Below are 72,089 nucleotides of genomic sequence, written 5' to 3'. Positions count from 1 at the left end.
AATTTCGATGATAAGAATTCGACAATGCACTCGGAAATTCGGAATTGAAGCACAATGTCAAACAGAGCCAACAGCAATAAAGTCGCATTGGACTAAAAATGATTTTCGCCTTCAATACTTGCTGAATTAACGGGGAGCAATCTGCTGAATATGTGAAATTTAGGTCAGATAATCAATTTTCATCATCGAAAGAGTTGAAAATTTACGTATTTCTTGGTTGTCTGGGAAGGAAAAGGCTGATAATTTCAGGTTTTCCATGCAGGTTCAGAATATGGGTCATGATATTGATTATCGTTGGTGAAGTCATTCTGAATGATGTCAAAACAGATGCAACAGGATGAAAAGTGCTGTGCCAAAGTTGGGCTAACAATTTTATAAATGTCTATCCTCCATCCACCTTGCCACAGTGGCTATAAAATAACGATTCCCCAAACCTCCTTAGATTGGTTTCTCTATTTTTCTGCACGCTTTCAATCAAAGCAACTTAAATTGATAGAAAATTTACCATTTAAGAGTGCATAATAAAGAGGAGGGGAGGAGGGGGTAGTCCTAGCTGGGCACCTTCGTTACCCTCTTTTATCATGTTCTTCCGCAACTTGGCAATCGATGAGGCATCTGAAAAATGCTATTTCTATCTTAATTGATCAATAATTGTTATGCTTTAAAATTACATGACGGGAAAGGGGGTGACTGCCCCAATTAGCTCAAAATAGAGGGCACATCCTTCTACCGCCTGCAATCAATAACTGTTACAATCGATGCGATCAATGAGAGTTTCAACGTTTATTTTGGTTAGTAGTAGGTTTAAACTTCAGGTAGAAATGAAATATAGATGTTCTTCTTTGATTACTGTAGAAAGGTAAGTTCATAATAATGTAATATCAACTACATTCTCTAAAATAAAGAATTTGATCTTCCAAAGATAATACGTATAATATTTGACAGCAACAGTTTAAAACACAGTTGTCACCCCCTCCCGAATTAAATTCTACATCTTATTTTAACCGCTACACTTTCCCTAAAAAAAGATTAAAACGGTACTACACTGGTACTCTTTCAGATAGGAACAAAGTAATTAATACAATTAAAAGCTCCATATATCACTACTGGTGACATTTTTCTTTTGAGGAATTTTTGAGAACATATGCGCAAAAAACACATTATACAAATATTACTTTACAACGTTTAATTCATTTGCTCTCTTTACATTTTCTTCCTTGAACAAAACAAAGAAACATTATAAATTCTCAAAACATACTTTTACATTGCGAAACAATCACACAATGTTTTCCTCTGCACAATACCCGTTGTTACATGCAACATAAACAAAACTGTTATTTCAATTGTGATGAAATTATGAATAGGATGTTTTGAAATTTAATGGATAGATTGCAATCGCTTCTTCAGTAAATAAAATCCAATTTCATTAACAATAGACAGAAGGAATCCAATAAATATATCAATTAGTGATTAGTAACCACGATCGTATTTTCAAGGTTATTCTCGATTAGATCGTTTTGTCAGCCATGGAATCATATACATTCTTCATAAATTCAATATAAAAACTTTGAAAGCACTAGATAATTAAAACAATTTCATATGATAGTATTCATACAAGAATACGAGAAAAATATAGCCTGTTATATTGATTTGTATGACAGATAACCTATTGTTTTGAAGTAACTGTACAATCTAACATGTTGTATTGATAATGCATGAATGTATTTACTTTGTATTTTGTTCGTCTGAGAATGTAAGGAAATGCGCGAAAATATTCTGAAGGACTATGAACACAAAATAAGGGAATGACTTACATTGAGATAAATATGCTTTTGTGCTTTTGGTGTTTTTAATGTTTTATCTATATTCTAAATTATGGTGAAAATGCACGCCCTTGTCTGTGTTCTATAATTATCAAGAAAACAGTCAATTTGATTTCTGCCAGCGATATTTCAATCTGAAGTTATTTATGCCAAGTTAAACATTAATACTAAACAACTTAAACTTGCTTAAGACGAAATAGTTGTATTTATTGATGTTGGTTATTTATGACTTGTTAACATAAAAACCGTTGCATAGACTACCTCAATTGACCAGTGATATACTAATACTCATACTCAAATGAAAATGACTGTAGTATGCAACATCTTTCGACCACTTAAATCACCAATTCAAAAAGTAAAAGAAATAGAAAAAAAAATATGAATCTCGCTCATCTTGTCCAAGCATTTAACATGTGTGATTAGTAAATGCATCAAAATGGTGTGAGGAACCAGCAACACGATTGCACCGGCTTTCGAAGAATCAACTTAATGCATGCTTGTTCATCACATAATGAAATGTGCGATCATATTTTCAATGGCGTATTACGTACGTATAATATTTATTTCTTATTTATTAATGTTTTATTTACAATGGATAAAACAGTGGAGGGTAGTCCAATTCAGTTAAAAGAAACTGCTTTCCAACGGAGCTCTCCACATGATACAAACAAAAACATAAAACGTAAAAAAAAAAAAACATGATTTTAACATCAATACAATTCAATATATACAAACATTTATACATTTGAATAAACTATACATGGAGCGCACATGGGATGCACGACGAGACCCCACCACCCCCAGTAGCCAGATTGTCATTTTTTTAAAAAGCATGTTGGAGAATTGTTTAAATTGTTTCTTGAAACTGTTTAGTGATTTGCAATTCAGTTGGACGAAGAATGGCAATTTATTAAATAAAGAATTTCCCGTGAATGGAAAGGATCGTTTTTTTTTGTATTCTTTTTAAGGGTATGGTATTTGTAGAAGGATTTGGGTGGTATGGCGAGTGTTATAAACAATGGGTCGCATAACAAACGATATTGTTTTAGGTATTTTGGTGCAAAATCATTCCAAATCTTTTAGACTAAAAGACATTTTTTATATTTCATTCTTTGTTCAACAGATTGCCAATTAAGAGTAGTTAATACAGAATATTGTGAAGTTGAATAATTTGTATTCAAAACCAAACGAGCATTATATTCTGTAATTTCTGTAACCGAGTTATATCAGTTTTCTAACAATTTCCCCAAAAATAATCTATATATGATAATATCAATCCCAAATATAACTGTTTCAATATTGTTTGTTTTTGGTCAAATGTTTGATTCTTCTGAAACAAGAAATAGAACGTGAGATTTTACTAGAGATTTACTGAATATGTAATGTCCAATTATTGAGAGTCGAGAATTATTCCAAGATATTTTATATATATTGTCCCCATGCTGTAAAGATGCATTTTCAAATTGAATTGTCATTTTTCCATTTTGTAATTTACGTTTATTACCAAAAGTCACAATCTTTTGTGGATGTAAATACATACGATTAAGTCTGAGCCATTGTGTAATTAAATCCAGATCGGACTGTAAATTAGCCTGAATATTTATCTTCCGTCTTGACATTTAAAATGAACATGTCACTCGTACAATTATTGAGACACATTGTTGCCTTTCGGTCAATTACATTTTAAACCATTGGAACTCAGAGTTTTGTATACCATAATGATACATTTTATCGAGGATTAAATCAATTGGAATAACATCAAACGCTTTTTGTAGGTCTAAAAACAGACCCCCAGTGATTTTACCAGTCTTGAGAGTTCATATTATCTAAAAGAAAATCATATTTCTGTCAAACAGGTTGATATCGAATGAAATGGTCTGAACCCAGACTACCGATCAATAAAAGATCATTGTTGTTTAAATAAGCATAACGCTGTTGATGTACTGCCTTTTCTAATATTTTAGAGACTGTTGGTAGAAGTGAAAATAGGTCTAAACTGTTGTGGTTTAAAAGTACCACCTTTATGAATTGGGGTTATCTTTGCTTTTTTAAATTCTTGTGGATTTTGACATGTTTCGAGTGATTAATTAAATAGTTTTGTAAGAGGCTCGGTAATATACAATGCAGATTTCTTCAATAATTTCAGATGCAGTCCATCAATGCCACATGCTTTTCTAACTTTAAGATGCTGCAATTCCTTACAACTCTCCTTTTCTTTTTTCGAAAACAAAACTCTTATCTGTCAAACACGCAGTATTCATGCTATCTACATTATTTACCAAAATATATGGTATTGAAGTTGCCCTTCATTTGATTTCTTGAAAGTCTTTTCGACCGTGTTCAAAGGACGGAAAGTCGAATACAGACAAAAATAGCAATACCGTAGCTCATTATCATCATGCATCGCAAAAAGCTCATCCATACAAGTTTATTAAACAACGTCGGAAATGTTCAAGGGTAAGCAATTGCATTTATTAAATGAGATACAATATATTCTGATGGAGGAAGGCAATAATTGTTCAACTCTAAGACCTCCATAATTCCACTTATTCAGTTCAACCAGACGCACGGTTTAGATCACGTTTAAGCAAGGGTAAACTTAGGCCTCGGTATAACCCCTCTGCTAAAGTCCTCTTTAGACCTAGCTTAACCACATTTTCAGATGCCTCAAGGTATCTAAGTGGAAGAACTTAAAGCTCAAAAGGAGATGCAAAATGTATTCCATGATAAAAACAATTCTTGTAAAAGATGAGAATATCAAAATAAATACATACTTACACTATGTGTATTCTTATGATGGATCCAGGGGTGCAACCCGATAGAGACACATGACAGCGATTATCGTCCGGTGTAACGCGAATTAAAACTGTTGCATGGATAACAATGAATCTGAACCCTGGAACGTCCATCAAAACGAAAACTAAGTTTCGAAATATCTAAATGTTCACCATGATATCAGTCTGAGTCGAACAACCGTGTTTTAGCCGCGTTATTTCCGGGACATCCTGAGGGAATCATCTACGTCCTTCAGCTCAGAACGAAATCTTCTGTCAAAAGCTCCTGAGAGAGAATCCACTAGAGGTGGTCGAACAGTGGAACAGTTTTTATCAATGAAAATATTAAATTTATTGAAATACCGAAATCTTGTAAATTTCAAGCATAAGATAATCCTTTTAATAGTCGTGTATGCGACTACCGTTTTGATTATAAGTGCTTTGTGCAGCAAACCGCGAGATTGAAAAAAAAAAGATAGTCGTTGCGATGGTGAAGTAATGAGGACTGTCATGCTACCAACCAACGCGATAGCTTCATCTAAATCGATTGTATGACGTAAATTATTCATGAGGGACGATAGCAGAGTTTATGAGGAATTCAGACAGGTAATATATCATGATGACGTTATCTGCCTTCCAGCGTTCTATTGGGGGGGGGGGGGGGGACCTCTGTCTCAGTGATGAGAGTATGAATGTTGCCCGAGCATTTACATTCAAACCTTAAATTGCCGTGGCGGATTCGGGGAGGGGTGGTGGGGGTGGAGGGTGTGCCCCCAACGGTCAAACCCCACGCACGAAAAAACAAGTCGTGTGCATGAAATTATGATCATGTGCCCCTCTCACAAGCATTTTGGATCCTATGGCACTGTTTTTTAAAAATTCATTCACATTGCAGAATCTTGGGACAGAATGGTGACATTGACAGTTGACCTCATTAAATATTTTGAGTGGCGTAATTGACCAGCGAGGAGGGCAGCCGACATACGCCCCTTAACATTTGTTCCTAAAAAATATTAACTAAATCAGTTTAGGAGCATTTTACTGTATTACTCACAATATAGATCAAAGTGTAAAAACAACCTGAACATTCCAGACACTAATGTCACCATGATCACTGGTGTTCATGGTACACTACGATCCCTTTTTGATTAATACATAAATTATTACGCCACTTAATTCAAAATCTGAATGAATAAAGATGCGGTAGATGCCATTTGGTATTTTTGAAGGACGATCATGAGTCGGAATATTGGATTTTGATTCAGCAATCACGATTTCAGAAGAGACGGAGTCATTATCTAAATGACTGACATTTAATGATTGATCTATCGATCTATCGCATGAAAAAGAAGAAAATAATTTTCATGATTGGATGATGGAGTGATTTGTGCGGTTCGAGTCTAATGACTCCCACGTACATGTATCTAAATGACACATGAACTACTTTCACTAATGGATGTGTACATAAACGCCGTTGGTCAGTTAATTATGTCAGATTACATTTTAATATCACAATTCGATTCACACAATATATTTGAAACCCTGGAATATATTCGTCTGGTATTTTTTGAGGGTATGATCTTATTTATCAGATTATTTCTAAATTTTAGACTGTGGTAATATGATGCAAAGCAAACGTTATTGAACTTGTAAATATTTTTTTGAGTTTTTGTTTGTAAGAAATTATTAATGCAATATAACATTTTGATAACTAGACATTTTTGTAATGAACACGATACCCCAATATTATTTTAATCATAATAACTGCGTTTTAGAGCAGCACGTTGTTTTGAAAAGGATCATTAGCGCATAAAGTTAGTTACATATAGAATCCTGGTTTAGAGATTTTAATTAATGATAAAAGTAATTTCTAGAATATAAACTTTCTTTTGTGATTAAACATATTAATGATGCTGCTTTCTCATTTTCAAAGGTAATTTATAAAGAATTTGAAATTGTTGTCAGTGCTAGTAATTATGTGACTAATTGCTATTTCTCGAGGACATACATCAGACGACGCTCGTGAAAAAAAGAATGAGCAGTAATAATAATAATAATAATAGTTAGCTCTTATAATTATAGCGCATTTAATTACCGAAGGTAATACCAATGCGCTTTACAAATGTAGAAGACAATAGAAATAAAGACATATATAGAAATAATTACATATGGTTATAATCAAAACTTACAAGTAAGGAGGCATACGTTATACATTAGAAAAATCGAAAGTAGCTTCTATTAAAGGTGATACATGTAATATTTGAAAATTATTATAATGGTGAGGAAGGCCCAATACAACAATATAAATATGAATAGATAAATAAACATCAGCATTCAGTCAGTCACAAAGATGGTATGTGCTGCACCAACCCTTTGGAACCAGTACAAAATTAAAAGGAAATGTTGAACAAATATGTAATAACGAGAGAAAAAATATATAAGTATGTTAAAAAGTAGTTAAATTAAGGGTAAGTATTCTGTAAACATTCAATTGAATTTCATGTTACCTAACCCTCGTATGTCATTGATTTATTCCGGTGTAGTTTGTTATAACAGACTACATGTACTGGTGAAAGCATTCAAAGCTTTTTGAACTTTCGCGTTAGCCTTTTAAAATTTTCCTCTCTCTTCTACCACAAACGATGTAAAATTAAAAATGCATTCCACTCAATTAACTAATTACAATGGGATGAAATGATAATGAATTAGTGTAGTATCCCTGACCCGTGTCTATCAGTTACAAGTATCAGTTAATTTGTCTTGGATTTACAACGACACCACTGGCGCTATAAACGATTATCAGGGGCGGTTTAATCATCATTTTCGTTATTATTGCCAGAGATGTATTCGGGAGGGGGGGGGGGGCAACAAGGGTACCTGTCCCTGCTAAACCCTAGACTTTTATATCTTGTTGTTATTCCCTACCCATACCATAATACAAGTATTGGATAATTAGATTTGTCTTTTTCGAAGTTTTTATTTCGGTAGAAAAATGTCATTAACGATTGTCACGATTGTAGACCCAATTATTATCGACATCATCATCACTATTACTAATATAATTACGTTTTTATTGTTATTATTAGTAGTATTATGAGTACTATTAGAGTTGTTAATATTATTATTTGCATTTTGTTGTTGTTATTATTATTCTTATTCTTCTATTCTCATTATTATTATTATTTCTATCATTGTTATCAATATTCTTATTATTCTTATTATTCTTATTATATTTTATTCTTAATATAATTTTATTATTATTATTATTATCATTATTATTATTATCATTATTATCATTATTATTATTATTATTATCATCATTACTATAATCATTATCAGGAGTAGTAGTAGAAATAGTAGTATTAGTAATATCGTCATCATCTTCATTTTCTTCATCATCTCCATCATCACCCTGTATGAGGTGGGTCTATACCCTTCCCTATCATTGAAACACATCACCGAGGACCATATTACTTTCATTTTTACTGTAGAGTTTCCAATACAGGTAATTAGACAGGTGAGACACTGCGGAGTGAAGATGATGGGTTGGTAGATATTTTTTTCATTATCATAAAAGCAGTTTTCCTTCCGCACGAATGCCTTTCACTGACCTGGAATCAAGATTGAATGGTTACTAGGGAACTTAGGTCTCAAATTTTGATTAGTAAGGTAAGCAATATCCTATATAAGAACAATATGTTATGCGTCGGGTTTATTTGCAACGCGCTTGCATGGACGTATCACAATATCTGTAATGTAAAGGTACTTTTTCCCATTTGCAGGCCAAACAACAAACAACAGATCTTCACACTATTTATTCAACATTTTCTACTAGCTAGGCAATTCCCTAAATCATGCGGGCAAATTTTTCGGAGCAATTACTTAAATAGTCTAGAGTCTTTGGCTTTGATTTTAATCGACCTTTCTGGGGAATAATGAAAGACATTACATGATTGTTAAGAGTAGGTCAGAATTATCATTCAGATGTCTGCTACGTTGCTATATGGGGAGGGATGGAGTGGACCAGAACGATAAAGAAAGGTAAAAAAGTAGATTATTAGGAGGAAAGTGTGTGTGAGAGAGAGAGAGAGAGAGAGAGAGAGAGAGAGAGAGAGAGAGAAAGAAAGAAATATTATTAGTTCTCATAGTTTCACACATTCATGAATAAATTCCAAGCGAATAGGAGAGAAAGAGTGATACACCGGATCATAAAAGTGGACCTTATATATACAAGCCAGTAGAAATCCAACAGGATATGAGAGTCTACTCCTCCACCACACCAGCTCCCCATCCCGAAATAAAATATGTCAACACGGTAAACAGTAAAACCCAACCCAACCCTGCTAGAAATAAAATGTCGCCAGCTTGTGGCTACGGCATGTTTAGGCGTCTTACTGGTTCAGATGGACCATGCTATTTTGGAAGGATCATATTCGCACACCTAAATCTTTATGCTTATAAATATCTGAAGCTATCATGATAATTTTGAACATAAAAATAAAAAAATATTAACACCGTTTATATATCTATCTATCTATTTACCTATCTACATAATTAAATCTCTATCTATACATTTATGAACGGAGTGTCTGATGAAAGTATATTTTATCAATTCTTTTGCAGTATTTTGTTGTCGTCCAGTCTTTGAGTCTTCTATGAAAGGTCTGAAACCTTACATCTTTTTAAATGTAATTTTCCCTCTTTTTTAACATTATAATCGCCGATATGTTTTTAAAGCTTCGATAAAGCTGAGGCTATTTCTCTAATAACTAGATTTGAATAACGTAAATACAAGATAAGCTCATACCACAAATAGCATAGTAATGCACTCTACATCGAGAGATATGCCCTTCAGTGACACAGAAATCTATATCGTCCCTTGGGGGAAAAATGTGTAAAAGCACGTTAATTTTACCTTTTTGGGAGATGGGCCCCCAGTCCCTCCTTTCTTCTCTTCCAATTACCCCAGGGGGGATAACTTTCGAGGGATAATTGTCCTCGGGTATTGTTGTCCTTGGTTGTACGTGGGGGGGGGGGGGGGGGTGCTAAGGGGTAATTTCAATGGTGGGGGGGGGGGGGGTAATTGTCCTAGGGGATAATCTTCCAAGGGGTAATTGTCCCGATACGGAAACAAAATCTAAAAATCTGTTTACCTCCGGTGGGACTCGAACCCACAATCCCCGGTTTAGAAAACCGATGCCTTATCCATTAGGCCACGGAGGCGGATGATGAAAGTGTTTCTCTTAAGAATTTATTCTGTTAAAAATGAACCATCTGGCGCTGGTCATCTCAGCTTTGATTCATGGGCACGTGACATTCCGATATTGGAGTTCCAATAAATAAAATGTATGCAAACATCTGGCAGAATTGCAAGGATGCACAATGGATAAATGAGGATATCCACAGCGTTTGCAGTAACAAATCAAGAAGAAATTAAGATAAAAATAATAACTAACTAATTACAAAAAAATAAAATAAAAAATCTATTCACCTCCGGTGGGACTCGAACCCACAATCCCCGGTTTAGGAAACCGATGCCTTATCCATTAGGCCACGGAGGCCTTCGGAATTCAAAGAAGTACCTCATAAAATTGTAATATGTTAATAAATGAATCGCTTAAATAATATTTTATATCTAAGGTCTGTGGCGGATCCAGGAGGGGGGTCGGGGGAAAAAACGTGTAAAAACACGTTAATTTTACTTTTTTTTTTAGATGGGCCCCCTCCCCTGGCGCTCAAGGGGGAGGGGGTGTGATTTTTCAAATTTTCGAGGGCCCCCCCCCAAAAAAAAAATCGTGCTCACTAACTCCCCCCCCCCCCCCCACTGAGCGAATTATCGGCCGGCTGTTTAGCCACTAAATATTTTCTCACGAATTGGGCCCCCTCCCCTGCCGCCGGATGGATCCGTCCCTGCTGATAACACATCAATTTCCACCATAGTGATTATTCAAAGCGATGTAGGGGATTTTTTACCCCTTTAAACTTTAATCTGTGACTTTGGCGACAACTCTCAAATTTCGAATACGATTATCAAATAAGCATTGAATATCAAGAGGACATTTAACATACGGAAGTAATACAACACTTGAAACTAGCTCATCATTTTTTGAAAAATTGTATATGTGCTTCTTTTCCGTGTACTCTGAAACTCTGTTTTCTGTATTAAAAAAATAACTAAAGATGGTGGTACACTGTAAAAGTACCATGACATAATTCATAAACATTTAGAAAACGAAGAAAAACAAACAAACGTTCTCTCTGAATAAAGTAATTGAAGATTACTAATCAGTATTGAATCCACATATTCTATTTCATGAAGGTTAACCGAGTCTTAAAATATTGATTTGCTTTAGTTTACCGTTATGCATCATCGATGCATTTATTTGGTTTAAGGGTATTTTCTAAAGTACAAAAAGATTATCCCATCTTAATCACAGTCATTTTAAAGTGCTGGTATATGCCTTTTAGTACTACCATGAAGCATCGGTAACAAAAAACGACAATATTACATGTTCCAGGTATGGATGATGTATCTGTATTTTGATTGGACACCCGAGACTGATCACGTGACACTGACGTTTTGGTGATGCACCAACGCCTACACTAAGGAAACAACTGACCTACATTATTATTATCTCAGAGTAATTCGGGGGGGGGGGGGCACGTTTAAGTATTAGGTAATGTTTAAATCAGTCACAGAAGAATATTGACAATAAAGATTGAGCACCGTTACCATTTTGGAATAATTATCTCATATAATTTGATCTGCTAAAGAAAATGCGAGGAATAAAAAATTATATTATTTAACTAAACACAACTTACATTTTTAGATTGATTTTAAAGTGACTCCCTGTAAATTTGGACTACTGAAGTACACAAACTATTCAACTGAATTCTGAGAAGTTCATATATCTTAACGTGCTTTATATAAACATTATTTTATTTTTGATAGAGTACGGTGAGAAAAGATACATCTTAAAAAACCCTTGTTTAAAGAAGAAAAGCAAGCGACATCCTTACCGTAATCTTTTGATTTTCATCTTTTAAGTTGGTTAGTATTGGTTCTTGTCAAACACAATAATCAAATTCAATCCTCAGTTCCTTACCAGATCTACACAATTCATGACCTTTATAGAATGATAAAAATCATGACTGATTTTGGCTCGGCGTAGGTGGAACTCAAGTGAAAGTCATATTGACATATTGAGGAAAGAACTGTAAAGCAAACATGGAGTCGACTAATATTTGAATCGCAATAACTGTTGACTTTTTAATGGAGCCGTCATAGATCATCGGGAAAATCTGCTTTGCTAGATAAAGTTGTAAATTCGAGCATTTTGTCGTAGGCGTTTAACGATGACAGTAAATGTGTCATTTATGGCATTTAAAACAACACAGCGTATGTAACGAAAACTCAGTGGTACAATAAGTGAAGTTAAAGGGAGAAACAACCATTATTCATAGACCATATACTCTATCACTCAACAAACACATATTTAAAATCTCAAAGAGAAAAGGTATCTTTAAAAAATTGTTCAGTGTAATTTGAAGCTTACAGGCCTTACACATCATTACAGCAACAACAAAAAGAAACAAACAATACCACTTCGCTACTGTTGGGATTATGTCATGGCCGTTTTTTTATATTTCAAATGAAATATGGAAGTTAAAGGGAAATATGTCAGAGGTTCCAATTAAAAAAATACTCTTAGTTTCCTTATTTTCGTTGAGATCCAATGTCGCACCCTTAGTACCCAAACCTAAGAATATATGCCCCTCGACCTTGAAGTGACATACATATTTTTTTCTTTTCTTTTTGGGGTAAAAGGGGAACATCTCTGTTTGTTAGGTAAAGTGTATCTGAGGTAATATTTTATTCAAAGTACGCGCATGTATCCGCGGGTAGAATCCATACTGATGTGACTACACCCAGGGTACATAATACCAATGATCATATTATTACTCTTTTAATTCGATATTGTGTAATTTTACCCAGCTTTTTAGTGTGTACAAAATCCTTGATCCTCCGTCTTGTCGTATAGTGATGGTAAAAGCATCTTCTTTCAATTCCTTTGATACTACCTTTTGAGACACGAGTTCATGAGAGATAATTATGGGACACCCACCACAGTGAACATCGAGTACAAAATATTGCGGGATTATTATGCCTGTTTCTTTCTCTCTTTGTTGTATCGAAATGTTTATTTATTTGTCTGCAAAGTTTTATATGATAAGAAACAGACCATCATGACATCGTCTAGCATTTTTGTAATGTCCGTTATCTGCCAAACCATCTTTCTTTGCGTTTTTCTTCTTGCCTCTCTCATGATATCTTCCCTCTTTGGTCTGGTATAATTGTGTTAATCTGTTTGAAAACATTTTGTTCTTTGTCATTTACTTTTTTTTAAAATCCCATATCCTCCCATCTCTATTTTTTCTCAAAGTTATCTAAACTTGTTCATCTCCTTATTTCTTAAGTTTTTATACATAATTCGACCTAGAGAACAATTCTTGATTTATTTCTTTATATTCATATGAAGGAATTTCAATTTTTATAATGGAAAAAAACACCAAAAAAACACACACAAAGATATTACTAATTTTCTGTCTTTTCGTTTACTTTTTAATGTCTCCTACCCCTCTCTATAGAAATTACTTTCCCCCACCATTGTTGTAAATTTCTTATACCAAGGAATTCAATACACCCGATCAAACCCTAATCTACGTGCTTACATACTTGCTTTGATCCGATTTGATTAATTACTGGATTCCATAATCATTCCAAATATATACATTCTTTATCATGGACAATAAGATACAAAATTCGTTGATAAGAAAGAAAAATTTGAATAAATATAAATACTGTAAAAGCACGTAAATAATTATGAAGCGTATATGATTTGTATTTCTTCCTATCCCATTCAATGTCATCATAATATATTTTGAAGCCTCACGGTGCAAGACCTCTGTCTCTCTCTGTCTCTCTCTGTCTCTCTCTGTCTCTCTCTATCTCTCTCTGTCTCTCTCTATCTCTGTCTCTCTCTCTCCCTCTCTCTCTTAATTACCCCTCCCTCTCCCCCTTATTTTATTAATATCCTTCTCTGTAGATTGCTTATACACAAAACAAACCCTAATCTACGCGCTCACATATTTGATTTGATTTAGTAATTACCAATTGCAGATCACTGTATTTCTCATAAATATCCTACAAATTACAAATAATTTTGTTTAGACACACTGTCACTACAATATAATTTTTTATTTTTCTTCAAAATTCGTTTATGTATGATATTCTTGAAGACTTGATTTTTTTTTTTTGAATTTTTTTGTTTACTTGCTGAGTTTAAATTTACATTTGAGATTTAATCTGTATTCTTTCTGGTATGTTTACTACTCACCATGTGATGATGTTTTCATGTATATGTATGTCTTTATATGTATTTAATGTTATGCAGGGTCCCCAAGAATAACAGTATTTTAACTACTGATGGGGCTACCTTGTTGAAATAAAACGAAATAAATAATAAATAAATAAATAAATTTACGGGATTCCATAATCATACTACTATACATTTCCTTTTATTCATGGACAATGATGACAATACGATCGTATGTTAATAAAGCGTATACAAATTATGAGCTATATTTCTCCCCTTCCCCACTTTTTAATGTCATCATAAATATTTGAACCGACACGGTGAAAGCCCCCCCCCCCCTCTCTCTCTCTCTCCCTCTCTCTCTCTCTCTTTCTTTCAATTCGTTCTCTCTCCCTTATTTTCATCGCTATCCTTCTCACCGCTACCAAACAAAGGACTCTCGCGGGTGAGACCACTTGTTCGCGTCTATCAGAAGGGGATTGGAGCCCAAACCTCAAGGGGAAGTTTTATTTTTATCATTTTCGTTTTTTTTTACCGCCAACAATTACTGCAGGGATGCGTTGATAAACCATGCCAGGGAGCAGGCGATAATATTATCAGACTTATAGATACAAACATGCCATGAGTTATCATTCCCCTATGTTTCACGGATGGAGAACCAGGTCACACGTCTTTGAGAGGGTCATATAATGTCACAAAGGGAAAAGGAAATTTAGTGGAAAGTAAATTTTCGTAATAGGCACAAATGTAATTAACTATATACAGCATGCAATGTGTCTATTGATAGCTATGTGATACTGCTTGTCATATCACGGATGAAAATATCTTAAAGATAACACTGGCATTAAATATATATGCCTATTATTATATTTATACACATATCGATATGTATTCTTGATCACTTGTTTACCTTTATTCTAAATATACATTTTTTGTTTTCTTCGCTCTCTTGTCCTTTTGTTCCTCTTTTTTCCTTCTTCTCCTTCTTATATCCTGTAGAATCATCATAACTATTTTCTTTTCCATTATCGGATTATAATGATTATGTACCTCATGATATTCTCCTTTTTCCCCGGACAAATCCTCTCGGACATCTCGTCCCCCACTCCCTCCCCCCATCATCTATCCCGAACTCCTTGAAGCAATTGCCCTCTGAAAACTACACTTATACTACACTGTATTATACTTATACAATACAATATTATACTATTCTCTACTATACTAGTCATTATTGAACTTTACTTGACTTGACTTAACATAATATTGCCCGGGCAGGTGTCTATATCACTTTTTCGTTTCACTTAAGTGAATTTATAAGTCTTTCCTCTTCTTCTCCTTAACGTATATTTTGTTATTTGCCAGTATATATTATTTACTATTATTAAAAGACAGAACAAAGAGCGAGTTTCTTAGAATCAGCCTAAATTGTGATATGTGATGCAGTCAAAACACATAATACAAAGTCATCTCATGGCCCAATGCTAACCGTGGCATGTTGTTCACTGTCAAAGGACGTTTGGCCAAACTTAAAGCAACCCTTTCCAATGATAAATACAAACAGTGACGCCCCCATTCAGTCTTGGCTACCGGTTATTAGGTGGTACAGGAGTGCGGTCCACCGAGCCAGCCCCTGTCCCTTGGTTCCAGGACCCCGATAGAATGTTCGACAACACATGACACGGGTTTGTGACAGGGATTCATCCACAGGAAGAGGGGGTGCTATTCTAGTCTAGACGCGGGTTTCCGCAGAAAATATCATATCAAAACTATTGGAAATAGCATCCAGCGGGGATGCCGAACACACACCTTTTAAAGTTTCTCCAAGAAGATTGGTTAGGCTTTCCAGAGAACAAAGATGGCCTGGTAAGTGCCCTCTTTTCTCTTGTTCTTTCCTAACAGTTGTTTGGGATTTCAGGTTTTCATTCTGGGCCGGACAGTAGGGGCTACAGCGGAATGGCGCAGCCAGAAAGAGAAATGATATCGGATTGATCAAACACAGGGGTCGATAACTAGAACCAGGATTCGAATGGTGGTATCAATGTCATGCGACAAGACTCGAAATAGAGCATAATTCTACCTTGTTTCTTCAAGTCTTTGTCCCTGAATGCATTTGGTTTTTATTCGATTTGATCTAAACTGCTGAATAAGCCATGATGTTATATATCCAGGTCAGGCTACTCTCCAAAGTTATCTCCATTTATTGTTAGACTTTCTACATGTATTTTCTCTTTAAAAATCTCAGAATATATCTGCAAACTGGGATTGAAAGTAAAAGTAAAGATATATAAATGTAAAAGACATAAGTCTAGACCATTATTATGCAATCACAATCCTAATGCATTAAATTAATGTGCCACTGCATATTGCCCTCAAACGCATTGTAAGAGCAGTATAATAAATGATTCATATTGTAATGACTGTTCAGATAATGATAATCCAATTCAGCAGAAAATACGAAATGTGGCACATTACTTTTTCTGCAAATCGTGTTAAAAATCCCTTTCTTAGAATTGTTTCGTATTCACTTCTCATTTGCCAGAACAGGGTAGTACTACATGTTACTGCATAATATTGCTAAGTTTGCATTTATACCTCAATTAATTTGAAACTAAAATGTCTTAATCGTGCTGAGAGTATTTCCGCCCCTCTAATCCACCTGGGACGTGAATGCACCAACAGTGATAATCCATATCGGTTAATCATGTATTAAATCAATGATAAGATCGACAGACAGGAAGAAAACAAAATCTCACTTCTGCGCAGAACTTCGTGACTAACTCGCGTCAGGAAAACCAGCGAAGTTCCGCAGAAAGTACAACTGAATACTGAGCTTGAATGGAGACGTGCGAGGTAAAAAAAAAAAAGTACACGTTGCAGAACAAGACAGCAGAAGTTGAAGTAAACTCTTGTGCATCACAGATAGGGTATTCCTGACAGAATGATTAGTTTTTTTCTTTATACAGTCGGGGCAGTGTTTTGCTAATAAAAAAAAATGATAGCGATGTTGATTTGGATGGCTAGTGATAAGATTGACGAAAATGACGACGACGATTGTGTTGGTGGTGTAGAAAATAGTGATGATGATGATTGGCGGTGGTGGGTGTGGTGGTGGTGATACTGATAATGATGATGATGATTGTGATGGTGGTGGTAGTGGTATGTGATGATGATGGTGTTGGTGGACTGGTGCTGGCACGGTGGTGACGACGATGACGATGCCGATGGCTGTGTTTTGTGATGTTGGTAGGAGTTGTGGTGGTAATGATGTTGATTGTGATGTTTGTGGTGGTGATAGTTTTAACAATGATGCAAATTATGTTTGTGATGGTGGTGGTGACGATGGTATATAGTGGTAATGATGATGGTGCCTGTCATGGCGGTGGTGGCGATGATAAGACATAATGATCATGACATTTTGATGGACATGTCTTTGTTATTAGTGACGAACATTAGGTTTCTTCGTATTGATTACAATGAAGGCAAAGAGTTAATTGATCTTTACTAGTATAACAATGAACTCACACCTGACTGCATGTATTACTATAAAAAGAGGTTAAGAATATAGACCTACTTCAAATTAATAAGAAATCCTTTTTTGAAAGGTACACGAACTATGCATTTTTGTTATGAAGTATCATGTTACAATCACATCTTGTCAAAAATCCAAAATGTTAGTGAATTAAGACAGTTTTGGATGAATCATCACAAGAGTCAGGCTCTCTGCATAAATTGTTCATTTTAGCCTGAATTCGGGCACCACAGAGGACTTTTAGCTCGTATTACAAGATGATAAGGGGAAAAGATACTGTTAAGAAAGTATAAAAAAAGCGGGAAATTGCAATCGAAACTCGGTTGAGTCAATCAGAATTATTTGTCGGAAGTAAGGGAGGGGTGAAGGAGCCCCGTGACACCCTTAAGTAAACTCGGTATTGAAGGGGGTATACCCACATGAGGTGCGACGGTAGTGAGACGGGCTTACTAGATACACCGAGGTACTTGTTGTCCCCGAGCTCAAACACTCATCTTAGTCATGTTATCAAACTTTCATTTTTTTTCTTGCCTGCTCTAAGTCCTCTAGCATGAGTAAGCACCTTAATGTCGATCTAAAAAGTGCTCAATTTGGTTTGTAATATCTTTATCTTTTGCATTTTCATCATGCTTTTTGGGGGTTGTCTTTTCGTTGATTCTAAGTCTTTTTTTAAAATTAACTTTTGTCTGCATTGTCGTTTTACATTGTTAATGTCTTTTAGATATTATTGTCTTGAAAGATATGAATTATGTCTCTCTTTTCAAATGGTAACCTCATGCAGGCTAAGCCCCGGATAAGAAATTCTACCCACTCGACAACCCAATCCTCTGGAAATACCTCCCCGCCATCTATCTCCAGGACAGTTGTCCCCTTTCGACTGCCCCTCACGAAAACTACCTTAAAACAATTACCCTTCTTCAATGCTATCCCTTTTTTATTGGACACAAGTCATGTTCGAGGAACTAGGTGGGAGGGGGGGGGGTGTATTTTCTTTGTTTCACTATGGGATAGTTGAATGGGAATGCTCTCTGTGTAGTAGTTGTCCTATAGGCCAAGGGAGTGGTTTTCCGGGGTATGGCGGTCCAGTAGTTGCCTCGGAGAATAGTTTTGGGCAAAGATTTAAAAAGTGACCTTATATCTGAACAATGGCAGCAACCCCCCCCCCTACCCAATGGACAGCATTCCCAATTTGTCATTTCTATTTCTTTCAATACTAGTTCCGTATCAAACCTCGAATGCCCTCTGAAGTTTCAAATGATATCAAACAATACCGCAATATTTATAGATGACGGTGATGCTAATTAGAAAAGTTCATCGATGGTAGACTGAGATTGATGTAAAAGTCCGAAACCAGTCAGGATATAACAAAATGGACGGCAGCTGGCGCTAACCAATTATGTGAACCGAGGTGCATGCGTAGAGGAGATTTAGGATTAACCTTGTTAATCTCGCGGAAAGGAGTGGAAGTGACAGAGAAAACAAGCGAGAAATTAGCAAAAAGGAGTTTTAAAAGATAAATATTCGACTCTCAATGGAATAAAATGATATTGTAGGTCGGTAATTTGTTTAGACAGAAGTAGGTTTCCACACTGTGGTATTGTCTGTGGCAAACTGGAAGGATGTGTAATTACAACATTTAGAGAGGTTAGTTTTTTTTAGAGGTAGGGTGCACTTTAAAGTATGATCCAAATAAGAATGGATTGAAGAAAGTTTGGATAAGATCAAATAAAAAATTAATGAGACTGAAACACCCGAGGAATACATCCTGACAGATTTGACGAAATAATTACTGCACTGTTGATGTTTAGTTTTTAAATGTTCTTTATAACGGTAATTCTTGAGTTTTCGTTTTACAAATTTGGAAAGGTTATTCTCTTGGGTTATTTGATCTACTGTAACATATTTTCGCTGTACTATTTTCTGTGAAAAGAATCAGTTTTTTGTTTAAAGAATACTTTTTTCTTATCACTTGAAGTTCTTTATATATCCGTGTTTTTGTTTAATGTACGATAGCAAAGAGTGAATATTACACAATGTATATTCGTTGTAAGATAATCAAGGACATCCGACAACAAGTGTATTTTGTTTAGATGTATAGGAAACAAACATACCCATAAAATCCTGTTATCACATGTTAGATTCATTGTCTGTACTATTTAGATACGATATTTCCTGATATACATGATATTTATATTATAATATCAAAACATCCTGTGATGAAAATGTTATTTGCACGTATATGCCTCTCAAACAAAACTACTAAAGTGTAGGTGGTAGGCACGAAAACTTACTTTTTTTTTAAGTTCTTAGCATGGGGGAGGGCTGTGCTTTCTGCCCCTTGCTTATAATTCTTATTGAGCATGCCATATGGACACATTATTGAATGTTTTTCCCTCCTCCTCTTTCTTTTCCCCCTTGTATTCTCTTCTCTGAATGAATAAAGAAGGGTAAATCGCAAGTCGATCGGGAAGGGAGCGGGTGTCAAATGCTTTTATTGTTGGAGAGGAACTGTCTCAGTGTTCTCCCCGGTTGGACACCCCTATGCACTGAACCAGGGCCCTGTTTCATAAAACTTGATATCAATAACAAGTTACATGAATGTTATAAGCTACTGAAATTGTGGCATCCGATTGGCTGAGAGCAAATTTGTCGTACAATTTAGAATTTGTTATTCAATCATGACCAGTTTTATGAAACAGGACCCTGATTATGACTTCAGAATGTTGACATCTGAATCAAATTCCATCCAATCTAAAAGGGATTTCCTATTATAGCGCCTTTCTCTGTGGTAACAAAGCGATCGATGCATTGCTCCACGAGGCTTGGGCAACTTAAACATAAACTTTTCGCTTCAAGAGACCACGTAGCTGAACGGATACAAAACATTGACAAGGACATCTAGTAAATGGGACTTCAGAAGTTTCTAGTCCACAGATACAAGAATTTTGTGGGTGTTGATGACTGCAGTTATCCCCATCAGTCTTCATTTTAATGTTCCCGACCTTTTCTTCCATTTTGCCATTCCCCCAACATTCTTATTGCCCGACCCTATCGTCCTATGCTCATATTTACTCCATTTACGTTGCCAGCTGGAAATATGAATGAAAAAGAGGAGCGTCTACTTTTAAAACTAAACCGGTCGTCAGATTTAAATGCTATTAGGTCTTCCTTCTTTTTCCAACAAGCAAAAGTAAAAAGAAAAAATAAAGACAAAAATGAAAAAAAAATAATAAATATTTGCGATCTGCCAGCAGCTTGTAAAAATTACAATTTTGCAGACAAAGAATGTACTGGGGGGGGGGGGGGGTCGCACCTACGCTCTACTCCATCTTGTCACCCATACGACCCACTCCCACATTTCTCCCACATCTACGATCTGCATCCTCTCCCGCCCTCCCAATGCAACTCGGTGGCCGTTGGAAGACAACAACTAGAACTCGGCTGGCGGCACACTGATGGCCAAGGTTAGCCCGGGGTGAGCTTCTCAAGGTCCCATCCATCGCACCAGCTCCCCAGTGAGTCTCAGGTTTGATTGGGTGAACACATCCAAGTCGTGTATAACGGCCACCCGAGGAATACTGCCTGGGACAGGTGCGAACGGTGGAAGGAACGACTTACCACTGATTGGCCGTGGTTTGTGATTGAACCGGACAGGATACCACAAGGGGACGGAGCCATACGTGGGATATCTTGTGCAAGGCATCGCTCGCCCGGCCTGGTGTACTTTTCCGAAGGAGCGTAGGCTTCGAAGAAACAACAAAATATTTCCAAGTTTACAAAAGCCAACGTGTACGGAGAGAACACTGTTATCTTAAAAGATACATGAGTTCAATTCATTCTTGTAAATAATCTTTGCAAGTCCTCAAGTTATTGAGGAACTCTTTGATATTCCACAATGTACAAAGAAACAGATATTGGAAGACCTATATACCAACAGGAGTGGAGGGGGTGGGGGTAATCTTGAAGGGTGGGGCATTGGACCGATTGACTCCAAATATGAATATTACGTATCATAATGACTTCCATCATTTTGCCCCTCCCCATTCCACCCTGAAATGGTTCGACGCCTAGCCCTGCAACAAAACACAGAAAGTATACGATTGTGTTTTATTGATTCGTCAAATCATCAATCATTCCCCAAATTGTTTTAATCTGTCCTTTAATCGAATCAGTTTCATATTCTGTAAACTTGTAGTTTTATAACTTAAGTCGTTACCATGGATGCAGTGCAGATGAAACATATCAATTTATGGGATGTAATTTCGTTCTTAACAAAAAACTAAATGAACATAACAATTCTAGAGCGCTGTCTCTGTCTTCAAATCCATTTTCAAGGCTACAAATTTATATTACTTTGCCTCAGGGGAGAAGGCAAAATGAAAAGAAAAAGATCTTTCAGTACTGCAGGTCTGTTGGACTCGTTTATAGCATTCTTTCTTATCATGACAATCCCCTCCTGAGACTCTTTACAACAGGGAAAGGAAACACGACATAATTTTCTCTGCCTTTTAGTGCAAATTCTTTTTCCTCCATCTCTTTCAACGCTTAAGCGGTTGTTTGTGGGAAAACTCGTTTCAGGCTCCATTTTATTCGATGCAGCACGTGTTGCCCTATTTAATACATTTTAACTCATTGTGCGATTCATAAAAAACTGTTCTATGCAGAAATAGGCTTCAAGCTAGGGAAATAAAGTAAACAATAACAACTATTATACTCCCATAATCAACATTTTGATGAAAATCTGGGAGTGATTATTGAGAAATGAAGAAAGAGTAGCAAAGGTGAAGTTGCTAATTTAATAACTAAACACTAAAATATTGAATTAAAGACGTGTTTGGTGAGTGATAATGTATATAATGGAGCTAAAATGAAGAAAAAGATAAACAAAGTTAGTTCAAACAGTAAATGGACAAAGAAAAGAAAGGGAAAGGGAAATTAATTCTAAAACGGGAAAACCATTAAGACTAACTAACATAGACTTTGCCGTTTTGAAGTACTACAATATACAGCATATCTGGGACATAAAACAAAACAAGAAAACTTTTTATCGAACAAAGATAAAGATCAAAAGAAGAAAAATGATCGAAAAGAAAACGATTAATAGAAGAAAAATGATCGAAAAATAAAGGAATAGGAAACAATGGACTAACTACAATCCAACAGGTCCCTGCAGATACGAACCGCGGTGACCTCGAATGAACCCTGCATTATAGAGCAGGCGATATCACACTCAACATTCATTCTTTCCTGGCCTAATCAGATCGGAAAGTGGAGGAAACAATTTCATATTTTCGTGACAGAGTTGTAATAATGGAATTCCTGATCTTCCGGTAACTTGAGAGCCGGGTTCGTCAGGCAACGGGACGAGTGAGTATTTTTCAATTGAGATGTCGCCCCAGATAGAAACCATCTCATTGTGGAGGAAAACAAGAGAAAGATGGAAAAGCTTTTTGATCATGCATGCTGGTGCTGCCTAATATAACAGATATAAAGTTTGTCATCTCGTTTGGTATTCAGTGTGTTGAGGAAAGAACATATGGAAACGAAGTCAGTAGCAAGTTTTGCTCCAGAAAGATTATACTCATCAGCAATTAGTAGTTCGAAATGAAATATAGGATTCATCATGATCTAGAACGATTGATTGTTAATCAGGTTTGTATAATTGAAAGTGTTATCCTATATTCATCATTAAAGGAAAATAAATTATTATATAATTATGCTATGACGTTTCTACTTTACTTTAATTATCGGAACCAATGATAGAAAACGATTTAAAGAAGATACCTGGTTCGGATGATTTTACAAAACAAAAACAGCATGAATGTTAGTTGCACACTGAAATCAAATGAACTTAATGTACTATAACAGTTTTAATTACAAGAACTAGTCGATCGTCATGGAATACTGACAATAAAGAAATATCACATGCAGCTTATATAGACTGTCAAAAGCAATGAAAACATTAATCACAATATCATGTTTTTCATGCAGTCGAGATTAAACGCTATAATTTAATATGTTAATTGCATAACATGGTTTCGATCCTAGCTTACAGATCGCGAACAAGCTTGTCACAGAACTAAATCTGATCCACTAATATTATTGTATTGATGGGAGTACCTCAGGGGTCCAAATTGGGTCCGTTGTAATTTTCCATCTATGTAAACACTTGACCAAATTAGAAACATGATGGATCTGTGGATATGCAGATAAGTTAACGTGTAAGTGGGAGTAACAGACGAGGTTGAACAAAATACGTCGGTTACGTAATAAGAATTAATGGGCATCAAATAATAACAGTGGAAAATATAGACGTATATAACTTTGTAAATATTCTTTAAAAAAACTACGTAAATAGATTTTAAACATTATTAGATTGAATATTTAACTTGAGGGCATTTCAAAATAATCTATCCTAATACAAGGTGTAGATTACAAGCATTCACTATTCAAGTTAATGCAATAAGACTTTATTGAATTATCACATGGAGTGCTAAAACAATCACTATTATACGTTAATTTTTCAAACCATCAAACGAACCCATTTCAACAAAATATATAAGTGATGGGATTAGGTTATGGAGAAGCGCTGGGCCTTTCGAGTTCAGAAAACTCGCTCTAGGACGATACAAAATGTCTAAATTGATGGGACTGAATAAAGCATGCTGGGTCAAGGAGGAGAACAGACGTGAAGCGACCATCACCGGAGGGAGCACTATAAGGAGACCGTCTATGCAATGCTTATGGAGATGTAGAGGGGAGCCGTCTCAGCATTCAACCCCTCAGTCGGCCGGTGAGAGAGTAGAGACCGCGGCGTCGTATCGTGTTGCACGTATTTGCGGAAGCCAGTGAGCTGGCGGGACGTTTCCAATTCAACGCTCTCCTGCCTAGCCGAAATGAAGCTCAACCGACCGTAGCTGATCGCTTTTGGCCTCCAGCAGAAGTCGTCGGGGGCGGCATTTTCTACCCCTAAAGACATCACAGATTTTGTTCGCTTACTCATAAAGGAAATACTCAAAAATAATCTCTCTATAAGCGAAGACGGCAGTATAAGTAAATCTATCTAAAAAGAGAGATGGTGAAATGTGTGACCTATGGCTTGGCACGCGCGCCAACGTTGCGCCAATACTCGTCATGCGGTTTCATGGACAAAAAGACACGATTTACTTTTGTGGCTTGCATGACGGTTTCGCAACAAGTTTACAAATAGAGTAAAGGTTGAGCTCGAAAACTCACCGAGTTTGGCCTACACCGACAACTGTCAGGCCTCGATAAACTGTAACCGAATGCCGAGACAACCAAAGTGGAACTGGGAGACAAGTCATCGGGGGAAACGTAGATCTGAACTCTTGACGACAGCACCTTGTAGATATGGAGGGGGTTCGCCATTCTAGCGTGCAAGGAGATAGTTGTAGGTGCTTGTTTGGGCGGGGGATCATACGCTATGTGCGATGGCCAAGAAATATATTCGACACCATCGACGGAAACAGGAAAGATCATTTATAGAAAGAAGTAAAGTTCATTGACCATAGCCTACTAGAACAGCACTAACAGCAAGTTACGTTTTAGCACATGGTTGCATGGCTTCTTGCAAGTTCCCTCGATGAAACGAATTGGAACATAATTATTCACACAATAAAATCAATTCAATTTCGAGGTGACATAGTTCAAGCTAAATGACTGTATTTGTTCAGAAGAAATTTTACCAAATTTAAAATTAAAAGTATGAAAACATTATAGGTATGAAGAAGATTCATGATTTGGGAAATAAGAATGTTGAACTTTCTCACAAACCTGTACAGTGAGAAATTTCTTTTTCAATACAGATTGAATTAAATGACGTAAGACCCCGCATAAGGAAGTGGTCTGCGGAGGAGTAAAAAGAGAATTGAATCAAATACTTGTACACATTTTTATATATTCAGAAGAGGGAGAGAGAGAGAGAGAGAGAGAGAGAGGGAGAGTCATACATCGTGACAGAGAAAGAAACATTTCAAAGAACAATGGAAGGAGAGAGAGAGGGGGGGGGGGAAGGATAGAAAAAATAAATTGAGAATAGTAGTTATCGAGAAGGAAAGATATCATGTTAACAGGGTCCTGTCGCAGGCATACTCCCCAACCATGTCAAACACATTAGTCTAAGAATCATCAATTTCTTTTAAATATTGAATACAACTCTATTTTTGTTATTGTAAAATCTTCTTCTGCCTTAAAAGGCTTTTAATTTGCTTTTTTTCTACTTCTCATGTAGTCCTCATTGTTGTTCATTTTAAAACATATTGGGTATACATAATTTCCCACATGAGGTTGATATTGTGTACCCACCCAGCTATGTGCATTTTCTTTACCAAAATTAATTAATATATTATCCAATTACGGTAAAAGTATAAAATAAAACAAGAATAAAAACTTAAAAATGGGAAAATATTAACCAACTTGGGAAATACAAAAAAAGTGCACAAAGTTGTGTGGATACATAAATACCCTCATCGCATTTTTTGCCCAGTATTTATACTTTTCGGCCTCTATGGATGATGTATTCCTTATTTGGGTATTTACTTTGCAGAATACATTATTTCTAGTGAATTAATTTGTAAATATTTTGTAACTATCTTCATTAAAACGGCTGCTGCTAAAACTGATCGTACTTTTACTATACTACTACTACTACTACTACTACTACTACTAATACTACTACTACTACTTTCTATTACTGATAATGATAGTAGTGATAATGATGGTGATAATGATAATAAATATAGACCTACTTTCATCATTGTTTTCTTCTGTAAATGCAACAACCCGAGACTTTTCGTTTATGCATAAAAACATACACATGTTCTGTTTAAATCGCATTAAACTTAAAACAAAAATGCATTGTATTTCTTATCATAATAAAGGTGTACGCAAAAATACAAGGGAGACTGTCTAATTTTGCACGCATAATAGCATATCCTTTTTCCATTTGAAATTTTGTTGTTGTCGGAAATGCAACGCGAACGAGCACGAATTCTCACTTTTTTATGCATTGTGCATCTTTATATAACCTTTGATGGTAATTTGAAAATTGAATCATACTCAAGGCTTGATTTGAAAACTTTAAAAAGGCAACCTCTCTACCCTAACAACGAGGTGACGGAATATTGGGACTTGTACTATTATCATGGTGCTCTAGCCACCAGCCCCCCTCCTGCCATGTATTCACTCATTTTCTTTCAATCACTGTTATTATTTTACTTTAGAGTATTTTGTTTTAAATTTCAAATTACCCAGAAGTTTAAATATTTTACATTCATGTCGAAAATTCTACTTATACTTTGATTTTGTGTAACAAAATTATGAGTAATGAAAATATGCACTAGCATTATGATCCAGATAATAAAAAAATAACAACTGCGATGTATTCATCTGGTTTTTGTCTTTGTTTGTCCTTGTCGAATTACCCAAAAGTTTAAATATTTTACACTCAGACATTTTAATAGAAACGTAATAACTATATAAAGACATTCTGTTAATATTCTGATTTTGTGAGAAAAAATGCAAGCAATGAAATATCCTTATGCACTGACATCATTATCTAGATAATAACAAAAATAACAACTTCGATCTGATGCACTGATTTGGTTTATCTTTTTTTACTTGTCAAATAACCCGGTAGTTAAAATATTTAACACTCATGTTGAAAATGGAGTTTCAATAGAAACGTATATAATGACATTTTATTCAAATTCTGAATTTGCGCAAAAAAGTTGTGAGCAATGAAATAACCTTATGCACTGACATCATTATCTAGATAATAAAACAAATAACAACTGCGATGCAATCATTTGGTTTCGTCTTTTTCTTTCTTTGTCGAGGTCTTGATTTACTGTACGATGTATTTGGATTTCATTTTAACTTTCTTATCTTTCATAAGTTGGTCGCGATGAGAGAGGATGTATTGTTTACTAACCCTAGCTCCAAAGTGTCACAACAGTCCATACCCAAAGCTCATTGATGTCTCGTCCCCATTGTGTCTCGCGCACCTAAGTCTGGCCTTGACCAAAAAAACTTCTTCGACTCGACAACGCGCCAAGAGGCAGCTAACAAAATGAAGATGAATATGTTGAGTTGAAAGCAATAATTTGTTGATTTGTAACTCTTCGATTTCTCCCGCTCCCTCTCGGGAGTATTATGACTTCTACCCCGACTCTTTCCCGTCAGGTGTGTGCAATCTGATTTGTATTTTCACCCTCCCCACCCCCTCACCCTCTCCCTCTCTCTCCCCTCCTCTCTCTCACCCTCTCTCCCATACCGCGGAAATGGAGGTGACGTCACTCGAACCATGGCCTCCCATTGGCCGGCGGGTGATAGACTCCTACGGTGTATTGTGTGAAGCAGATGAAGAAATTGAGTGGCGATCTCTTTTAACGAGCAAGGTGATTTGTCCATTTGCGGGCGGCGCTACAATCCATACAAACTTTCGCATTTTTGTTTTGCCCCCACTCCCTCACTCCTGGAGCACACTATTTGGGGCCCGATATTGAAAACAAATAGACCTGTCGAGAAAGTTGAAACTCACGTTTTAGTTTCGTTTGCTTCTATTCTAACATCTCTCTCTGTGACAATTGCTCACAATGCATGCGTTGTGTCTCAAAGTTTCTTGACTCCTTATTTCTCTCTTCTATCCTCGAGTGACATCGGCTGACAACGTATTTTCTTCAATCAGATATTTGGAATATCCTAAATAAACATATATTAAAACACTTTGCCTCAATATCTACCACTGTGAAGTACAACAGAGGTATCCAGGAAGGTCGTTACAAGGCATCTTTCAAAAGGAGATTTCTTCGCCATAGGTTTTCTTGTCTGCACGGATAACAGCGGGAGCTGCAGGCGGGTGGTCGATACCATGTCAGCCCTATCTCTAGGCGGCCGCGAGCCGCGATCACCGACACCACACCATCACCCTCTCCATGTCCCTCGGTCCCACTCTGACAATGACCTCGCTGTCAAGACACGCTTCACGGACTTCTTCATCGAAACCATCCTCGGACCCGAGTTCGGCGGATCGAGAAAGCCGAGTAAGGCGCACCATCGTAAGGAGGATGAACACGAGGTCGAGAGACAGGACAGAACGAATGTCGCCAAGCGGTGCGATGAGGCCCGCCCGGTGGGCGCGGGGGAAAAAGCCTCCACGAAATCCTCGTCGTCGCAATCATGGCCAGCATGGGTTTACTGTACACGCTACTCGGACAGGCCGTCATCAGGTGAGAAAACATTTCTAAAACGTTTTACTTATTCTTAAGATTTTGTCAGTGTCACCCAATATTGTCAATTTTATTGAGCAATGTGCACTCTTTTGATAGCAAAACTAAAGGCAAACGTTTTAACATCACACCAATTATAATGCGATAGCCTGCATGGTATATAGCCGATATCATTTTCAAGGTTATTCTCTCTGTATTTAAACAAATAGTAAGTTGGTTGATTAACGTCACAAATTAAAACTCCCTTATGCCTTTCCACGAGTTATCTTTGTGTAGTTGTTTAGATTGTTATTAAATAATAAATCTTTTAATCTCGTCAACGTGATAATTGTCAAGGTTTATAATCTGAAGTCAACATCTTAAGTGTTTCAATAAATTAAAGCTTTATAAAATAAAGCAACTTTGCAGCCGCAAATCGAATTTTAACAATACAGCACATGATTATTTCTTAGTAGATAAGATAAACCAAATACATGTTTAATGAAACAGACAAACACACAAATACAACATGTCCGAGTTCTTTGGCGCTTAATAAAATAATGTCGAAAAGAACACAATTAGTAGTGAAAATAATGAAATAATATAATAACTTAAAGAAAGCTTAACACAATAAATTGTGTGACCCAAATAAAACGACAAATGTAATGAATGTATATTATGTATTTTATAATAGATGGCAAATTCGTGGACCATTCAATGTAATACTTATTCAAGCATGTATTGTTAAACCTCCGATAATTAGTCAATATTTATCCCGATGTTTACATAACTTTTATGATATTAAGGGAGAAGTTAATGACATCTGATTGAAACTTATTCTACGTCATACCTTGTAGTTTTTTTCTCTTTAAAACCCCCTCTTAATACTTTATGACACTCTTAAACAAAATTTGACTAACAAAACTAAATCTTTTATCTGTGGGAACTGAAGAAAGTGAATATGATATCAAAGAAGATGAGAAACATATGTTACCATGGTAACCGGGAAGACGGATTCTTCCGGTAATTTGTCTGGTCGTCTTATACTTGTCACATCTTTGCGCGTGATTCTCGCAACAACCAACGACCTAATTTAATAATCCCACCTCACCGCATCCTTTCCTTTCAATGTGGTCGAAATTTTCGAATCTTCCTTCCCAATTTCTGGTTGAATCTTCACAAATTTCTCCCCCTCCTCCCCTCTCGTCTTACCTGAATTAATATGAAACATATATTCATGATAATTATAGATCATTATGAACTACTGACCCCCACTCTCACATATTGATTCGCATATTCTATGGAGATAATGTAGACGTTATACGAAGTGTCAAATATTCGAGCGTTGGTGAATCTGTATTAATTGCATTGATGTTTCAATGCTATAAGGTTTAAGTCTGATAGATAATTCATAATTAAGCAATGCTACGGAAAACAATATATTACACTTAATATACTTCTGGCAGATCGCTGTCATTATTAAGCAGAAGTATTAAGAAATGTTCTATATTTTCGTCATTCTCTTGTGAAAGCACGCGAAATGTACGTGCATGGCGTCACATCAGATTCGTAACCTTTTGACCTTCAAAATGAGACTTAACTTAGATTCTTTTCGTCACGAATACGTTCTATAATTGGTCAGACTGCATGAATGCATCGTTGTTACTATCTGTATAAAGTATCAGGCATTTGCAGTAGAAAATATAAAATAATATGAAAATAGACAAACGTATACACATTCTCATTCTTTGTTACCTTTACCTACCACTTATCACCTTCAATCCGTTATTTGAAAAAAAATTTCTTCAGTTTATATCGTGTATTCGATAGAAGTGTGCACGAGTTAACATCCTTCTTGTTCCAAACTGACGATGTTATATATATAGTAGCATTTATCAACAACGAACAAAATAATCCAAATGATACAAATCATTTCAATAACTATCTTGAAAATACTTATTAATTCTGAAGTCATTACGGTAAACTATTTTTGTTATGTCATATTTTTCTTAAACGGTTTAAGTGGCTTTTATCACGTCTGTATACAATTATGCATACATGTTTGAGATACAAATTACGCCAAGCAAGCGAATAAAGCATGTTACCAAGTCTAACCAATAATGTAATACCTGTTTGTATAAATACATTTCATTTAATGATGGTTTAACATGGCAAAGTCGAGGGGAAATTAAAGACATTTCATTTTGAAAGTGGCCGTGCTAGTATTCAAAAGAGACGCATTACAAAGTGAGTTTGACAATCTAAATTTATTATTTGTTTTATTCCTGTCTACAGTTGCAAACTTTAATGGCTTGATTGATTGATATACACACGAATGCATCTCGTTATCCTCTGAAAGCTTAATGATGTGAGAAACCCGTTCAAGAGTAATAAAATTGAGTCAATGTTATCATAATTTATAAGTTGCAAGAGTAGGGTTCCGTTATTTATTATGTACAATTGATTTGTGTGCATGTGTTAATAAGTTTGGGCGTTCGCGTGTATGAACTTAATCATCATGTTTATTCTAGCCCGATTGGTTTACAGTTCAATGTTTTATTTATATGTAAGAACGTTGATTAAAAAAAAAAAAAAACGCTTTTCTGTATTTACTTATGAACCAAATGATTTAATTGTAGCATGAAACATTGAGAATATTTAGTAACACTTGCTTGGGAAACATTTATTTTTTCCCTTCTCTGTTTCTCTCCGTTTGTCATTAGGGTTTTGGAAAGAAGATAGGCCTAAATCTGAACAAGATTTTGTTATACCAAGCACAATCAATTTATGACAGAGTATACGCCCTTCCGATTTCCCCTCTAATAATATTTTGCTGTTTCAATTTAAAAAATGAATCTGTTATGTCATTATCGGAATGGTATTCAAACATAATAATGCCTTTTGTCAAATTTACTTGTTTAAACATTAAGTCTTCGGTTAAATACTCATATTGGTGAAAGATACACTCGACAACACGAGAGGGTCCTACAGATAACCCGTTATAAATGATATGGGATTCTATCTTCGTATGTATGTGTTCACAGCTCTCAGGTATCATCAAAACAATTGGGTATTGTGCTCAATTATGATAAATGATTGGTCTTCACATGATCTTTACCCATCTCGCTAAACCCCACTAGTAAAGCTTGTCATGTTATTATCATCACCCTCACACCTGTTCTAATCTTCTCTTTCCTTCTTCATTCCAACACCGTAATGTGGACGAAAAAAACGTTCGCAATTGTGAGAGGGAGAGGATAACAAGATAGAAAGAAAGAAAAATGAAATTGTATTTGTTCTAGATCGTACAACAGGTACGTTGATTTATCAACCGTGGGATATAACGCTTGACGCGGGATCTTGTGGCATCTCATTCGCGCCACGGTCTGCTGTTGTCACTCATTTCAAGCGCGCTTCCTCGCTGAGCAAAATGTTGTTACCTTATTTCATTCTCCCTCCCTCTCAATCTCCCTCTTTCTCTCTATCCATTCAATTGTCTTCTTCTGTCTCACTATCCTCTCCATTCTTTCTCCATTATATATTTCTCTTTATTTGTGTTTCAATTCTCTTGTTTCCCATTGCTTATACATTGCGAAGGACTAGCATGGGAAAAAATAAAGGGATTGTGTCTAGTCCCATGGCATATTGTTCAAAATTAATGTATACGACTCGTCCCCCTTTTATCGGTTTTCTAACTCTCTATCTTGTTCTTTTTCATCCTATTACATTTATGTCACCCTAACCCTACCTCTTCTCCTCTCTCTTCGTTTCTCCGCCCCTCTCTCTCTCTCTCTTGAGGGATTGAAGGCAAGGAGCGAATTGTGTCGTATAATGGTACGCAGTTGAAATTGTCTAATTACCTTATTCATTCTATCTGTCTGTCTAAAAGTAAATATGACTTCGTCTTTCTCGGGTCCTTTCCACTCTCAACCTTTTTCTATTTTGTCCTTACTACTTTCTTTGTTTCTTTCTCCCCCTCTCCCTCTCTCCGTCCTACATTTTGAGGGACAGGGGGTGAAATCTAGAGGGATTCTGTCATGTTTCGTGGTGTGTTGTTGAGATTGAAGACTCATTTTATGTCAGGCTGGGAGAGGACCTTATTAGCAGCGACAACCCCCTCGGTGTAAATGACTATTGGTGCATCTGCTGCAGGCGACGTGAAGGCCAAAGCCACGACTAATCCCCTCAATATCCCTTTTCATCTCTCCCTCTCTCTCCCAAATTAAGTCTACCCCGGAAAATGTTAAAGCCCGGATGGAGTTAGGTGTGTAAATCTGTATCCATCACGTGAGTGTTTTCATCAGGTGAGAGGGAGTGAAACTGGCTAAATCCCTTCTCCACCAATTTGATAAAATGGTTTGCGTGTAACATTTTAAGGGCACGGAAGGATTTAAAGAAAAGGAAAACAGAACAGACTCGTAGAGATAGACTGATAGAGAGGGGGACAGAATGAGGGAGTGAGAGAGAAGCAAGATCAAGGCAGGTGACATTGAGAGGAAAGCTCTTTAGTGAATCTTATTTCTATTGATCTGTTCAAGATAAAGCTGACACAAATACGTTTAAAATATTTTGTACCCTTACTGATGCTCACAGAATAGCAGTCCTTTCAAAGTGCGACCCGTGATATTGCGTTAATAGTTTATTGTGAATAGGGCAATTTAGTACATTTTTTTATGTCGCTCCCAAGTTTAAGCTCACACTTACTGCGCTTTTCATGCTTTTTGCAGTATTTGCCAGTAACGTCTGATGCCGTACAGTGCCCTAACCCTCGCGGCGGGGGATAAGCCATTACCCGATACTGGAGCGTGCGAGAGCTACTGAAAGCCGACGGGTCTGATACATAGTTTCAAACAAAAAAGTTTGCCTCAAATTTGTCAAGTTCACATTACAACGCTTGGAGTGCGATCCAACCGTGCACACCCTAAACTTCCTTATTATACACATTATTCAAGAAAAAAGCTTTGTATTGAAGCGTGAAAGTCTGCTAATTCAATAATAGAAAAACATTATTTAAGGGTCTTGTTTTATTCTTCCGGACACAGATGCTTTTACCTGATATGTTTGAGTCCTGCTGATTGCATATAACTTCTTATGAAATCTTACGTTAGTCACCAAGCGGGAAAATGGCATGTTTTCATTTTCTGCATGGTTACAGATCACAACAGATGACAAACTTTCCTTATTAGACAATTATTCACCCTCTCTGAAACTTTACGAAAAGAGCCATAACAATTGAAAACTGTTATAATGTTTTATGGAGTTAATTTCTAAGTAATATGAAGGAAATAGATCCATGTGGGGTGCAGAGAATTAATTGAGAAATTATTAGATTAAAATCTCATGTAACCTCACTAGAAAATAAAATACTATATTCTAAGGAGAATAATCAAGGCAAGAGATTGTGCCTAACAAAAGAATCTCATGAAAAGAGATACCAAAGAAAACAATATAAGAGCTGGGGCTCTGAATTATCGTCTCTTGCTGAGAGGGACTATGTCAAAACATAAAGAAAATTATATCATTCAAGAAGATTAAATGACATGAGAAAATGTTTTGTTCTGGGAAATAATATTGAGACTGTGACTATCGTATGTTTCTGATGATGATAATATTTTGAATTGTACAGATGGCCTCAAATTGAAGAGAGAAAAAAAAATCGTAAAATATTATTTGATGTGACATGTTTTTTTCTTTTTTTTCTTCTTGTGGTTATTTGTGGCACATAGCATCCAAAATTTGAAATGCAGTGTGACGCATGCAATTTGGCTTCAAAATAATTTGTGCATGCCATAATCTTTGAATTTCTTTGTTCAAAATTGTCAGATGTTTTTTTAATGCATAAAGTTTGTGAAATTATCCAAAAGCATTTCATATATAAGATAGATTTTCCTTCTCTATTGGCAACCCCATCCACTTAAAAAGGGATTGGGTTCAAAGATGATTAAATCTCAGCAGTTTTCTTTCGATAAGTACAGAATGAAGAATATCATGTACATATTACAAACAAACTTCTGTATTACTCTTTCAACAGTCGGACAAGAAGGCTTTACGTTACAAGGTTACACGATATTAAACCTCAGTAACTTTGACATATATATTTTTTTGAAATGGTGGATGCCTTGAATTATACCTTTGGTAACCGTTAAATCGACTAATTTAAACGTATTAAAGGTTTTATGCTAACACAAAAGCGGCAATGACTCATTTTCTTTTTCGATGAATGTTTCTAAATTCCCGTTATAACTTGTATAGGTCTTATACAAATATGTCTATAGAATATTTAAAAACTTATTCAATTAGTCATACAGGTTTCTTTGCTTTTCTTTTCATAAATAATTATATTGAGAGATGGTCAAATTATATTTTACACACATGGCTTAAACCCAGTCAAGGCATTGACACAGGGGAAATGTGCTTTGGAAGTTATTCTCAGTTTGGAAGCCCCCTCTTCCCCCAAAAGTCAATAAAGATGTAAATCAACAATTGGTGTATGTACTTTGATGGTTATTCCACTTTCCTTGAACAAAAATCCATAAATTTCTGGGCTGGGTGAGGTGTTCTCAATCGTTTAATTAGTATTACTTACTGGAATTAAGTGGAGGTGTCGTGGTCTTGTGGATACGTCATCGGACTGTGGCTCACAATATGGTTCACGATTCGAGTCCCACCTCGGTACTAATTTCATTTGGCAAGACATTAACCTACATATTGTCACACTCGACCCAGGTGAACTAAATGTGTACCTGGTAGGAATTAATACTTTGAAATGCTATAGAGCACCATATTATGGAAGGCATGCTAAAGCGGGGTAATTACTGCGGGGCGCCATGAGTTTCAAGTCTAATAGCCATGAGCTATAAAATAACGCACTATTATTATTATTATAATTATTAATATTATTATTGTTATTATTATCATTATTATTATTGATTTCATTATTATTATTATCGACCAAAAAGGTGCTCCGCCAAAATGACCCAGTTCTGTAACGAATAGAAATAGTGTGACATTATTTCAATGTGATACCCTTGGTTTGGTGATAATTATTTGCGTTTGTTTCTTCTCTAAACTGATTGTAATCGTTATAAGCTTTGGCATTGGTTTCACCTTAAAATCATAAATATGAATTCAAAATACAAAATGTTCAACAAAATTATTGCATCAACAGCAAATATTATATATTCACTGTTTGACGATCGATTCATGATATTATAATCATGAAGGATTTAGTATATTCTTGGGCGATATAGACGTTTGTATTTTATTTTTTAAAATATAATATTAATAATGTGTATTTTTTTTAGGGGGGAATGTCTATACATATTTTTGAAAACCTGTAACAAAGATAGTTTATTAAAGAATGGAATGAGAAATAGATGTATACGGATAAATAGGTTAGTAAGGAAGAACGATTGGAAAAGTGTGTGTGTGCGCGCGCGCGTGTGTGTGTGTGTGTGTGTGCGTGTATGTGTGAATGTTTACGAAAGAAAGAGAGAGGGTTGTGTGTGTGCGTGTATGTGCGTGTGTGATAGAGGGAGAGAGAGAGAGGGGGGAGAGAGATAGAGTGGGGAGGAGTATACTCACAAACTCTCTCTCTTTCTCTCTCTCACACACACACACACACGCACAATCTCAAATATTTTTAAGGTCTTCAAAATGTTATTGTCATTACCAGAAAGAGAAACAATATAGTACAAATGCTATCATCGCCTTTTATCATAATATATTATTATTATTATGGCAATTTAAAAGTTCGATTTTATTTCAACTGATATTTGTTTTTTACTTTTACTTTAAACACAGTTTAACGTCGAATAATCCCACGTTGGAAGGAATTTGCGTCTCTTGAAGAATGCAGGACATCGGAAAGGAAATAATTAGTTGCAATTATGTCGTGGCATACTTTTCCTCTTTCACCCCTTCCTTGGTGAATTCAGGACGCCTGTTTGTCGCGGGGTCTTTGCGAGCTGCGTACATCCCTATCTCAGCCGACCCCCTCTCTCCCAACTCCAAACTCGCCGAAATTCCCCCGGTTCTTCCCGTTGTCTAAACCCCTGATCCCGGAGTGCCCGGCACCTGTTTATTTTACTAAATTAGAATATTAGCTCCTTGGCGGGGAACACGCCACTAGGGCCCACACAAGAGAGGGTATTTAGAGTGGAAAGAAAGACCAATTTTCTTAAATATGAAATCATTTTGAAATAGGCAAATCCATCCTAAGACCCCCGGATTTCATTCATTGTAAAATCAAAGCCATCTGAGAATTGTTTGAGTAGCCCCTCCCCTAAATTGTCACCTTTTGCATTTAATCTGCCTTCTTTCCTATTTCTTTGAAGGAAACTATACTTAAATACTTTTCCTTGGATGTTTTTATTAAATATATAAAATGTATATTGGAAGTAAGCATCGGCAGCAATACCAGTATTTATCAAATTCAACATACATTAAAGGTGAACTGTATTTTAGTTGAGGACACATCACATTAATAATTGTTCCAACTTTGTTTTTAAATGCGGCCAATGTCATTCAGATGGGTTATGTAAGCCCGCTTCCCCAACAAAATTAAAAGAAAAGAATTGTTCTCTGAAGATACTGAATAATATTTATTTTTTCCCTTTTGAGTTTATTTGTTGTTGATCTTTATCGAGTTGAAAGATTTTGATAAAGCTAATTCTGAAATTTTAGTCAAATACAAAAGGCATGTTTTTGTCGAACGTTGCTTCTTTGATGTAAGAATCAACATCACTGTCGTTACATCGTTCGGCTTATTTGTGTTCCAAGATGTCATAATAATTACCAATCTAATCGTGACTTGTTAGTTTTGATTTGCTCGCTTGGCTGATCTCTGCATCTATATTTACGTCCATGATCTGTGCCTTCATTCCTCCTCGTAGATGGAAGTCAATGTTTTCGTTTTCTTCTCCTCCGCTCCCTCTCAATCAACCTGCATTCTCGTCGATGCCACCCGCCAATGTCCTGCCCACAAATTCCCGTAGTCATTATGGTCTTTTTCATCGCATATCGGGTTGAGAGACAAAATCTGAATGGATTTAAGAGTCTTACAATTTTGAAATGTGACCCCACAGTGCGCGCTTTCTTTCCCTCACTCCACACAGTCCTTTTCTATTCGTCGTTCTTTTTTGGTCTCAGATGTCAGTAAACAGACCGAAATCTAACCATTTTTTTTTCCTTTTGGCATGTGACTATGTTAGGATAACTTTCTTTTGAATCCGTGGGATAAGGATAACCCGTTTACAGGTGTTTTCTTTGGGCGAAAATATGTCAGTGTTGATATGATATCTGGTTCATATTTTGATCCCGTTCGGAGTACTGTGACAGGGAGAGGGACCGGACGACACGAAACCCCTCACGGCTCTCCCTAGCTATACCAGAAGAAACTCTCCCTAGCTATACCTGAAGGGCTTTACCCCACTTTAGGATAAAGGCATTCATTATAGTAGGGAAAGGAACGCAATCATTTGATAGAAAATAACAATATTTTGTTTGTCATAGCGTAAAATCTTTGTGCAACAATCATAATAATGATGATGAAGATAATAATGATGATGTTGATTTTATTAATAATAATAATGATAATGATGACGCTTACATATGTGTATATATATAATATTATATATACATACATACATACATGAGGTCATAAGCATCCCAAGGGATTTATGAAAGGTTTAATGGTCCAAATTAAAATCTTAATTAAATGTATACGTTTACTTTGTTAAATAAATGTTACAATGAAATAGGTTTAGACTTAACTCTACTTTAAATGGCTTCTTTGAGGCCTTTTATTCAAAGTTAGGGGATAATGTAAACTTCCCTTGCAGATATTTTTTTCAAAAGTAGAAGAAGCGTACAATCCGGTGAACCATATGGTTTTTCTCATCATTTCATTTCTCTATTGATTTATCACGTGGTGACAATGCCAATCGAATAGAGCTAGCTGTATAAAGACCCCACTAGCCTGGGGCGTGCGTCATCATACATCATCCTTTAGCCCCCTTACATGAGGAGATCTTTATGAAAGGGATACCTTCATTCTTCTCCTCATTTTTCTCCCATTTAAGGACTAATTATCGACGCATTAAATGAAACAATTAGTCACATAGACCGCCCTTCGCCTCATACGTGAGCAATTTATTCGACATGGGGCATTTGGGTGAAATCCGATGACTGTTTAACGAACTTTCTTCCCCATATCGCCCCCAGGACACCATTAACTCTGAATCTCAAATGCGTCTCTCTCTCTGATTCCCCCGTTCTCCATCTACCCCTTAACACTTGAGGTACGGCGATGATGTCTTACAATAGTGTTGTAAAGCTATTGCCAGTAGCGATATTTCAATTGTCATCGTTTTATGACAGTAAGAGCTAATGCTTTTTGTCATATACCATGTCTACATGTACGTGAAATCAGGCACCTTTTGCTTTAGGGGCAATTCTAGCGGACGAACCATTCGAAAGGCATTAATATCAATTTTGCAAAATTGCTCTGCGTTCTTTATGTTTGTGGGAATTAACAGCAGTAGGGAATCAACAGCGGCCTAGAATATCGTAGGAAGGGTTAACGACATCAACGTTCTATTTCATGATTTGAAGCCCGATATGATATTGCATTAAAATCATTCGTAAGGATTACAATGCGCGAATTTATATTTGTATTTGTTGCTATGTCAGCAACCTCGAACAAAATAAGATCGCATGATGAAGTCTCATCTAAATGGCTTCCTTTGTTCGCATTTAACATTGTTTGCAATTTGCTTACGATTAGGTGCGATTTGTTTGTAGGTATTTGTGACGATTATTATATAATCTTTTCCTAGTTCTTATAAACAGGGAAAAGTAATGATTTCTTCTCTATCAATAAAATATTATGGATTTTATAAAATGAATTTTGGCAAGATAATATAAGTTTTTCTTTGAAAAAACGTTGATAGAATAAAGATGTTAAGCAAGGGAATTGATAGGGAGTTGGATGACTTCTATTAGTTCGAGACACAGGTACCCTCAGAAACACAAGCTGGCTCGAATTCAAATCTTTAATATAATGCTTTTCGACATCCCTCCTCGCTGGGACCGTAAAGACTCATCAGGTATTGCAACGACTTGTCAATCTTGTTCTTTACTCCAGTTGATTTGTCAAAGCTGAGGATACACGTGACCAAAATAGAGAGGTGTAATTGGTTGACTAGACCTGGACAGAAAGCTATCGCGATACCTCGTGTAGCTGTTTGTTTATGTTGTATGTTTTCAATAACGTTTTGCCGTCGGCTGAAGACTTATCAATAGATGGATGAGAAAGACTCTTTAAAAGACAAATTGTATAGGAGGAGTTAGAAACTTTTGAAGAACTTAATTACAAAGAGATGCCAAAAAAACCCACATATAATTAAAGTGGAAGTGGAAGGGTGTTTTAGCAAAACTTGTTTGTAATTATACGACTTAAGTTTTACTTTGTGACTTTTCTTCAAAACGACAGACCAAATAAAGATGGACCCATTGTCGAACAATAAAACTTATCAAACTTTAGATATACGGAAGAGGAGACGAAATAGAAAATGATATGAATAAAGTCATATATCTTCTTGTGAGATAATTTTTAATTAAAATGTGTATATTATTTTCGAGAGAGAGAGAGAGAGAGAGCATAAGGAGAGGGATAATAAGAAGAGAATGGAAGGGTCTGACTAAAAGCAGACGATATTTGCAGAAGGTTGGAACGTTGACACGGGTATGAAGATGAACTGGTAAAGCAGTGAGCCTGCGAAATCCATAGACGTTAATTAGCGCTGAGTATTGCAGTCCCTGACATGTCATGTATTTATTTAAGCATGGCCATGGAAAGACCTACTTGGCAATGGACGCGAACAAATGCAAACAGAATTGTTTCAGTTACTATGTCGAGAATGCGTACCTCGGTGATGATATATCGAGTAATAGCTGAGGAGAAAGGGTGCCATCCAAATGTCAGGTGAACGGATAAAGAGCGAGAGTGTCGGAAGCCATTTTCGCAGACGATTGACGAATTGGCAATCGTCGTAATGAATAATTACAACGAGGTAGAGGGGAATTCATATGGGTGACATGATGGATTCGTTTATGTTTTCGTATATAACGAACTTGTCAAACCGGCATACCGGAGTTAAAATGCGCTAAAGCGATTAGAATGATATAGCCGTGACGAAAATAAACGCACAACGATGAACTGAAGTTTTTAACTCGTGCAATTCCTATCAAATGAAATTATAGGAAAATGATGTACGCTTAACGAAATATATTTAGGACATTTTGAATTAGCCAATTTTTTTCTCCAAAATGCTTTACAGTGTCTTCCGTTTCATACAAAATATGGCCACCCTACTAGTAGCCTATACCAAAATATGAAGATCAAACTTTAGTTGATGTGTCTGTTGAATACATGTTTACGTTTCCATTTCTTTAGATTACAGAACTAGATGTTATGACTTTTCTTATAAATGATTTGATCTTCAGCTTGTGTTTCATTCCTGAAGCAGTAAGCTTCTTTGAGATTGTAGAGGTCTGAAAGAGGGCCATCTTCCTTGTCAAAAGTCATAGTTTTCGGGAGCATTTTCCTGATAACAGAACACTTCTTGGGAAACACCGAATCAGCTGGATTTGAGTTCTTTAATCGTTGATGCTTCCTACGGCTTAACGATGTCATTATGCCATGTCTCTTGCGTCATCTCTTCCAACACAAAGCCAAAGTGAAGCTGGAGTTGTCGCTGGGGCAATTGTACTTTTGTGATCACATCATCTTGATTCTCTTTCCTCTGTCAAGCAATTGGGGGTGCGAGTGAAACCAACAGCTCAACGCAAAGTGACAAATTGGATAATCGTTCCCGCAGACGTTCAACAAGTTCGATGAATTAGCTGCGAGTTGTAACATTTTATTCAACCCGACGGGCGCAAAACAGCGCGCCAGAATCCGATTAAGCCGTGGTGGTAATGCCCTAAAAGAAAAGTTAGAGGTCGAAGCATGTATTGAGATATGTTAAAAACTTGTCGAGTCACCGCAAGCCCTTGCTTGTTTGACGACTTGGTCTTTCAGTCACCAATCAGTAAAGATGGAGCTGAAAATGGAGCGATTGTTCTGTCGATCTAACAGCCATCACTTCACACACTGTCAATGCGTTTACATGTTTGTTCACATGCATCGACTGCTAAACTTCTTCCGGTCCCAGATTGTGATCATTTTTCTTTTCCTGCCAAGTCGGAGGGAAAGAGCATAATTATCATTCGAAAAGGGGAAATCGTATACACAGCTGATTTATTAAAACAAATCAATCCAAGCTATAAGAATTCGTTATGATTTACATTCTTTGTAAATCAGACATAGCCTATTTTATATTTGTACTTTATGTATTTAAAACCATTTTACTCTTGTTTTGTTCGAAAATTCAGGAAATCATTGTTCTTGATATTTCTGGTTACATTTAACAATATTTCATAAGCATTTTCATTATTGTTATTCATACTAGAATGATTATGAAATAATTTCATAGTTATTTTCAATAAGAGGTGATACTGATTTGAATTAGGTATTATTTTAAGAGATAAATGTCAGAAGGGAATAATAATGAACAAAGAATAACGATTATATTTTGAGATGTCTCATGCTAAAGAAAAATAGTCCAAACAAAATTTCTGACATTGTTGCCGTTAAGGGCATTTAAATTTGCACATTGGTGTTGAGGATGAAACTCATGAATAAATGAGTTAGATAAACACAGCCTTCATTTCCATGAAATACTCGACAACTAGTAAACTGTTTCGTAGACCACTCGTAAATAGTGACTTTTAAAAAATTTCAAAATGACGTTTGACGTAGGCCTTTTTTGGAAAGTAACTGTTAAGAAAAATGAAAAACCATCGCCTCAGTATCCTGATTTTACATCAGAAATAAATGCAAATTGGTAGTATCCACAACTTAAGTACCTTGAGATAAGAATTGATTGTATAAGTGCTGACAATGGGATCATTTTCTTTTCTTTAGATCCCTATATTTACGACTACAGGAGTTAATGAGACAATAATAAAGAATCAAGGAAAGCGAAGTTGAAACACCAAACCAATATTCTGTATTGCCTGTATCATGAGTATCATTTGGATGAAATATATAAAGTACAAGTAACATTGCCAAATAATAGCAGTTAACATGTAAAATAGTGAGACGAATCAGAGAAACGGGGGAGACATGCATCCCTATTAATACAAACATGGGTCCTTAAGCAGCCTATGGCGCCTTGCAAGTCAGCCATGCATCGATGCGTGTGTAACGCCTGGTTAATAGCCGATATCACGTGGAAACTACATGGGTCTAGATCGGAAGTAAGTCGGAAACCCGTCACTTTAGAAATGTACATTGACGGCCATTTTAACAGTTGATATTTATCGAGCAGAAACTATTAATAGTTTAAAATTTATTCATGTTCTTGTGTAACTGTTATCATTTTTATTATCGTTTTAAGCGGTTTCGATGATTACGGCTGTGACTATTAAAAGGTTCGTCGATAGTTTGATGTGATATTATTCAAGCTCTTTTAAAAACATAATTATGTAATATCAAAACACACAAAAATGATCTTATTGCCCTTAGAATGGCAACGTCTAAATGTTGAATGTAAAATTAAATTGGGATAAGGGGTACAGACCACGTGTAATTGACGAATAGATCACTAGGATCATTAAAGAGTACACATGGTTTGTGAATTATTATGCGAGACTTATTTTAGAGAAGGGTTAACCAAAAAAGTACATTAGAAAATTAATAAAAATTGAAAGTCATTTATTTCCATCGAGTTAAGTTAGAACGAAAGAAGTGAATGGCGTTCAAATGAAGAGTATTTTTACATTAACACAGGAAATGTACAGAAAAATATTTATCAACCTTCCCAAAAATCATTTAAAATTGATGATAAATCTTACAAATAAAACAGGTAAACTTGAATATGATACATTTCTATTTTGAAAAGAGGTATGATGAATGCAAAATATCGGACTGTCCGTATCTTTCGTTTCCTCAGATTTTCAAAGAGACGTATGCGAAAGTAATGGAAGGATGTGTCAATTTCGACTATGAGAAATATATAGTTCTTACATCTTTTGTCGAATTGTACCTTAGTTTGATTGAATGTATGAATTATTTATGTCAAAGCTTTCATCTATGAACTCAATGTTATCACCAAACGTCAGGATAGATTATTAGGCCTATACTGTAACTACTTTCACTAAACAATAGGTGTTGTACTAGTTAGAAACGAATTCATATAGAAAGGAATACAGCTTAGATTTTAATAACAGCAAAGTGATAGGTATTGAATTAATCGAGGTAAATAAACAAGAATTAGTATAAAATTTTGTCTATGTTTTCATCATGACTTTTACCGTAGGTCGCAGCTAAAATAACATGTTTTACTTCAGAATTGCATGCTCACCAGCTCGGCAGTAGCAGTCTCATTCTGCGTTTGTGAGCCGTCACACACCAGTGCGCGGCCCGACCGAGCGGGGAGTGACGGTTACTTTAGGCCCTGATCGACGGCGTGCAATCCGATAGCTCTCGCTCAAGATGATGTAAATTCCAGGTGCTTTAAATACACACTTATATATAAATTTCAACGAAGAAAAAAAAAATTCTTATTTCTTTTTTTAACGGGGGGGGGGGGGGGGGGGCTTTTTTCTGTTGTACGTTCCGTTACGCTTTGAAGCTCCAGCGGTCGCGCTTGTTTAAAGTAGAAATTGGAGTTGTCTTAATATGTTTGCGCTCTACGCACATGTCATAAATCTAAATTGACTCATTAAGGTTCAGCCACAGCTGAATCTTTCCATGTCAATTGTGTGAATGCATTTTTTTTAGCTTAATGTTGAATTAAAATTATAACTATTTTATTAAATTTTGACACTATCTACTGTTATCAGTCTACACATTTTCGTCATAACATAGATTAATTTGTATAGAATTCATTTTCAAATTTATTAAATGCTAAATAAATAATCATTCTATTTGCAAAATTTAAAACTATTTTAATATTCTTTTATTCAGTAGATTAATTTCCACAAATTTGATAGATATAACTCAATAAACTCGAATAAGGTTTCTCTCGCATAAAACCAATATCTACCTGTACTTTATTCATCAATAACAAATGAAATTGGCATATCTTCTGTGTATAATTATGTCATAGCATTTGAATTCATTGAAGTATATCCGCTTGAAAAATACAAAAGCACTCGTAAAATTATGAAAGTCAGCAGATATATAGAAATATTCGAAATATTATTGAAAGGATTAGAATACGTTGAAGACAAATTTTTTAAAAGCATGGCTTTACTGGACCATGGAACTTCTAATACTGATTTAAAATCTTTCCCGTCTGTTTTCTCATCTTTTCCATATATACTATTATTATACACACATATTTTGATTATATGAGTTTTAATTAGTTTTTACGATGAAACGAACTTCCACAGGAATAAAAGAGCTTATCCTGAAGTGCGTATTTGGAGTCACTATCATTTCCTTTTTGTCCCTCAACTCCGTCTAAGAGTATAATAATTAAAAACTGTGTGTCCACTTGCGAGACGCAGACCGATCAGTAATAAAAGAAACCACATTCTTTTATATTCAATCATTCCACTTTGTGTAAAGGAACAGACGGTAAAAATTCACGGATTTGGAAAGAAAAAAGAAAAACGCGCAACTACATTTTCATTCCAAAAGGGGTCCTATCTTTGGTTGGATGTGGTCCGTGTTGGAAGCATTGTGGAACTCAAGTAGCTTTGTTCGTGCGTACTCATCCGCGGAGGTTTTAAGCTTGGGAACGTGTCTGTTTGTGAGCTGTAGCAAATAGATAGACACATCGTGGAGTGTCATATCCAATCTACTCGCCCCCCCAAAGAGGAATCTGTGATTTTTGTTTGTGTATTCCTGGATTAATTATTCATTCAAATCTCATCATCTGTTCAGCCTGATAATAATTGAGCGTGGTCATGCTTTAGCTGACATGTATTTTTTTAATTATAATATGATTCTCTCTTGACAGAGGTTGATGCCCTGTACATTACACTGAATTCCAAAGAGTAAAGAGGTGGCTACTGGATAATCAGCAAAGATCAGAAAGATTTCTTTTGCCATTAACCGATGGCCAAAAACGCGGCGGTTTTATGCTTGGTCAAGAACTGTGTGTGATGCAACTTCCATTAAAAAATATTTTATTGACACAAAATCTGTCTATTTTGTAGAACAAAGAAGCAATGATAATACATGTCATAATTGGAGAAAAAAGCAATGGCTGAATATTGATATCAACTTCCAATTGCGCTTGTACTTTCGGCTAGTAATTGTCAGTTCTCCAATTGAGTATGAATACATTTTGAGTTGCATGACATTGAAATGTATCAAAATGTTAGGGAGCCACTTCTCATCCAAAAAGGAGAATAAAACTAAGAAAAAATAGAATTACGTCTACTTTTGTTAATGTCTTTCTTGCTTTTAACGTACCATTTTACACCTCGGGTTCTAAGATAAAAAGTACAGCATTTTATTTTAGGACATCTGTAGATAACCAATAAAAACAAACGATATATTTTGGTTGTTGTAGGTTTTGTATTTTCCCAAATGGGTGTAAGAAGCACGTGTATACATAGAATTTTGTTCTATAAGAAGGGAAATCAGTTACCTCATAATTGTTAATATCGACCACACTACGTTATTCTTGTATATTATTTAATTCATAAGTTATATTCACTATTTTCTTGCTGCTTTATTCAGACCCGCGACTGACAAAAAACCCGCGTATTTCGACAACTCGATTGTTTTTCACCAGGGTTGGAATCGTGAGCACCGTGTTTAGGCTCATACCGGGAGAAAGAGGCAAACGAGGGATTACCTCTGACAAAATACAAACATCAATTGATCCTATTCCAATGCGATGCAAAATTTACAGAGGCACGAAGATTAAGCGATCTCGAATTTTATAGGCTTTTCATCCCATGGCATGACAGTTAGACAAGTTAACTCCGGAATTTTTTCTCCAGATGGCCCATTTTATGCCGTCTTTTAACAAAAACCCCATTTTTCTAAGTCGAGGGAGGAATTTTAATGCCCCTTGGTCCGTCCATACGACATGTCATCTTAGAGGGGTGTAATCCAACGCTAGCAATTTACCTAAGACTTGGCTTTGAGTTGTGAGCTGCCAAATTGACTTATTGACTTACGCAGATAGAACGAGTGGCGTAGCCTTACCGGTTTGGAAGGGGCTTGCGGGAGCCAAGTTCAAAAGGGCGACCAAAAGGCCTGATTTGAAGGGGAGCATATAATCGACGGGGGAAGCGAACCATGGCCTTCTATAAACATACATCCAAGTCTGCTACAGATGGAAATGTCATAGTGGTGGACTGGAGGAAAACAAGAGCACTGGCTTGCTTTGCATGGTCCTCTTGTAATACTATCCCGAATCAAAATAATACGGGACTCGGCGATAGTTAAGTTGTCAATGCCGCGGATTCTCAGGCGAGGTGGAGGGAAAGTTCAGGCATTTATTATATTAAAGGGGATCAAAACATTAAACGACTTATGTTTCCAAATTAACCATAATTAGATGAACTGGTTAATATTTAGAAAACGTTAGAACCTGTTAGTTTATTGTCTGCCGACCACCGAATGATTTTAATGGCAGTGTCTCATGCATTAAGTATAGAAGAAGGATTAATGAGAACAATGAAATGATACTGAATAGGGAATAAGTAAATATAGTATATTTGAAGCAAATTTTGTGAAATGAATATCCAAAACAACAGGGCACAATAATTGAAAGAGCTCCATTATTGCAGAATGTGTATACTTTAACCCAAAAGCAATTGATAATGTATTCTGTTTCATGTTTAACGATTTAGCGGTCAAATGAAATAATGTATAAACACGCACCATCAAAAAGTTTATTTTGATATGTAATTTTTTAAAGATTCTTAGTATGATAATCTCTAAAAGGTGCCCATAAATTTGCGCGAGCGACATAATTTTGTTCCTTTGCTTTTTTCGTCAAAAACTTAGGTTTGGGTTAGGGTCGCAATTGAGTTTTAGGTTCGGTTGGGGTTAGGAAAAGAAAGAGTGTTTGTTTTAGGGTTAAAGTTAGGAAATCGACTGGTGCAAGAAATACTTATTGACCGTTTGACATTACTAATACTGTCGTTATAATCTTGTGTCGTAGAACCCCTCTTCCTTTCAGGGGTACACCATACAAGCCCTTTAAACCAAACATGTTCTCTCTTACATCTACGTGCCATACATTGCCCGCTACCATCTTCCTGCTACGTCACGCTGGTATGTTAACATTTTGAATTGTGACACTTTAATTTTGATAAATAAAGATGGCGGGTGTCTATTTGCAGAGAGCTGTTGGAAGTCTCTATTAGATTACGGTCTATTTAAACACCTCTCACTTCTGTCGAGAACAGGTACAACTGAGGTAACAATATTTTTATTTAGCGCCGTATTCAGGAAAACTTTATTTGGATTATCAAAGCGACACGGCGATAGCAATCTTGAATATTTATGTTAACGTTTAGTGCCAAGATCTTATCAATTACCTGTGTTTTTAGAATAGAATGTTCGAACTAATTATAAAGCAAACATGTTTATAGTATGAGTCAAGTGGAAGGAAAGCAATTAAGATGCTTGTAAAACATTCGGCCTCTTAATATGAAGAAATGGAGTCATGTTATATTAGTGAAGATAAGAGACTCTCTCTCAAACATAATTAGTACAACCGTCATTGATTGGGATCAAGAAGTGGGTTAACTTGGTATGAGAAACACTGATCGATTCAGCGGCAGTCTGTACTTTGCCAAATAGTCTTTCCTTTATAGACTTCATTCAACATTCCTCTGATTTATTGATCCCTGTGACGTCTGGATGGTGAGACTATAGCTGCCGATAGCGAGAAAGCATTATGGGAGGCAAATGCGGCGCCGCGTTTTACGCAATGTTAGCTATCCACTGACGACAGACTCATTACAGCACGATTAATGATACATCCATACTACAGTCTGACATGAAATCAAGACTGCAGTGCTAAAAATGAAGAAATGGAGAGTGGAATAAATCGACGGAGGATTTTAGAGAGGGGGAGGAAAAGACAGATGGAGAGAAGGAAAGAATGAAAGAGAGCTGCTCATAGAGAGGTTATGTTTACAGAGCGTTATAGATACTTTAATACCGGGCACCCAGCCCTCTGGACTGCCAGCTATCTGGGCTAAAGCTACAAGACTCGATCCGTACTCATAGAAAGCCGACGATACCGTAAACTGATGTCTGCATTACTCGCTTTCTGTTCGCTTTCATAAGAAGGCCCGGCTAGGATACAGATAATTCCAAAAGGCAAGCCCTGAAATAAATTTCCAACGATATTCGTTCCTTTCATTCCCCCTATCCATTGCACGTAACCAGTCAAAGTGCGCTTTGATTGTTCAAAGAGTAAATTGAACATTGAGATAACATATAAATAATATGTGGTTTGTCTACCGTTCTCTGTGGAGTTTTTGCTATACATCTACCTACTTGATATAATGTAAGAACTCTCTCAAACAACTAAAGAAAAATACGACATCCAGTTCTCAGTATTGTTCCAGCCTAGTTTCCTATACTGACCGTCAAAGCAAGCGTTTATCAATATCGATGCGATCTTTACTTTATGCAAAAAGGTTGAAGTATTAAGGTGAAATTGAAACAAAAATACATGTTGAAGGTAATGGAATGGCATAAATAATAATCGCTAAAAAAGACAGTTTAAAAACATGGAGGTGTAAAATAAATACCCTGATAAAAAAAACCAGAGCTGTTTTGTCATGAACGAAGCTTTCTTCCTGATGGCAAATACTAGTTCCCTTTCCCATCCCCTACTCCTCGTTACGGGTCAGGTGAGGTTAGAAGATGTAGAAAAACTGCCAAGAAAGAATATAGGAGAAGAAAGACAAAATAAAGAATTGGAGCTTCGAAAAAAGAGAACGCAGATAGCTCTCTGGAGTGGTTTCTGAGGATAGCATTTCGTGATAGAATGGGAACGATCAATTTCTTGAAATTGGTGTATTTTCTAAATAATGGCTCTCTAAAAATAATGATTTCTCAAGACATCTCCAAAGTGACAGGACAAATGAGACTCTTGTCAAGAAAACACAAATCGTTTAAAACAAATGCTCTCCAAATGATATACACTCCAAACACTCCAAAATTACTTTATGTATTTAAAGGGAACCTCTTTCGAACGCAGGAAAATTTAAAACTTTTCCTTCTCAATATATCATGTGAAAGAGGGAGCTCAGATTTTAAGAGCGATCGAAACTGGATTGAAATCCTTGCAAACAGTATCATGACAAGCTGGAGTGTAAAGGGATGTTCGTAATGCAAATATGGGTAACTCAAACCCCCTATCTTACCCCCTTGTCTTACCGGGAGGATCCTCCACGGTGGCGTAGGTTGATGTCCGTAGACACTTGATAGTAAATCAAGACGGGACGTAAGACAATCCCAAAACGAACAATTTGAGAAGATAATCGTTTACAGATCTATAACTTTCTCCATTTTGAGGATTCGGCGAAGGGCAACACGAAAATTGCAGTCTAGCGTATTCAGCGAAGAGCGCATTTCAGCAATATAACCCGGTTTGCCATGAAGATGCCTTCGGGTTAATTTTTGGTCTGCCTTTGAACACGATCGTTTCTAACCTTCTGTTATTATATAAACAAATACATTCCTGATTTAGTCACTACAGAAACATTTGAGCCATTCGTAGCTCTTTCCCCTTTTCAACTTAATCCCATATTATCCATCTGATGCGGAAAGATGAATTCGTTAAGTTGGTCGAACAAAAGCATGTCATGAAATGTTATATACGAAAATGAAGGGTTGAAGTGGGTTGCTGGGTAAGGGCGTGTTTTTTTTAAGCTTTCGTTTTGCTACAACAAATAATCGTGACGCTTTACAAGTCATGTTCTCCTACGATTTTTTAGCAAGGTCTGTTTAGAATTATTACTTGTCAATCTATTCAGGAGAGTATTACAAAATATGATTTTGTTTTAAGATTGACCTGGAAAAGATACATAAGAACACAAAATGTGATGCTTTACCTCATAGTTTCACATACGTCCTGTGAGGGTTATGTGGATGCAGAGCAGGATTTTCTTGTAATAATATTTTGGGGTGGGTAGGATCATGATTTCCGAATGAAACCTATTCAATCTCTTGGGTGGAAATCGCTCGCTCTTTGTAAGTGTTGTCCTCGAATAAATATCGAGAAGTTGTGGGTCAACCTATGAATAATTATGTGCACTATCAACAAACATTGGGGTGACGAATTGCAGAATTGAATTTAGTAAGGCAAAAGAGATACCAATGTACATTTCCTCGGTAAGGCGATCTGCACCTTATTCGCATAGCAGTATATACAAATCATGAAGGCACCGTTAAGTTGGACGTATGAAAATAACCTAGGTCAAACGTTTTACTTTGTTCAATAATAATATATCAGTATTGTTGTTTCGCATTTTCCCAATCGTTTGTGCATTTTCATTTACTAGTCAATCAGGTTTTGTTGGTTCATCTTTACATAACTTTCCATACTTATTGATTTTTAAAAGTGTTGTAAATTTGTGTAATGTAAGTATGTACTATTGAGACTCGAATTACACGTCAAACGCAAAGCTCCATTTAATATTTACTATTCAGACGTAATATGTTTACTTTAAGTTTAGCCACATTATACCTACAGTTAGTACTAATTGTGTTCATAATATGTTTGTTTTAATAAAGAGTTTTGAACATACAGTCATGATATCGTTTTTCAGCAATTAAATGCCTGTTCAGCCGAAGCAAGAACCCGGACGCTTTTCATGATCGGTGCCGGCCTATAGACGCCTCGCATTTATCGCTACAGCGCGTAATATCCACGGTTAGGAGACTAAATCACGGCGACATTATGTAATACATGTCGGCATCTTCATAAGAAAGCAAATACATTTACCATCCTTGAGTTGAGTTAAGTTGATTCATCTCTCATTTTGATTGAGCAGTCTAATCAAATTTTCAAGACGGTTACAAACTCTCTGACCAAAAGGCGAACAACAATTTTTTTTTTTTTGCTTTTTTTTTTTGGTTAAATTTTTAGTTTAATTATGTGTGGAGAGTTTAACAATTAAAACCAGACTAGTCATCAAACTTTTGGGGTTAGTTTAGTTATGTGTGGAGAGTTTAACAATTAAAACCAGACTAGTCATCAAACTTTTGTTTTCTGAAGAAATACGCACAAGCGCAAGCAACCTCTCGCGAATGTTCACACACACGCACACGCACACACATCCACACAAACGCACATAATGTTCATCTATGCATTTGAACGAAAAATCCAAAAGTATCATATTGCATAATCAAACATCGTACTTGCACAATTTTCATCATGTTTTAAATATCCTGATTCAATAACTCACACGCTAGACCTACAACTAATAATATAGGCCTATGTGGCATATTCGATTCTCTTAATATGTTGAAATGTATTTTCATATCATCTTCGAGAGAAAAGAGAAATACATGAATGAACAACATATTTTTAAAAATACAGATTTTTATTTTGTTCACACTGAGGGTGGAATATGCATACAAAGACGCATGCGCACTCTAATTCATATCCACCTCTTGCTCTCAACCCTTTTCGCTGATGTCCCGAATGACAGACAAGCAATAGAGATTCTAAGCCGAGTTTGGAAGGCGGACAATAACGACATCCATGCAAAGTCACTTATCGTGTCACTCACTCACTACCCCTTAACCGAGTGAGCCGGAGTTGGAAGAGAGTCGTGTAGGGTGCTAACTAGATTTGTAGAACACTCAGTTCCTTGCTCAAATCAACTATTGACATGTATGAATATAGATGAAAGGCCCAGTCACAAAATGCTGATCTTTGTCGTTTTGTTGAACGATCGTATGCCGAGAGCAAAATCGAAAACAATTCCAGTACAGCACCTAAAATGATTGTACTTTGATGTAGACAAAAAGAAGGTTTGAGAAGCGCTTTTTGTCAATGTCCAAACAAAGAATATTTGAAGAAGTTATGAATTCTAGAAAGAAAAATGTTACTTGTCAATACTTTTGTATGATTTACAAGACATTGACCGAACGGGTTTAGAGATGTATATCCCTACTCGCTATTTGCAAAGTTGATAGCAATTGTTATTTCTATAGTTAAAGTTTTACGCATCTTATAATGTATGCATTATTTTGTATGCTACAGTTTAAACAATAAACATTACATGTTATTTTATACAAATAGTAACAGTTATTTAAATGAAGATAATAAGCGGTGGACTTTGATGGAGTTAGTATAAACTTCGATTCTATTCAGCGTTGACGGATCGCACGTATGATGCTCGCTACCCTTAACTTCACCCTTATTCATCATACACATGGGAGAGAGAAGGCAGTGAAATATTATTCATCAAATTTCCTGTGTTTCGGCTTTATGACCTGAATAGTTCCGATATAAAGTTAATTTCATCAGTGTCTGAACTTCTGATACCTTCCAAAGTCATAAAGAGACATGGGCAGAAACCGACAGATGCTTCAACTAAACCAGCACTTTTAGAATGGTAAATACTATGTGACATTAATGTCCGTATATCGTTTTACAGCTTAATTAGGAGTGTCTTCTTTTTCGGGCCCTGCTTAAAATAGAATGGAGTTTATTTTAAAAGATTGTCACCGTGTGTCTCGAAGTTGGCTTAGATATTGATAATTATGCATCGAGCATAAATTGTTAATAAAATTCCTTTCTGTTCTCCTTCTAAATTTGCGACAAGTTATTCTAAGAAATTATTTTTTGGGGAAACACTGAAGACATAGTCATGTAAATGTGTGTTTATACACTTGATCTTAACGCATGTCCGTCTCATTATCGATCCATCTATCTCTATAAATCTAAACCCTTATCAACCTATCTATCTATCTATATATGTATTTATCTATCTGTCTGTCTGCCTGTCTCTTTATTGGTAATTCTGTCTGTCTGTACATGTGATACACAATTTCATTGGTGAAAGAAATCAAAGCGATAATTTTATAAGGCAACAATTATCAATATTCGACCAATTTTGTTATTTTGCATTACTTTTGTTATCATTATGATTCTGAAATCCTGGGTCGTCTGATCTCATTTTGAGTCACTTTATGCACTTCTTAATCTACACTGCCATTCAGTGGTCAATTATTTGACACGCGTTTTTCACAAAATGCTGAACTAGTATAGACAATAAGTCAATATCTCACGGTCATTCGGGTAATATTGGTCAGTTTACTCATCTGATACGTCCCCGGATGACGAAACCGTATATGGCCCAATCATCAACGGGTCCCTGAGCGAGCTTCATCGTCGGAGCACCGACTCGACCAAGATCTCACGACGTCGACATTCATAACACAGATTCATATTTTTTCTCTTGTCACCCGGCCCATTATCGTCTGTAATGTCTCACTCCGAACGAGCCTAAAAGTTGGGAGCGTAGGTCAAAGGTCACAGCGGAACAGGTGCGCAGACCGAGCCGACTCGCAGAGGACACGAGTGAATTACGCTGGGAATGGAATCGTCTGAAATAATAGGGCGATCGGGGAAACAATTATAATAATATTTGTGTTTGGACATCACTTGAAAGTACTCTTAAAGTTTACGTACGATGTCAGAACACATATAAATAAATTTGTTGTTGTTGTTCAGCTCGGTGGTGAGTTATGATGGGAGACTGGAACATTGACAGATACAGGTCTGACACAATAAGCATAAAAGACAGCATCCAAATTTTTGACTAGGATTTTGATTTCGTTGGAAAATTGAGTATGAGAATTTAGATAAGCCTCAAGCGTCAATATACCAAAACCAAATAATGATAGAGAAATAGTTTTATGATGCACATTAAATTTACTTTTTTTTTTTTTTTTAAACTGAAAAGTAGGTATTTGTTCCGTCTGAGAACAAACTTATTTTACTGCGACCTCGCAAAACATGACAATAATACTTTTGGACGGGTAAGGGCAAAATGAGACATACAAATTTTGCTAGCATTTGCGTTGCTAATTGATATTTGACCGACACATGTCACAATTTCTGCTCCCAAATTTGATTACTTTATCTCCCCGTTTGCTAGTTTGTCACAATATCCATGGGAAGCGAGTTAGACGTCTGAACAATGGTAATTTGGCCGCTACAATTACACCCCCATTAACACTCCGCTCCGCAAGCGAATGCATTCGTCACCCTTCGTCATTAGCGATTCTTTTGGAAACCATTAATCAAGTCATTACAGCCGTTAAGGCGTAATTTTGTTTGATTGCTGAAAATAATGAGCTGTATGCCTATTTCGTTTTCAGACGAACTAGTTATTCCATTTTCCTGTGTTCGTTATAACAGACGCATTGCGTTTTTCTCGGTCACATGCACTTTTTGAGATCTTGGCCTCGACCTTGAATCAACACTTTGTCCACAAATACATTTGTTACCTTCTAAGCTATTGTAAACCCCAAACAAACATATAAACATTGGTTGCTAATTCAACCATAACCTTCTGTCATCATGATCAACACATAACTTTAAAATAAACTTGACAGATATAAACATGGTTATCAATAATTCTCATAAAGGTTGGGATTTGAAAACGTGTTTACACTCACTTTGAAGTGGTCAAGAATACCGAAGAATACCGTAATTGAAGGATATTATTCACATAATTTTTATTGGATGACGGAATGTCAAATTTCACGTTACCCGGTCCTGAACTCAAGTTTATAACTTAATCATAAACAAATGCATATTCTTTGTGTTTACCACCATAATTGCAGTGTCGCACGCCGTGATTACATATCGCATGGGTGTTTCTCCCAGTTGGTGTCGAGAACACACCTATTTTTCTCACGATTCTATTACGGTTAGGGAACTCGACATTACCACAAACTCACGACCAATAACGAGCAAATTTGCTCTTTCATGGGCTTGCTAATGCACTTTAGCAATATTCCAAAGTAGGTAGTCAGTTCAATGACCCGGCACCCAACAAGATGCAAGACAGCGGAACTAGATCGTAGAAAATACACCTATTTGCGATAAAATATTCTACTGAAAGTGCAAAGAATGAGAAGATGCCATTCAAGAAAAAGTCAGCATATAGAAATACATGTATATGTAAAGTCAATGAGTGTTTTTACATGATTGTTAACAAACTTTCAACCTGTTAGAAACGATTTTATTATCAGTTGACACAGCTTTCAATACTTGTTCTGTGCTTGATTTCAACGAATTCAAATGGATCCAGAAAGTGCTGTTTAGGCCGTTTAAAATGTATTCACTCTATTTCGGCAATGAATGAGATCCGTTACATTTATGCTCTCGATCTTTTAGTTTTAATTAGTGTTTATATAGTGAATTGATTTTGAAATCATTTTTAAGAATTCCAGTTTTTTAACGACAGTCCATATTACATAATAACATTAATAACAAATATTTAGTCGAGTTAAAAGAAAATAAGTTGGCTTCTTAATCATCGTCATCCGATGAGGACTCATATTGGCTATAGCTTCATCAATTGTGATTCTTTGGGGACTTGAGGGACATTCTTTTGCAGCTTTTAATGGTTTATAACAGTTAAATAAGAATGATCACAAAATGTGATGTTTGAATATTGAAGTAACTGAAAGTAAATACCTACAAAACATAACGATGTGAACTGTTACCATAATCATAAAAAGGAGATTCTTGTTGACTAAGTTTTTCAAAACACTGACATTCTCATTATTTATAGGTGCAGTTGGCAATATAATAACCAGAAATTAAATACAAAAAAGAATAATATTTGATATGAAAAAGGAAAGAAATTTGAAACGAAAGGAAAATGGAATGCTGACAAGGAATAGAGGGTAATACAAATACAAGCAATACAAAAAATATATTTTTTAGGTTCCTCTCCTACCTCCCTTCCCCGAAAAGAACTTATTTATGATATATTTGTTTGTTAGAGATACCTTCGTATCTTGATTTGATCAGTACCGCTGATATTGGATGCACTGGTAGATTTGTTCGACCATTCGACAAGGCTGTTCATGGTCGTAATCGTTTCCATCCCTTGATCAGTACTGACAATCGGGGATCAACAGCTCCCAAAAGGACGTGCCCTTTTTTTCCTTCTCATTTCCATTATTCTTCCATTGACTTGTTGACGAATATCTACAAAAGCTTTTCCCCGACTCGATCTTGTTTTTGGTCTACTCTATCTATCGTATACTTTTGCTTCATTCCCGCTGGTATAAATGGGCCGTAGGGTCAGCGCCCGAAGGTACAAGCCCCACACTGATCGGATTTAACCCGAACCCGTCTGGGACAACCCACAGTGCCAGCTCCCATTGCGCTGCCAGACCTTGTTTGTTCTGCTACAAAGTATCGCTGACACGTAGTGGTGTCGAGATCGTTCTTTCCAAATTGACATTACACTTCGGCTAACAAATTGGTCCGTTTGTCGGCTCGTAGCCTGCGAATTAACCCCCACCAGAAGTCCCCCCGGTTTGAAGGCGAGAATCCCTCTACACTTCTATCAAAGGTAATTAGGGCGATAGCAGACCAACATCTCGATTTGCCTGACTTACTTACAACTTGATTCTTCAGCCTGCAAGAATCTCGATCACATCTAAAAAGCCAAATTACCGGTCAGTCGCAGCACGCCACACCAACAAAATGGCGGAACAAGATGGACACGCCCCTCCCTGACCTATCCAAATTAATGTAAAATGAACAGAATTAGAAGTATGGCAAAATGCTTATAAACATAGGAATCAGGAAGATAACGTTTTTTTTGTAACGTATAAGCTTGACTCAGAAAGACATAGAGAGCCCCCCCCCCTCAACGTACACACTTAAGAAGAAAAAAGCAATGCATTTTTGCCATCAAAATATATATTCTAAATTATCACTTCTTTATAACATGAATTTCCGCTAATGTTACTTTTTGGCTTCAAGAACATTTCTTCTCTACATAAAGATAATGAGAACATCAAAAAATGTTAATGAAATGCATTTTAATAAGTAGCAATACGTTCATCAATATGCGGTCGAGAAGATAGGGGAGGTGTTTCTCTCTACTGACCCGATATGAACCTCTCGACTCAGGTGCTTGCACTCTCAACCACGTGGTCATGATTTCACTTTAGAAAAAGTCAAAGAACTCGCAAAATAGAGTCGATAAGGTTCAACAAATCTCAATTTATTCTAATCTCCAGGAATGCCCTCTCTTAATAAGGTTTTCGCGCCCTCTTTTTATGAAAGTATAAAGACAACGAAACTGGCTGATATGATTTTTTCCTTCGAGTTTTCATCGAGAAAAGGTTTGGGTGGAGAGATTGTTTTCGGCGGGCTGGGGTACCTCAATTTTAGACTGCCATCACTTTATTTCAATCTTTCACTTAGTGCTCAGAAGAAGTGAAGGAAAGGGAGAGGGGAAGAATGATAGTAAGAGAGAGAAAGAGAGAGTGGAAGAAAAAAGAGAGTAAGGAGAAAAATGTGGAGTAGAAAATGAGAAAAAGACATAAGTTGAACGAAGAGAGAGAGAGAGAGAGAGAGAAAGAGACAGACGGACGGACAGACAGGCATACAGAAAGGGAAAGAGAAAGAGACTTTGCTATAAAGAGAGAAAGAGAGAGAGGCAAGAGAAGAAATAGCGGAATGAAATATAAGTGGGTCAATCAATGAAGTCATCATTTTGTTGTAAAATTGGTTGATTGGGGCCGCCGGGTTCCCATTACACGCGGGTTCATAAACCGATACCTAGCAGTGTCGCAATTACCGGTAGAGGGCTAAACAGATCGAAACGGATTTTGAGGTGTATTAGAGCGCAGCTACTGCGGCCAAAGTTTGCATTCATACTTTTATACGGCAAAGTGATTACGATGTTATGAATATCCCTAATTAATTAATATAAATTCATATCATAATATGATATTTATCCGTGATGGGTTCATCATAAATTAAGCAATAAACACAAATTGTAATGAATCGACTTCAGTAGTTCTGATATCAATATTTTAGCAGTGACCTCTTAGTGGAGTATGTTGACCTTTGGCTCTTCATTCACACATTAGCTCAAAGTACGGCCAGCTATATCAACAAGCTTTTTCCGCAAGTCGAACGCATCTTTCCTGAAGAGGGGTCTCCACAGGAAAGAGTTGTGAAAAAGAAAAAGAGGAATAAAGAAAAATGAGAAGGGATAAAAACATCGGAGGCCCGTCGGCATATCGGAAAGATGGGATCAAGGCGCGTCCGCCGGAGTTGGTCATTCCCCTTCCAACACGGTCCATTTGGGTATCCATCAACACGCCTAGCACCCCAGAGGACTAGGCTATACCCCTCTCTCTAAACCCTCACCGGTGCTTCCCTTTCTACCGCTCTTGATGTCCAAACACCACACCATTCTTATCACAGAGCCCTTCCTCCAGCACCCCTCCGCAACGCTCCAAAAGAGATGACATTTTCATTACGGTCATACGTCATCACCTTCAGAAACTATTACCAACTCTGAGACCTCCTTTTCTCGTGATAAATGATACTGGGTTGAACTCTCCTGGGAGTAGCAAGAACAACATCCACAGATGAACCAGATTCTGAAAGAGTCTTGGACTTGAGGAATGACGATCAGATCATGCGGTGCCGGGATGGACGGGAAAAATTATGTCACCGTTCTTTTTATTCCAGTATATCCGACAATGGATTGTATTTCATTCGACCGAGCATATATTTAGGGTGCCGATCTCTGGGGTATATCTTAATTTGGGTCATAATGACGAGTTTTCAAAACCGTGCGTCTATTTGTTTAACTTAGGATTACCCGTTGTGAAAAATAATTAATTCTGACAATAACTGTAGGTTGTTGACACTATACATGTAGTCGATATTCTTAATAGTACCCGCATACTTGTTATATCAACTGTCACTTTTTGCACCTAACCATTAATTCTCTGTCTTAGAATAAAAATACAATTCAACATTGATGTCGACATTGATACTTGATTATCATCTAAATGTAGTCACCTTCAATTAATTATTTGTCGCATTTCAATCATTCTTTGAAAAATAGTTCTAGTTACTCGCAACCTCCTCCAACGAATCGCCTTAAACATAGCGACGCTTTGTGGGCTACGTCAAAGCTTTCCATTCCCAATCGAAAGCGACGATTACCTCGTTATGCCCTCACACGGAAAGGACCATAACATCTCATTTCTTTTCGAAAAGTTCATCCATACTCAGGCAAGTATATAGCTACGCCCCCGATGTTTGACACCTCTGAAAGTAAAAGTTGACTAACCGTTCGACAAGAGCACTCTTAAAGTATTCGTTCCCACCAGCTTATTTCTTGTCCTCCAAGATGTCTTAACTCTTCTCTTTATTGTCTTGTTCGTCGAGTTATACGTCAGCCTTCAATTCCCAGATCGCACAAACATAATTTTCGAAAAACCGCGGAAGGAAAATTGAGGGTGAAGAGAGGAAAAGGACGAATCAAAACAATCATAATGTGAACACGTGTGTTGTCAATCTGAATCAATTCTTGAACATTATCAAATCAATTCGGAATGATCGACTCTATCCCAGAGGGGGCGTGATGTCCCGTGAGAAGGGTGGAGGGGCGAACTTTTCCGTTACAATCTACGTAGGTTGGGGTTCGCTTTCGTATGTTGTGGTCTTGTGTGCACCTGTGAGTGGAAATGGTACTACCGCCAGAGTAACATTTAAAAAAACTTATTTTAAAATCGTTGCTCTCTTTGAACTGTAAGTTTTCTTCTTGAAAGACAAAGTTGTTTTCTGTAATTCAATCAATTATTTTATTGAGTAAGAACGCGTGTTGATTTCAAATGTTCGATCTTTTCCATATCCTCATCTTTAAGATCGCCGCAAAATCTGTTTTCATTATAAACATTGATAATGAAATGTAATATTCTGGGTATTAAATAGCGCTAAACACATCGACGATGTGTCTTATAGAGCCTTATAGAGTCTTACAGATAGATTACAGACTTACTCACATGATGTATATATATATATATATATATATATATATATATATATATATATATACATTATGTGTGTATGAAAAATGAACGCACTTATGCTTCTGTTCTTCAAAATAATTCTTTTCGTATAATTTATGTGGTTAAATAAAGTTGTCTATCTGATCTTTGTTTTAAAACCTTTTTTAAAAACCTTTCAGCAATTAAAAATAGAGAAATTAGTGCTACGATTTAAAAAGAAAATAAATTTTCCTCTTTCTTCGTCCCTTTTCTGTCAAATATATCGAATGAAGAAAAAAAAAACACAAAAAGAGATGGATTCGGCAAAAAATATAACTCGTCTCACTTTTTGGACGATTCCCCGATCTTGAACCGAATAGGCTATGAGTTAGCTGGATCTTTCGGCTGGTCGGGTTGGCACACCGGCCCATTGATGGAGCCTGAGCAGGGCACGAGGGGTGACGAGAGAGGTGATAATTTGATATGGTTGAGGGGTTCGTCGCTGCACCCCTGTCACTGGTATCAACGAGGTGTGTGAAGATTGGCATGAGAACGCAGAAAATCGATTTCCTCTCCAAATTACTATGACGATGAATGAAGCGATGACAATGCAATGCAACAATTATTATGTGTGAGGTGAAAAGGGGAATGTATATATATTACATGATGAATGTAAGGTACTGATTTCAATTCGCTAGCACAGGCATTCCAATTCTGTTAATGTTTAAAATATGGCGACAAGTTTTTGGTACAAAATTTTCAAACATATGGGTAAGAGGTGAGAGCTGGGGATACAGCACCCAACCCCCCCCCCCCCCCTATCGAGAATGTGAAATCACCAACATTTAATTTTGGGCAACCTTCACCTCATGTTTAGGCAACCAGATGGTATATTTAATTTATATCCATTCAGTATATTGTATGACAGATTACATTTTCAATATTATAAAGGGCCATTTTTTTTTTGCTTACTTACTTCGCTCCCTCGCAAAGTTTAGAAACTTTAATTTTGATTCGGGCAAGAGACATCAGACCACCTATAGGCTATAGCCAATTATTTCCTTGCGCATATATTCTGAAATAAGTCTTAAACATGAGACTGAATTTATCTTCAGAATCTTTGATCTTGTAATTAATCACTATCATGCATTTATGCCCCTATAATTAGAGAATTAATCCTGTCTTCCCAATTTACTCGAACCCCATTCTATCCTCAGGCGGGAACCACACTCCTGCGAACAAGTGCCATGTACCTGAATATTTAGGCCATACCAAAGGATTTTATCTTTCCTCATTGTTTTTCCTCCTGCTTCTAAGATATTTCCCCTCATATTTTGACTGCTGAATTACGACAACAACCAGGGAAATAGGTTTGTCATTTCGCACTCAGCTTTTTTGAGAGTTTGCACTTTTCTTTTTCCCCTGCCCTCCTGCATTTTTGGTTTTGGTCGTCAATTCCTCGAGGGTTTCTTCGCACTTAAGTCCGCCTTGGAGTACTCTGTTTGTCCAAACCTTCTCGTCGGTTCGATCCATATCCAAACAGTGATCGTTCCTTCTGTTTATTTTCTCTTAATATTCCCAATCAAATACGATCCCGTCTCCGTAGGAATTAGACTTTATTTTCCTGCCTGTCTCGCGTCAATCTCGATGGACGATCCACTGCAGCGTTTGGTATAGCACAGGCACAGCCAAAGTAGGCAAGCAGTGGTAAAGGAAGTTGACGATCGGAGTTTCTGGAGTGCATGGTCCGAATTGAATTGGGGCGGATTTAAGACATCAATTGTCGCCGAGATGGGTGTAGGTATAGAAGGTGTCCAGGTATGTTATGACAGGCAACAATCATCAAGTGAAGACCGGGGTTACGATGTATCCCCCTAGGCTAAGACCAGATAGGTTTGTATTATGATGACTATTTCATCTGAATTGGACAGAAGATCATCTCTTCTGACGGTATACCATGATCTTGAACTCGATGATGAGGGGCAGAATATTACAACAAAACTGACTGTGCCATTGCACTCTGCTCTAGTTCATGCGAAAACAAAGACTTAGGAATTGGTTTAGTTTTTAAAATGTTCCGACACCGAAAACATTGATACGTTTTTGTTTTTTGTAATTAATTAAACCTCCGCATCAACACTCCATTTCCATAAACGATATAATTTGCAATACATCATACAAAATCCATGATTGTCACATTGAAACTACATTCATTAAATTGATAATGATTAAGGTTATGCTCTGCAAATAATTAACCGAGAAAGGCTTCTCTCCCTTTTATGAACGAACGTAACTTTTCTCGTGTACATGGGTATTATTAATGTCAAAACAATAAATACAGTGTGGATTCCGTGTATCTTTTTCTTAATGTCTTTCTTTTTACGGTATCAGAAGAAATAGACGCATCCCACTTGTAGACGAGATAAAAGATCATATAATCCTATACTTGTATATGATCCAGTGCATATTCCACCTTACCAATTTTCCTAGGGCCGAAATTTCCAGCTTAAGCTTGAAAAATTGTTTTATCATTTTGACTTTTGATTTAGAAAAAAAGAAACAGAAGAAATAACGGCTTTCCCTGCATGGTACTGTTCTGCTTTACTGTATATGTCACAACCTTGATATCTAAATTTCTAATATTGGATTTCGATTTCCATTCACATTGCACGCTCTATTTCTCTCTCCTTGCTCGCGCACACGCGCACGCACATGTGCACACCCGCCCACTACCCATTCAATTTGTAAGTTAAACAAAAAATTACAGCTTTCTTTACCCCCCTCTCCCTATCACTCTCTCTCTCTCTCTCTCTATCTCTCTCTCCCTCTCAGTTATTTCATTTCAGTTTAATACCACAAGACTTAGATAGTATGTTATTCAAAGGAAATGCCGCTCCCTCTGTTTATTTTTGAAATTTACTAAACCATCGGTCAATTTTCCTCGGACAATTAGTAAAACAACTGGGCAGAACTATGTACCAGATGGGCAGGAGCTTCATTGAGGCTTTCTACCGACTGCTGGGTGCACTGTCACCCCGACATAGTCGGCTGGACACGGCTCGAACCATACCATTGCCCAGTTAGTAAAGCTATCATCGATACGAACGTGAAAAACATGATGGCATTGTTGATTTAAAGATAAAATCGCGTGATGTCTTGGTTAGCTAAAATAAGCATTGAATTATCTGCCTATGGAAAGTGGTAAAGGTCAGGCCTATTTAAAAAAAAATAGATCGTCAACACAAGCAAGCCTATTCTTCGTTGACTTGGTGGGACCTACGAAAACTAATGGCTTCATATTACACTACGTCTTTGGATAAAGACTATTTATCCAAAGTTAATATCATATTTCTACCGACTACCAAATGAGAGTGCATCTTCAAAAGATTAAATAAAATGCCTCGAACGAAATAATGCATATCAAAAGTCTGAATGATAAATTAAGATGAATCGTGTAAGACTAAAAGAAGATGTTTGCAAAGAACTTTCCTTTAAGTTTAACTCATCGGATCTTCTTCGCAGTATAAGGGATAAAAATGCTATCTTAAACACGTCTGGTCCATTATTTGCTCGTTTCTTTGTCATTTAACCCCAACGCACGTATATTATCTCTTTGTCCGCGCTGACATTAAGCCGTGTAGCCTGCAGTGCTAGTGGCGTGTGCCAGAACGCGCGCCCGTCCATACACATCGCATCTTCGCCACGTGTGTGCACGCGCACGAATGAAATTCGACGCGCCCCGGTCGCGCTCCGTCGCTCATCCAGAAAGTATGACAAAGCAATTCTTCCCGCATTCTAAGTGGCCCACTCTTGATTTATACTCAATAAAATGGGCATTTCAAAGAAAAAAATAACAACAAACAAACGTTGGATGAAGGTATCGTGGTAAAGTGACGGTGACGGTTTTATTTGCTTTGATGTCGTCCGGCTTACAAATGGATTTGTGATAAACCTAGATCTCGAGTGCTTTTCAGGCCTTTCTGTAAAGAAATAAAATGTCGCAGTATACTTTATTTTGAATGAATTAGATTAATATATCAGTTCGATTAAATCCCTAGATAATTACGGGGAACAATGTGCTGTTCAAGGAATTTCATAGTATTGTTTCATAACACTTGACAAATTTAAGGAATACGATGAACGTGTCAACTAGTAAGTAAAGGCTTTGTGGATGCTTTTTTTTTCTTTTCTGGAAAGTACAAGCAAATTACATTTGAATTGCTCTTTTTTATTGTAAATCTTTAATTTAACTTTGGTCCATAATTTTTCGTAAAAACTTCCTAAAAAGCGTTACAGACATCTACAGAAGATGTGAAAGTCGGACATATCTATTAAATCCTGGAAGCAGCTCATAAACAAAATACAGTTTTAAAACGATTTGGACAAAGTTTATATTTCAATAATTACGTTTGTAAATGCTTTGAAAATAGATTTCTCTAGATTAAGATCTAACAACATGAACAAAAAAAAGGTTAATGGTTGACAGCTGGTATTTAGATAATACGTTATACACACGATTATTAAAGCCCATTTTGTTTAAATTAAGTAGACTTTCTGAAGAAATCAAGTTCAAGGTCCCACAAATTTAATTCCTTTCGACCCATCTAAGTCATTCGTACCAGAATATTATATAATTTCATGTCAACTTTATTTTTTGTTAGATTTCAAAGTCAATACACTGCGAACCATTAAATTGTGAATCTGAATGCTTGCATGGCGTAATGCTCTTCATAGAGTAGCGCTATAGTGCCACTGCAATCCACAGTCCTAGTCAAAATAATGATTATACACCCGAGGGTAAAATTATGGGTAAGGAAATATCAGAATGAATTATTAGATCTGCGTCTGGAAAAGAAAGATGATTTATTTGAAATAAAAGAGCCGTGATTGTGCAAGAAGGGGTATCGCTTCTCGCGGTTTGGTTGTGGAGAGAAGATGGAATAGGACTTGTGACGTTGATCAGTGATTAACCTCTCTGTCGTACTCTAGGAGAATGATCCATTAACGACCCCCAGAAGACTTCCCCTCAAATGGAATTGTCTATCCAGATGAATGGTTACCTTAATGGTTAATAATCATTACTATTCTCCTCTCATTAAGCGACATATGCTGATGATGAACTTTTCAGTTTTTTTCACATTGTCGATGTCTTTTTCGCGGGCACGGGCAAGGTTGGGCATGATAATGAACGTCGTCAAAATGTCATCGCAACAGATGTGGAAGATCTTTCGGATGGGGTCTCTGAAGAGTCATTCAATGTATAACCAACGTTGTGTTTGTCAGCGTTGGTTTCTGGAAGGCTGGGGTAGAGATGGGGGAAAGACATCTTGCGCTTCAACTGCCTGTGGTGTGAAAATGCTCGCCGATCTCTGCGAATTGAATTCATTTCTGTTCGGGTGATATCGCATCTGGGTTATTATCTATCAAGATTGGCCTCTCCCGCGGGACGCTTGCGTTGAGCCCGAGGTGCATCTTGCATAGACACACCGATAAGCCCTTGTAATGACTTTCAAATGATTTTCGTATTGGCAACGACGTCTCAATATCGCAATCACAAAGATATCATTTACGTGTCTCGATTGGCGTTTAGGGTCATTATAGACTCACTCCCCCGTCATCGCGCTTCCTCGCCAATTACGAGCAGCTATAGCAAAGCATGGTATAAGACGATAATGAGTTGCAACACACGCCTGGTAATAGGAGCCTAGAGGGGGCAATCTCGGCGATAAAGTGGCCAATCTGTAGTCGCGCGGAGGTGTGAAGTCGCAGAGCGCGCGCGCCGCTTCGCCTCATTAACCTAACCCCAGGCTCCATTACGAGTTGGGAAGCATCGCACCAAGGAATAGCGGAAAGGGTAGTCTTCACCCGTGCCGCCTCCTCGCTTCCGACGCCATGGGACCTAAGAGAAAACGAAAATCACCGTTGCTTCACTCGAAGAAGGGACGTGCGTTTCGCACCCTCGTCATTATCACCGTCATGCGCGACTTGGTCAATGAAGCTGGAAGACATCCTAGCTGGGGTTTATCCCCACCACTCACACGCCACATGAATAATGAAAAGTTTAAACACTGCTCGCAATGAGTAACAAGGGCGAATGTAAGGCTGTTTAACATAATGAGTGCACTCAAGGCCTGTTGGGACACATCGGTGTATCTTGCACGCCAGAATAAATCTTCTTCGACGAGTCTCGAGGGAGGAGATCGGAGCTTCATTTATCATAATCCGCAAATCACTTTGCCTCTCTTTTATACAATCGAGGCAAGAAGGAGACAGAATACCGCCACTCCATAGCACGTTAACGACTGACAAACAAGATTTACACAATTACTTTGAAAACGATAAGCTTCTGATTATGACGTCTTTGAGTAATTGCTCAGATTCGTGTGTATAATACTCGTGCTTCAAATAATGATTATGGCACGTCACAATTTTCTTTACAGTTATGAATATAAACAATCATGAAAATCTATCCGCCTGAGACTATCTTCTTTTTAAAATGTATTATGTACACTCATGATCTTGTAAGGACCGCTAATTTGTTCAAACAGATAAAATGTAACTAATTAACTCTTAACTTATTATGTTAACCGTTTTCCTTGTCGTAATATTAACCATTTCAATACCTTTAAGAATGGAAAGTACGTTTGGCGAAATAAAAGTACAAGTACTTACTCCGAGGACCTATTTAAAACGTCTGCTATTTTTAAACTCAATTTTATCATCATTCAACAAAGATTCATTTTTAAGGTGTTACTGGTATCCCAGAAAATAAGATGACACATTTCTGATTAGCTTCATCAAAAAAGCAGATGAAAATGATACAACTTTATTGAAGAGAGTTTAAAGAATGGTTTAAAATACAGTTAAGTTGCGGACATGAATTCGCACATTTTCCTACCGAAATAGACATCTGTGTATATCAAATGTTTCGTGTTGAAACATTCAATAATTATCTAGAATAAAAGCGTAATATATTAAATCAAATTCCCTTTTCACCTGTTTCCAGATACTCTTCCAAGGTGAATGTCATTATGCACAACATGTCTCCCAATATTGACCTCTAAAATTGTATTTATTAAGGTTTAGCGAAACATCGATCGTGTTTGGTGCTTTTATAACATTTAGAACATCGAAAATGCAATATTCAAGAGCGTCAGGTTGCATGATATCCTGTCAAAATAATAAAAGAGAAGTTGAATGCTTGGCTGATTTTGTGAAAAGCAAAGAACAATTTCACATTGTCGTTCAGGATAACACAGATAAAATGTGACTCCATGATTTGTCTTACTAATTATAAACAATGGTCGTAATTATTATCCACACCAGTTCTTTTCTTAACGTTTTTTCTTTTTTTAAATATTTGCCCCTCTTGAAGTTCAACCCTGCCCCCTTCTCGTCCAGACTGCAAATTTGCTCATTTTTGGAGTTTGGATTTGTGGCGCTGCTATAAACCTGTTTAGGCTCATACTTTTAAGTTCAGTTTTTAGGTATCTCCAAGAAGTAGAAACAAATGATATGCCCGATTTCTGTTTGATTTTCATAGGTGCCCGGAAAGTGAATGAGTTGTGATTGTTTTAATAGTATTCATTTTATTTATCAATGACTATCTGAAATCATTTGAGGACGCCACAGGCATGAAATTTGCCTTCTGTGTCTGGCCTGTCTACATAGAGAGCAGAGTTCATGCACTAAGTGACAAGAAGTACTACATCGTTTTATCGTCAATTAAAGTGTCATTAACATCATCCGTCAAAAGTTTTATTGTTCCTATGACTAGTTCCATTAAAAGGGAGAGAGCAACCGCATGCCAAAGTTCCCGGGCAGTAACTTTGACTCTTTTGCGATGGAATGTTGTAATGTGCCGGGTTTTTGTCGACTGGGGGCTTTATTGTATTGTTATCATTTGGAAAGTTTAGTATCTAGATATTGCTTATATTCATAAACTTGGAATTGAACGGAATGAATTATCTTAAAATTTGTCTCTTCCGAAAAACCTTACATTCTTGTTCTCTACCTATTTTACGCTTGAAAATTATTGAAAATGCAGAATATATCTTTAAAAAGAAGAAATAAGTCATTATTGTTGCCCCAATAAGTGATTTTTAGAGTAGTTCAGATGTATTTCAATGAAATGTAATGCAATCGTTCATCTAGTGATATACTGATTTGTTTTTGTGCTAACCAAAACCTTTGCTTTTTGTTGTTGTTACCACAGGACCTCGGACACGCAAGGTGAAACGGCGGGAAAAGAAAGCCGATGAGAAGCGCCCTCGCACTGCCTTCAGCGCGTCCCAACTCCAGAGACTGAAGCAAGAGTTTCAACAGAGCAACTACCTGACCGAACAACGTCGAAGGGCCCTGGCCAAAGAACTCACACTGAGCGAATCCCAGATCAAAATCTGGTTCCAGAACAAGCGAGCCAAAATCAAGAAGGCCACTGGACTCAAGAATGGTTTGGCCAGACAACTGATGGCACAGGGTCTTTACAACCATTCGACGGTACCTTTGGATGGAGACGATATGGACACGAAGCTCATGAATGCCAGCGGGGATTGCAGTAGATCGGACTACACAAGTGATTCTGATGGGGATTCGTTGACACATTAACATACATACAGCAGAGACCACCTAAATCTCGGAGAATATAATTATGATAATAGAAGTATATTATATTCAATAACTATTGTGTGTTGACGGCTGAAGGAACAAGCGAATTGTTAGTGGAATGCATAACACATCGATATTGGGGTTTGTTGAAGGATCAACCCTTTGAAGCAAGGATACATACACGTTTGTCAAAATCTTACACAAAGATAGTAAAATCTCCATCACTGCCGCAGAAATGCCAGCAAAGTGCCCAAGATCTACCCGAGGTAGAAATGATGATTTTGATCGTGTGCGTAACCACAATGAAGGACAGAAGAGACAATTGCAACAAACAAAAGTATCTAAAGACGATATTTTAAATTGATCATAAGAATGAATAAGAATGACTAAGAATTATTAAGGAAAGGAGGAGAGTGATGAACAAAGAAAGTGGCATGAGATAAGACAAACCAGTTGTTGATTGACAATCAGAAGGACATTAACCTAGCATGAACAAATGTGAGTTAACGCCCTTTGGCTCTCAGCAGATGTGTAAGCTGGGATCATATTTTCTCGATAACCCATTAAATCAATCTTTTTTAGGAGAGGATTAACCATTATCTTGAGATGAAATATTGTATTTCTTAATCTGCATTCAAATGAGAGACGACGATGATCTATACAAAATAAAGAAGAACAAAACTAAAATCTGTGGAGCGTAAATTATGTTCGCCGAGATTCCCACATGCCCGCTAATCTCGTCAATCTCGAGATTTTAAATCAGAAGGAAATGTGAAAGCCTTTCCGTTACAAATTTCGGCAATCCGGTGATTTAATTGATACTAGGCATAGAGGAATGAAGTATGATATGGAACAGATGTACGAATGCGTCGTCATCCAATCCACTGCGAATAGGTGACTCCCGAACAAAATACCTCATGTGTAATGAATTTTTGCCACCTTACACACACTGTCTTACAGTATCATTACAATTAGTCTGTCATACCTTTTTGCGACAAAGTATTGCCAGTGCTCACTCAATTATCATGGTTGACGTGATTGCCCTTTCTCTCTCATCCAGCAACTGTTGTCTTTACGGCCTATTATATATTAATGTTTTGATTTCTTGTGTTTAATCAATCTATACTTTTTACGACCAACATTATTGATTTAATTTCGATTTGAAGGATTCGTCATCAAATATTCTTCACCCCTACATAGCAGTAAGAACTCTTCATCTAGTTTTCTCTGTTTGCTGGTCGAATAAGTGTCGTACTAATTTCAGCTTAACATGTTTAGTGGCCGACTAATTATTATTGAGATATAAATTTGTCGTAGGAAAGTTGTTGATTGGTTTGGATGCCGTCCATTCTTTGTCTTGGCTCCAACCGATCGCAACTGTCATGTCTGACAATGTATCAAGTATGTACCTCATATTATTTCATTATTTTACGGTCAAACAAGTACAGAATTGTTTCTCAGTTTCCTTTACTATTATCGAAATGCAAAAGTGCCCCTCAGTTGTTTTCTTAATGTTTAATCCCTTTAATTATGGGTATTTACGCTAAAAACTGGTGAAGATGGTGTGTATTTTTTTTTAAACAAGTACATTTGTAATAGGGGGTCATATTGACGTGCATGACCTACTTTTTGTTAAGAAAAGATCCATATCATACGTATGTGAGACTTGTGTGACCCGATTGTTATTCTTCCTAAAACAATGCATTTTATATTTCTGTTATTCAAATCATTTTTTATCTCACTTTCATGCTTTTGATTATAATTATGCTATGTGATATCCTCAGGAAAGATTGAACGCATGAAGAAGTTAAGCAGAGATGTATTCAAATTGAGACAGGGGCTAAGATAAACAATTTGATAAATAATGCGTCATGTCCTATATCTATCCTGTCCTACTGCAGAAAACTCTTTTGTACTTCTTTTGAGAGTGAGAATGGCGTGAACTAAAATTACATCAAATAGGGTTATCGTCCTTAATATAGCTCTCATCATCTTTGTCTAGAACAAAAACAATGCAGTCATATTATGAAGATCTTATATCATCAGGTCATTGTATTAATATTTGCCAAACGCCGAGAGAGTAATCGAAATAATATATTATGTACATTTTGTAGATATCTGGAAATATTGTGAATAATTCATAGTGAAAATGATCAAATTATTTGACGTACCATGTATGTGTATGTAGAATAAATACACTGTCGAGAATACACATGCGATTTAAACACATTGTAGTCCTCTCCAAGCTGCCGAATGGATTCCCCAATTTTGGTAGGTAAATATTTATGATTTTCAAACAGCCAGTAACCCTCCCATGCCCCCTATTTATTTATAGAAAACATATTCATCATGCAGTAATATAGTGTCATTTTTTAAATAGATTTAACTAACATGAATATTATATAGGAGTTATCTATAGAACTCAATGGCTCCATTTCCTTACGGCACTGTTACACTCTCAAACAAATTATTTTTGAAAATATCGTTAGTCATCTAATAGCACACATGGGAGTGTAAAATATGTTATTTCTAAACGTGTGAACAGTTGTAATCAATGGTTGCTATGTATATACAAGCATCATGTTGTGGAGTATCATTCTTATATTGTGGGACAAAATATGTGTGATATTGATGTAATAAA

General features: G+C 36.6%; 1 protein-coding gene and 2 non-coding genes across 3 annotated transcripts; 1 reads left to right on the top strand and 2 right to left on the bottom strand.

The window, feature by feature from the left end:
* Positions 1-9,747: 9,747 nt before the first annotated feature.
* On the bottom strand, positions 9,748-9,820 carry TRNAR-UCU. Its single transcript has one exon. It is a non-coding gene; the product is annotated as a tRNA-Arg (tRNA).
* Positions 9,821-10,085: 265 nt separating this feature from the next.
* Positions 10,086-10,158, bottom strand: TRNAR-CCU. The gene has a single exon. It is a non-coding gene; the product is annotated as a tRNA-Arg (tRNA).
* Positions 10,159-28,394: 18,236 nt separating this feature from the next.
* On the top strand, positions 28,395-69,541 carry LOC115929921 (homeobox protein engrailed-like). Its single transcript, XM_031000060.1, has 2 exons — positions 28,395-28,752; positions 69,057-69,541. Exons 1-2 carry the CDS (start codon positions 28,395-28,397, stop codon positions 69,446-69,448), a joined length of 750 nt encoding a protein of 249 aa, XP_030855920.1. The 3' UTR covers positions 69,449-69,541.
* The last annotated feature ends 2,548 nt before the right edge of the window (positions 69,542-72,089 follow it).

Source organism: Strongylocentrotus purpuratus, unplaced genomic scaffold (assembly GCF_000002235.5).
Source record: "Strongylocentrotus purpuratus isolate Spur 01 unplaced genomic scaffold, Spur_5.0 spur5_scaffold_6, whole genome shotgun sequence".
NCBI lineage: Eukaryota > Metazoa > Echinodermata > Echinoidea > Camarodonta > Strongylocentrotidae > Strongylocentrotus > Strongylocentrotus purpuratus.
The sequence above is the reverse complement of the archived record's forward strand: the minus strand, read 5'-3'. Positions and strand labels throughout refer to the sequence as shown.

Coding starts and splice junctions, on each gene's coding strand:
- LOC115929921 (XM_031000060.1), top strand. CDS start 28,395: ATGTCAGCCCTATCTCTAGGCGGCCGCGAGCCGCGATCACCGACACCA. Junction 28,753..69,056: donor CTCGGACAGGCCGTCATCAG/GTGAGAAAACAT, acceptor TTGTTACCACAG/GACCTCGGACACGCAAGGTG.